The sequence below is a fragment of the Camelus dromedarius genome, chromosome 11 (assembly GCF_036321535.1).
Source record: "Camelus dromedarius isolate mCamDro1 chromosome 11, mCamDro1.pat, whole genome shotgun sequence".
Taxonomy (NCBI): Eukaryota; Metazoa; Chordata; class Mammalia; order Artiodactyla; family Camelidae; genus Camelus; species Camelus dromedarius.
In genome coordinates, this window is record NC_087446.1 from 41,398,670 (window position 1) to 41,456,719 (window position 58,050).

A 58,050-nucleotide genomic window follows, 5' to 3' on the forward strand; every position below is an offset into this window, starting at 1 on the left:
TTCAGTATTTTTTCCACTTAGGCACCAGAAAACTCAATCTCCGTATGATTTGCATTTCTAAGCTGCTGTTATTATTCTGTATGGGAGACAATGGTGCTTTTTGCCAAACCACAGCCTCATTTCTATTGGCAAAATACAAAATAAAAGAACAAAAATACTGACCTAGAGGATGACACTGGCCATGTACTTCACTCTCCTTAACTCCTACAAAGTAAGTGCTACTATCATTCCCGTTTTACAGACAAAGCAACCAAGGAACCTAACCAGGGTCACATGTTAGGAGGTGGCAGAGCTGGGATTTGAAATCCAGGAAATCTGGCTCTAGAGCCCATATTCTTATTCACTATACCAAATTGGCCATTTTATAGCCCTAACACTGATCTGTAATTAATGTGTTTCCCACTAGGATCAGTAGTTCTCAACTGGGGTGATTCTGTCCTCCCTGAATCTAACTGGAGGACACTAGGCAATGTTTAAGAGACAATTTTGATTGTCTCAACTTGGGAGTGGGGGTGGTAACACTGATGTCTGGTGGGTAGAGTCCAGGAATGCTGATAAAAATCCTACAGTGCACAGGAAAGCCCCCCACAACTCACTGTCTAGCATACAATATCTATAGGGCTGAGACTACGAAACTCTAAGGTAAAGTATAAATTCTAGGATGGCAGGGTCTGAATCTGATCTCGGTTGCTGTTCTATCCTCAGATCTAGAAAAAACACGACAAGAGATTACTTAAATTTCTCTGTTGAATATTTATGTTTTTAAGATTCCAGAAGTCAGCCTGGCACGGAGCTGGTAAGCAACAAACATTTATTAAAGGTAACTGAATTAATGGTGGTGCCCTTAAAGAGGGCCAATGAATGTACCAGGACATAATAAACTGAAGTGATTTTAGTGCTCCACAATTCCAGACAAACATTTTTTTCATTAGATACATGGAACCTTTAAATACTCAGAACTCTGTGAATTAAATATGTAAGGAATAAGACTTTTTTCTTCTTAAAATGAAGGCCTTTAAATGTCCCATTCAAATACCAAGCACTTCGGGGATTACCAGACACCTCAAAATCAGATGGTATCACTAATTAATTGCTGATATGCTCCAGTGGCTGGCAAATACTTTGAGAGTCTGAGTTAAGCTTTGTTTTACAAATTTCAAAAAAGAACTAAATTAGAGCATACATAAAACAAGGATAGACCCATTTTATAAAAAGATAGTAGTACTTGAGTCCACGTCATTTAAAGATTTTTATAACCATAATACTCTAAATACAACTGTACCCTATAATTTAAAAAAACCCTAAGTGTAACATCTGCCAAAGTATTTTCAATTCTTTCTCCTATACCTCAAGGAGCTACTGAACATTACCCAGAATGCATATGTTCATAAATAGTATTGCTAGATTTACAAAAAATTCTTTCAAAGGAAAAATTCAAAAGATGGTTATGTGGATATTCAAACAATACTAGGAAAAATATCTGACATTTTTTACTCATTATTTCTGTAATTAATCAATCAGTCTAGCTTGCCCAAATGTTAAGTTATGAAACCATGCTATGCAAAATGCACCTCTATTACATTTAAAAAGAAGTTAAACCCATATTTATTTACTAGCACTGTTAAACATTACACAGAACACATTCAAGTGGCAAGTAATTATAATGCAAGCCCTTGCATGGCAATCCAAATTTATTGAACTACTGATGCTAAGTTATACAAAATTGCACCACTTTAATTAAGGCTTTTAGTTTACATTTGGCCACCTCAAAGTAGTTGTAACATTAGGTTGGTCAATTTAAATACTGTGGCTCCCTGTTGGATAGACACACAATCTTTACACCCAAACGTTAATGCATACAAAGCAACAAGGCATTGTTAAATAAAACAGCAATAGTTACTGCAACTTAGGCCTTGTGACCAATTACACATGATTAAAATTACTTCCCACATTCACATCCACAGTACTCGTCCACCATTTAACATCTCAACCAAAACGTTACACATGTGAAACAATCACTAACAGGCAAAAATACTAAACCTGTATATTTGGTATTGCAAATACACTTATGCATGAGCAAGCAAGGGATTCACAGTGAGAATCTACAGCTGCAGAAGCCTGAAAATGATTTACAAAAATTGTTAAATCATTAAAAAATTGTTTGAAAATATACACTTCTTGTTGTAGACCCCCACTGTACACACAACTATAAACATTGTTCCCTATGTAAACAAAAAAGGAAACACATAATAAGAGATCTGAAAAGTCTGGACATTTCCTTCCCAACAGATATTAAAGGCAACGTCTTTAATCTAAGACATTATACTGAAAGGACTATCATATTTAAAGACAAAATCACTGTCTCCACAGGTTTTTTAAAAATTAAAAAAACTATATAGCTGTGTTAATCAAAGCGCTTATTTGTACAATACAATGATAATGACCTTGAATTTCTTAAAAAAAATTACAATAAGCTACAAGTATCAAAGAAGCAAAGTTATCTGGAGTAGTCTATATAGGAGCTCTTTGGACTTTCTTTTATTATGCTAAAATAGTGGTGCTTTTAGGATTTACATTATTGTACTCTCCAATACAAAGTATGGGGTGTGTTAAAGTATACAGTACACCATTTTCATACATGTACAACATTGGTGGATGAAAAATGTCTCTTAGCAGTAATACTGGATTGTAGCCTCTGGTTTTACCAGCAGCATACTCTAGGACTATTATATAAGTAAAAATCTCTTTTGTGATACTGGAAAGTGATTAGAATGTGCAAACTGATAAAGTAGCTTTCATCCGCCTCTTAAAGGGTACCACCACAGAAAGTCCATTTAAGATGTTGGTAGGTTTAACAAAGTTGGAATGCTGGCACTGTTGAATTGGGCAACAGTTCTTCAGACCTGCCAAAAGGAAAAAATTAAAGTAATTGAAAACATAGGTTGTAAACAGCACAATAAAGATTCAAAGGACATATTAAGACAAACAGTGCTAAAGTGTCAGAAATAAATATAATACACGTTCTTGTACTTGTCATTACACTAATATCAATGTACCATAATTCACAGCAAAGCATGAGTAGACATTTTCATCTTTTTTGGAATGATTTCATTTATTCTGCTGAGTTTTTGAAAGTCAGTCATGAAAGTTTTAGGTACAAAAAGGGAACGTACCTTAGTGCAAATTTCTGTGTACTGCCTTCCAAAGTTTAAAAGCGGAAAACCCCAACAAAAAAAAAGAACCCTCCAAACACCACATTATAACTTTATATCAGGTCAACTTTATTAGAATTAGGATTGTAAGACAGAAAGCAATATTAACAAAATGGGTGATCCTGTTAAGTGTTTACAATTCTAGGATTACATCACAAGTACAGAACGCACAACTAACCAGGCTTTCTAGTATCAGAAAATCAAGACTTTTCTTCCCTAGTCTTCAAATAGAGTGGCTAAAAACCTGGTTCAGTGAAGCTGGCAAAATGGAATTTATTTCACGATGACTCTTTACAGTTGACAGCTATGTAATTTCTAAATTTAAACAGATTCTATCAACTTTAAGATGGATGTCGAAAGAGACTTATTACAGTAAAATCTTACCTAATTAAACTTAAAAAAATTGAGAGTGATGTAAAAGAAAGTAAAATCAGAACTCATTGCCTGTCAACTATTTATTTACTATGGATGATTTTCTGCATACATGCCTGGGCCAAAAACAAAAACAAAATACATTTCCTTTCTAAAATTGGTTTTCTGAGAATGAGGCTTGTTGTAAGCTCCAGAAAGGTTGTTGATATAGATGTGGTTGCTGAAATAATTTCCGCAAATGTTTTGAACTTTAAGTCCTCGTTTAGAGTCTCAATGAGCGTGCTAAGTTTTCTAAATCCAAGCAGACTGAATGTAGCAACGTGGAAAGGACAAATGGGAGTGTGTGAGCTCAAGCACATGTGCATTTAAGAATGGGCACGTGGTTGGAAATGAGAGGATATAAAAAATGAGAGGTTGTATCTCTAAATAGAAAGCCTTAAATGGAAAGTAGGGACAAAAACTTTAGAAAGATACAGAATCAGAGTGCTACGGTGGTATAGGGCCATTTAACACAGGAATGAGAACCACAAACATCACAAGTTCTCAAGGGTAAGAGTATAGTAAAATATGGTTTAATGATAACCGGCAAACAGCAGCAGCTAATAAATGAGGGTTTACCATGTGCCCAAACACTGAACTAACTGCTTGACAAGTATTAACTCATTTAATATGAGTATTTTCAAAAGCTATGTTACAGTGTTGTATGTTCAGTTTTCCTTTGCTGTCTCACCTCTGGGTTGTATCTGTGGTTCTTTCTGCCAGGGAACTCCTTATCCCCTAACACAATTTCTACTTACCCACCAGACCTCAACTTAGGTGTCTCTTAATCTGATAAGACTTTCCCCAGATCCACAGTTCACATCTGACTGGTTTGGTACCCCAGTTAAGTGCTCCACTAGTACCCATAACAGCACAGTGACTAATTATGGACTTGGGAGCCAGTCCAGAGTTCAAATTCTGAGCCATGCACTCAGATCATTAGATTCAATTCTGGCTCTGCTATTTACTAACTGCAGGGCTTGAACAGGTAACAATGTTTTTGTGCCTCAATTCACTCATCTGAAATATGGGAATTATAGTCAATTCTGCCTCATAGGATTGCTGTGAGAATTCAGTTAATATATAGGCAGTAGTTCAGAGCACCTGGCACATGACAGGCCAGGAGTTCTTATTATCAGTACTATATTTAATTTATTCTATAATAGTATTTATCGTATCTTGCAATTGTTTGTTTAACTCTTCCTCTAGACCTTACTTAGCTTTAAGGCAACAAAGAAGAAAGCAGAGAAGACTGGTTCTGGTCATCACTGTACCGTCAGCACAAACCAGTGACCCACTGAGGCATGAATATATATTGGATAAACTCATCCTGAATGTTCACTTATGTGGAATACCTTACTTCTGCTGATGATGTACAAATGAAACTATTTTAATTACTAGAATATCATACTAATTCATGGATATGTGAAAAAGGAAGTATCCATTTCTTTTTTAGAACAGAAAACTCTATACTTGCTGTCTCGACAGAGTACTCTTAATGAAGTTGAGGTTGAAAGAGGAATAAAATGAACAAATAATCAAAAACAGAGGAAAAGATTAATTAACATACCTGGCTCAGAGCTACAACGCATTTAGTATATTAAAGCAGCTGACATGACGACTTTTTGCGGGCCTTCCCAGGCACTGGAGTTTTTCTGTTAATTTGCCGCACTAGGTCATAAAAGATCTGCAAACATATTAACTTTTTTTACATTACAGGAAAATACATTCCCAAAAACTAAAAATGAAAGAGTAAAATTAAAAAACTGAAATTCCCATGGATATAATGAACCTCAGAGAGCAAATATTCTGTTCAGTTAAAGAGAGAGTAAAACCAGGTAATCTTGTAATCACCAACTTCTTTTCTGTTTCTTTTTTTGGGGGAGGGGGCTAAAATTGTTCTCTTTAAAATAAATACTGAGTTGTAAGAGCTTCAGAGATCGTAGTTCAGTAAGGATATTTACCATCATCCAAAGAGAACAATCCTTTACTCTTCTTCACCTCTATGTATCTTTATTCTACAGCATGACTTTAAGCCCCTTCAAGGCAAGACCCATTCATACTTTTTTGAATTTATCTTCACCTTTTATATAACATCCTTCACATACCTGAAGACTAAATCTGTCTTCTCCATCTCTATCATTTTCTATCCAACCCTCCTTTACTTTACAGTAAATTCCACTGTACCAGCATTTAATAGAGACTCATAGCATCATCGCTTATTATTTAATGTAAGACTTTTGCCTATTTGATCAACAAAGCATCCTGAGTACAAATTAACTTGGAGTTGTGTTAACACACACATTATTTTCCATTACTTTTGAATGAATTCCAAATCAAGTGTTACATTTTACCATACCTCATTAACATTTATTTTTGATTTCGCAGAGGATTCTAAGAATGCACAGTTGTTCCACTGTCTTGCTAGATTTTGACCTTGTTCCTTTCCTACCACTCTTTCATCTTCCAAGTCACACTTATTACCAACCAGAATCATTGGAACCTAAAAGGGTAAAAGTAAGTAAGTAAATAAATATGCTATGTAAATTCAAATCAAAATTCTAAGAGTCAACTCGAAGGATTACTTTTTATATTATGCCAGAGAAAAATACTAAATTAATAATGTATGATAAAATTTACAGTTAAATATGAAAGCCTTAAAATGTTAATTTAAGAATCTTTCATGTGAAATTTTTAAAAACAAAACACAAAAAAGAAAGTATAAAAGTGTATGCCATAAAAGCCAATATATTCCAAATTTTATAAAATGTTTCTCCAAGGGATTTAAATCAATTTCAAATTTTCTGGTTTCTTAACATGTATTTACCAAGTACATATTCTCAATTTCGTAACACAAAAAGGAGAGAGAAATTTGTAAAGCCTCCAAAGTAGAATTTTTAGTTTCTCATATATTCTATGTAAAAAAGCCAGAAAGCAAAATCGTCTTAATTTACTAAAAATCTAGACCATATTAGTCATGTGTTTGGATATGTGTGATGTTTGTAGTTTTAAAAGGACAGTATAGGGAAAAATAATACTTATTCTGCAAAACTTCTATTAATCATTTAGAGACTGAATTTCTAAAAAATTTTTGGAAAAAATCTAAACTAGAAAATTACAAATTTTGGATTTTTAAGGAACAGACATATAGTATTATATTAATAAATACTTGTTTAATGCAATGGATAGAAAACTACATCATCTACCAGAGACACTGTTAAACAACTTTACTGAGGTTGCTGTAGGGTCCCCCAAAGTTCTGCCTCAGAAGTTTAGGAAATGGCGGCATTTCCCAGCATAGTATGTACCCACAAGCTCTCAAAATATTTGCTATAATTAAACTATACATAGTTTCTTAAAAGTTCTTAAAAGTGTGGTGCCCACACCAGCAGCACCAACACCATCTGGAAATTTGTTAGAAATGCAAATTCTTGAGCCCTATCCCAGATCTGCTAAATCAGAAACTCTGGGAGCGGGGCCTGGCAATCTGTTTTAACCAGCTTTGCAGGTGATTCTGATGCAAGCTCAATTTATATATAAATGTGATGAGGATTTAAAATAATCCTTTTGAAGTTTCCAATAGGGATTAAACTCCATTATGGTATACTGTGAAGGGGCATTACAGTATACTTCAATTTACTTTAGAATCTAGCCTTTTAAAATGATTATTATTGTACTCCTTCTCTGTCATAGTTGCTTGAGATGTGTTCATGTTGTTCTGATTTTTGTTAAAAAGGCTCTTAAACCTACCAGAAATATGACCAGAACATCAACTGCTCTATTAGTAATACCTGCCACCAACAACTCTCCTTCCTCTCAACCAAATGCATAATTTAAAAATAGAAAGGGTATAAAATTTATTTTACACAGGGAGAGAAGGTTATTTCTCACTTTTTACATTATATATAATGTTATGGGTATGTTTTTGCCTTTCAAGGGAAAAGCTTTTGAAAAACAAACAAAAGACCCCAAAATACATGAACTTTGAATTGGATTTAAGTTCAAACTTTTAAATTGGGTATCACTACAATAAGACGTTGAAATAAAATATATTTATTATGAAGCCAGCTTACATCATCAGTGTCTTTAACTCGAAGAATCTGTTCTCTGAGATCTTGTAAATCATTAAATGTGGACTGTGCTGTGATGGAATAAACTAATGCAAAGCCTTGTCCATTTTTCATGTACAAATCCCTCATTGCTGTAAATTGTTCCTACAATAGGAAGAAAGAATCATTTAAAAACAGTAAGATTTTTTGACAGTTTGACAATTTTCAAAGTCTATAATTAGAGCTCAAAGAAGAATGCAGTAGCATTATGTAAAATTTCTTAAAATTACAGTTCATGGCTATTTGAAAAATTGGTATTTCAATGTCTTTTATTTAAAAATAATACACCAAAGCAGATTTATGTGCAATAAATATACTCTATATAAGTAAAAATGTACTATTTTTGTGAGTACTAATGAGACAAAAATGTCCTGTCTCCAAAAGCTACTTATACACAGCGTTTTAATATATCACAATATGTAAGGTACCCAAATTGAATCACCAAGTTACTCATAGCTAGCTCACAATGCTCTAGTTCTGTGGGGTCCACCAGTATGCTTACCTATATTTTGCCATTTTCCCACACTTTCCCTCCTTCACTAGATTGTGAGCCTTTGAGTGTAAGAACACAGTCCATGGCACGTATCGGGTACTCAAACATTAGTTGAATGAATACCACATATCCAGAATAAATCTTCCCTTCACCTTTAGATACAAACAAATCTAGTTGGTCTGTAAATGCACTGAAGGACGAAAGATACCATTCCAAATACTTCACACAGCCTATGAGGAATAAATGTACACTCAAGTATTTTCCACATTATTTAATATATTTCAATATATTTTAACTTTTTAAAAAAAGTACTAGTGAGACCATGAAAATTTTCATCCAAATTTTCTACTTATTTCTTCAATAAATGACCCACTCCAACTGCAAAGCACACACACAAAGTAGAACTCAAAAAGATAAAAAAAATACAAACAGCTTTAAGACTTAATGCAAGCAGTACTTTTAAATAAGCTTACCTAATATTTGTCTACAGAATACTAGCATTTCATAAGGTCAACACTGCACAAGTTGAGCATATACTCTGGTACTTTGTTTACATACCGTTCCTGCAGTATCCAAGATTTCAAGCATACACTGTTGTGCATCTACTTCAACTTGCTGGGGGGAAAATTAAAATACAGCTTCATTTTTTAATGTATACAAGACTAATATACAAACAAAAGCTAACATGATATTTAAAACAGAGATACAGATTATAACAACTTTACAACTAATCTCAAGTAATACCTAAACAAAACAGGAGGAAAAAATAGCTAGATAACCAAAGTCCACTGACGTCCAAACTGCATGAGATGCAAAAACCATGTTTTCTCAATTCAACACAAGGATATCTACAAGATGCAAATTCAGTATGAATCACTCAGCACTTAATTCTGGACAGGAAATGATTTCAAAATAGCTTAAAGAAAAAATTTTTTTAAACCAGTAATAGTTCCAATGATATCAGAAGTTATTCTATCTCAACTCTGCCATACTTTAGGTACTCCTTCATTTCTCTAGATAACCACATCCTCTTCACCATACTGGAACAAAATTTCTGGTTTGCAAGGGAGCAGAGAACAATTATCAGATAAATTATATACCCTGTTATCTTTTTCATCTAACATTTCCTAGGAAGAAAAGTTATAGATGTGGAAAGAAGAGTAATATTGCCTCACAGCTGGGGTGCAGGAAGGGGTTTCCCTTTTTTTTTTCCTTCGGTAGACTGTGGACTCAGAGGGAGAAACGGAAACACAATGTCTGCACAGCAGCAAAGGTCAGGTTGGCTGCTATATTAATATGGGGAGATAACTCTGTCTCTACCAAATTAAAAATGTCTGCAGACATTAAATTTTATTGTCACAAGTTGTGTAAGTGAACACAGAAATAAGCCTTTCTACTATTATGAGCAGTGGAACTTTCTCAAGGAGTTGTAAGTAGGAAGGTTAGGGAGATTTCTGTACTTACATCTTAATGTTAAAAAGAAGGGAGCCTGAGAGTAGTCAGTCTTTGAGGGGGCAGGAAGGGGAGAGAAACATGAGTTACCACTTGAAATGGATGGCCTAACTTTAAAGTTTGTGTGTCAAATTACAATTTTGGGGTCAGTGTAAACTTAAAATTCTTTGAGAGAGAAATAAGAAAGAGCAAGAGTGACTGTTTAAGATCCTCATAAGATGGTAAATATGCAATATCAGGAAATAATCAAGTGTGATCTTTCCCCACTAATTTTATAAATTAACTCTACTTCTTCATCCTACTTTGTAAACAACATTCAATAATTACTAAGCTAAAAGCAAGAATTTCTATTCATAGTTAACTCAAAAGCAAAAGGCCTTCTAAAGTAACATATACCTTTCTATAAGAATCTTCTATCGTAGGATCGTATTTTTCAACAAAAATTCCTTGAACAAATTGTACAGTCTGCAAAAAATTAACATACCATTATAATTCTGAAAAAGAACAAATTCAAATCTGTACATTTTAAACTATTGATTTCATATAAGTAGTTACATCATTTATTAAAAAAAAAACCCACAACTGCATTTGAACATATACATGTTGTGGGAAAATTACCTTAGAAAGCTTTTTTAAAAAAATTAATAATCACCATGCTCCTTATTTGGTAAGTCTAGATTTAGAGAGCATATATTTAAAAAATTTTAAATAGCTCCTGTTTCAGTCTTAAGGGTTTAAATTTGAATTTTAGTTAGAAAGTGACTAATTATTTTGTGTACACCCATATGTGCACACTGAAGACACCTCCCCATCACTTTGGATATATTTACAAATGAAAAAGCAGCTCATCCCTCTTGTACACACTTCTCAGTTTGACCCAAGCATGTCAAATTCTGTGCTAGGTGTTCATTCTAAGTGGCAAAGTATGATGGTCAATCTGTCTTATTGTGGGGCTTTGCTAAACTCTGAAATATCCATCAAGTTCTTTCCCCAAGTTTTTCCCCCTTTCCCACCCACCACCCTCAAGTTGTGTCTTCTTTCTTGCCATACTGTTCCTAGATACAGAAAACAGTGGGATAGTCAAAAGTAGTATTTGAAAACACTACAAAAATAAGCTTTATTTAATTTCTGTAACATAAAACTTATAAGCCAACTCACAATGAGAAAAACCAAAATGTATTCCTATCTGGCTCTGAAATGGGGACCTTCAACACATTTACATGCTCTCACTCTAGTCCAAACTGTACTGTGACATATCTCATACTGGTCTGCAACCACTGTTCCAAAGAGAATATGATCTATTTACCCAGAAACAATTATAAGTTGACTAAAATTACAAGAAAAATATGCTGTTTTTAAAATTATGAGATTTCACCTTAACAGATAAAGACAAATATGCAAAACCAAAAAATCAACAGAAAAACAAGTCTTGGAGCGAAAACCTTAGGTACAGCGAGAATGTCTTACCAGAGCAGATTTTCCAACGCCTCCCGAGCCAAGAACGACTAGCTTATACTCACGCATGGTGTAATCTTGTAAAAGCTAGTACCTTATTAAAGGAAAAAAAAAGGAATTCTTAAGTAATATCTTTGTATTCATGTGCTTCTTATACAAATAACACATTCACGCAGATAGATTTATTTAAAATGACTACCATATCATACTACTATGGAGCATTCTGTAAACAGCCTTACTAAAGGATGCTATTGGAAGCGCTCTTTGTAACAGTCAGAGGAAGAAAGAAACTGCAGAATTATAGACACAACTTTCACCCTATCCTAAATTCAATTACAATAAAATATTCAATCTATCAACAAAAAGGAGGGGGGCTGAAAAACAGCACAAAGAGGCATTTTGTTGGCTACAAGATGGCAGTGATAGACATGTTATTCCCCTTTCATGAACCACCTACAACCTTGAGTCACAAGTAGCTGCGTTCCTACCAAGTACGAGGATATACCCAATGAACAACAAAAAAAAATCCTGCCCTCAACTGAGCTAACATTCTGGTAAAGATGAATAGGATAGAGGACGAGTCTGCAAGCAAATCCAGCTCATTACCTGTATCTGTACATAAAGTTTTATTGAAATACAGCCATACCTACTCATTTGCGTATCATCTGTGGTTGCTATCTTGTAATGGCAGAGCTAAGTAGCTACAACAGAGGCCATCTGGCCTGCAAAGCCTAGAATATTTACTATGTGGCATTTACAGAAAGAACTTGTCTGCCACTGAGATACACAAACGGTAAATGAGTTAGCAGACAGAGTAGACCCAATAGCTATTCCTGAAGTACAGGGGAGAGGAGACAAAAAGGTCAGGAATCAAAGGCAGATCTCAAGAATATGAGTGCCCAGACTAAAAAAAGTCTCCTAAGCATTCAGCATGATGCAACAGTGGAAATTAAAAAACAAAACAAAACAAAACAGCCTATATAAGGGCTCATCATTACAAAACTTCAGTATACTAAGGACAGAGAAAGAAGATTCTAAAAGTTTCCATGGGTCGGGGATAACATGAGAATACAAAATTCCCACACTCCTAGAAAAAAATTATTGGCCAGTGGCCATTATGGTACAAAAGTAGCCACCAGAACAGGTTTTGAATCTTCTTAATCAAGAAACGACAGTTCTTTAGTCATAGTAACAAGTAAATACCAGGATTGGTTTAAACACATTTAACCAACCAATAACCATTTGCTTTAGTAGATAGACTTCTGTGAACTAGTCTATTATTGACAATCTCTTACTTCTGAAAATTAGTCAATTAAGAACGGACTTACTTTGGCACAATATTTCTTTGCGTTAAATCTCTGTATGTTTTTTCCTTCCAGCCCATGCTCTTTGAAAAAACTCTCCCAAATCAAAATACCACCAAAATAGCTGCTAAATTTCCCACTTACTAGTTCCTATATTTTATTTGTCAATTCACTGAATCCATCATTTCAAGACTTTTCTCCAGTATTGGAACATTGTCTCCTTAATTTTTGTGAACTGCAAGGTCCTTACCATATTACGATTTTAGGAAAGAGGATACGAAATAAAAGTTGAATCAACTTTCAGCTTTAAGAATATTCCACATTGTAGTGTGCATTTAATTTGGGACAAATAAATTATTCTTTGTAAACATGTAACTGAAGTCAGGTTTAATTCTTTAAATGTAAAAAACCATTTAGAAGTAGGGTTATTTAGGTGATAATTCCATTATCAATGCCATGCAGACATTAGCCAACCACACAGATGTACATTAATATTTGAGAAATATTTAAAAATACTTAGGATTCTAATGAAAAACACCTTCAAATTTGTGTTTCTGAACCCAACTAGAGGGAATGTAGTAACTTTGGGGACAAGAATTTCCTCAACATCCCAAAGAGCAAACCAATTAACTTTAACACAAATAAAATTAGACTCATCTCCTTGCATTCTTTTATCCTTTATGTAGCTGGGCTGTGTCACTTTTGATGACTTCTTTGCAATTGTTTATCTATAACTAAAAGAAGACTCACTTCAGTGAACACCCATCAAAATGCCAACCAATCAGTAACTGCCTCACTTGAGTGACAGTGCTTTTACACTTGACATTAATTCACTCCTGCCTTTGAAATTCTGTCAATCTTCAGAGTTGGAAATTCCTAAAACCCTGTAAAACTAGCAGTCTGTTCTGTTCAGGGGAGGCAGTATCAGATTAGGATAGCTTTTCCTTAAGTAATCAATAATTACAGCTTTGTGTTTTTTGTTTAGATACTGAATGGTATCTCTTATTCTGATAGTCGACCTGAAACCCCCATTTGGCATCATTCCAAATGACACCCTTAGACAAACAGGTATACTGACCAGGTTGTCTTGTGTCCAACCTATTCTTTGAATTTCCTATTAGATGAGTCAGTCTCAACAATGATGGGCGCTCCAATGGGTTCCTTGAGCTCACATAGCTAAATCTGTTATCCTGGATTTGTACAAAGTAGGTTTTTATATAAGGCAATTAGGCCTTTTGGTTTTGACTTGGAGTGTACTATTTGATAAATATTTTTGCCATTAATTTATAATTCTTCAGCTACTTGCTTTGTTTTTATTCACTTACTTGTGTAAAGTTTTGTCTCATGTGTTTTGTTTTGTCCTGGACTGTCTTGTTTCCATTCACTGAATAAGGGAGTGCCCCATTTGGAATGGATGAACGCACAGGCCTGATAAGTCTCTAATGCAATTCAAACTGCCCTAGGCACGAAAGGTTGAAGATGAATAAAATCAGTTATCAATTCAGGCAAAGGTGAGTGACTAGTCAAAATTCACCTTGGGTCACTTGAACTTTCACAATGGCATTATAAGGTCAGTAACTGTGAGGCTGATTATGTGGCACCTTCCTAACTTCTGCTTGGTCAGGGAACCTGAGAATCTGTAAGGACACATCTGTTAAACAAATTTTTAAACTCTTTCTGTCATCTTTCCATGCTGCTACAAAGGTGCATGTGGAAGTCGTGCTAATGCTCTCAAGAGCACCAACAATGCTGAAAAGAGAGGCAAATGCCAGATTCTTATTAGGCCATGCCCCAAAGTCATCATCCAGTTCTGTACTAATAAAGCTTGGTTACCCTGTCAAATTTGAAATTGATGATCACAGAGCTAGAAAAACGGCTGTAAACCCCATAGGCAGGTTAAACAAGTGTGGAGTGATCAGCGCCTAAAGTTGAGGTGTGACTCAAAGATCTAGAAAAATAGCAGAATAACCTGCTTCTATCCTGTCACTTTGGTTTCACTGTACTGACAACTTCAGCTGGCATCATGGACCATGAAGAAGCAAGACAAAAACACAGGAGAGGAAATCCTGGGTTTCTTTTTCTAGGGATGTAATACATACATGAAAATAAAATGCCTCAATGGAAAAAAATCTTAAGTACTCTTAAATCATTTTTATTTAGGAATAATTTACATCCAGTAAAACAAGCAGATCTTAAGCAGTATAGTTAAATGAGTTTTGGCATATCCTAATACCCTCACAATCACAAACACAGCTCTCATTAAGATTTGAAACACTTCTGTTACCCAGGAAGTTTCCAATGTTCCTTTTAGCAGTTAATTATCCGAACACTTTTTTCTTGACTCTAGTGATCTCTTGCTTATTTGTCAAGGCTATAACCTTTTCTAGGAAGAACTCCTCCATCTTTTATAAACTCCCAATGTAATCTTAACTCTTGCACTTACATTGGTAAATGACAAAAACAGTGACTTTGACAATTGTAACGTAACAACAGGACTTACGGCCAACTTTTGATATGTCAAAATTAATACTTTAAGAAGAATTATAACTATAGAAAAACTATGAGACAAATTAACATTAAATAATCAACTTCTTTAATTGGCATTCTGGGGTCCCCAAATAAAATGACTAAAATAGTCTTACCCCTCTGTTCAAACCTTTGGAAACCTACCCTCCCTGAATCATTCTGTCTCTTTATACTACCCACAAAACCTTTTATTTTATTCCATCTGCTCCTTACCTATACCTCTGAAATGAACTACTCTTTTTGACGGTTTCTCAGCAAAAGAACAATTATACTAAACAACAGTCTCTTTAAATAGCTAAAGTAGAAGGCAGAGCTACAGAAATTGAATTTAAAGTCTGGTCTAGAATTTACTTGAAGTTATATTTAAAGTTTTTCTACATTTCAGGAAAACTGACAGAAATTTGTTGCAGAATTCCAACTTAATTACAAATTAAAATTAAAAATTAATTACTTAATTTCATCATAAAGGAAAAATGTTAAAAGCAGCAGGATAGGAAAGACCAGATTCAAATAACCCAGCATATGTTAAAAACTGGCCTTGAGAGAACAAGTTGCTAGAATGAGTCAGGTTCATCCATATTATTGCTTTTATCAGTAATTTGTTCTATTCCTTTTTCTTTAATGAGTCCAATCCCACTGTTTTTCTTCTATTTCTTATTGATTAAAACATATCTATTGTATGAATATATGTTATTTTTCTTAGCCATTCATCAGCTGATGGACATTTGGATTATTTCCAGATTGTGGGTGTTATAAATAAAACTTATCAGTTTATTTTAATTTCAGTAACTCAACCAAAAAGAATTTTTATTACAGAGTTATACTGTCCAGGAAATTGAAAACATTTCAAATTTTGAAATAGAGAAATATGAAAGACATCAACAGACTTTCAAATCTAAAAACCACAGTAACAAAACACATCTAACTTAGCAATAAGCAGCTTTCTAACAAGGAACACTGATAAGAGAACCACAACTGAGAAAAATCATTCTGTCATTAATTTTTTGCCAATATTTCCTTATATGGACAAACAATCAAAATATTTTCATTTAAATCCTGACAAAACCAATACTAAGGGTATTATTCTCCTTAAAAAAAAAAAAAAAAAAAGTCTAACAGTACAACAGCCAAGATTTGAACTAGTATCTATTTTTCAAATCTGTGTTTTCTACTATACCAGCTTTGAGAAACTGTATACAGTTTCTAAGCCTGGGATAAAAAACGGATTTCTTTATGAAGGCCAACTATGATTTACAAGCAATGGCCATTAGTTCTGTTTTTAAAATTTTCTGCACAATTTTAAGATGGGTAGACTTATATCAGAATTAAAAAGGGGCTTTGTGGTTACTACTGTTTGAGACATTGAGAATAATTGTTCTCTTCCACTGAACCCCAAAGACAGACAATTCTGACAGCATAGCACAGTGGTTCCACAGCACCTAAGTTTCAAATCCTGGTTTTGTCTAACTTTGCGCAAGTCATGAAACCTTTCAGAGCTTCACTTTTCTTACAGGGAAAATGGAGACAATAATACCTACATGATAAGGTTGTGAGGTGGATACACAAGAGAATAAACTCCACAAAACAGGGATTTTTGTCTGTTTTACTATATCCCTAGAACCTCAAATAGTGACTGGCATTAGTATGTGCTCAACTAATTAAGGAATGAAATGTACTAATTTCCCTTAAGAGTCCTTGCACATAGTAACCAATAAAAGACAGCTTTTAAAATAACAATAGCAATGGCCTGGGTTACTGCTCAAAACAGTGTAGCAGAACTAATGTTCCCTCAGTTAAGAGTTACTGCTCTACCCTTTTACCTACTCGTTCAATAAAATATATAAGAATGCAAGAGGAAGACTGCTATTCAGTTTTTGTCTGATTTAGAAAGTTTCTTCTAGGTAGTCAAAGAGATACAATGCATAGGCTAAAACTATATTCCAACCATATGTGAGTTTCTGTCCTTACTTCAGTTCTCCTGTCACTACAACCACTTTGGAATATGTTTAAAAAAAAATCAACTGAACTATAATTCTCTAGCTATACACGCTAAGGTTTACTACTTACATATTCCACCAAATCTAAGAAGTACTTTAAAAATATATTTTAACATCTTTGAGACGGCAATGTGTCTTACAGTAAACTATGTCAACACAAAAAGGAAAAAGCTAAGTATATATCACTATTTTGAATTATTTTAAAATGTATTTAGGGGGAACGACTGGGAAATAACCCTCTTGTAAGTCTTTAAAAAACATTACTATGCAAAAATCCTGTAATACTAGTGTTTTCTCTGACTCTAAATATTAATCACACACGTCAATGATGAACTTTACTGTATCTCAAGTTATGCAGATTGTAATTTTGATGATCTGGGGCAAATCTCAGTATTACCACATTATGAGTGGTGAGAAAATCTTGAGATTGCAATGTAAGGTGAATTTTAATTCTCTTAAACTGTACATATGTCTGTATATGGTAGTGGATTGTCTTTCTTCTTTTGCTTATGTTTTTCCTGACAGTTTTATTACTAATAAAACAGTAAATTTATAAAATACACAAATGAAAATTAAAAATGGAAGGTGAAAGAGAAGTTGTGGAGTTGTCTTATAATAACCCCATGTTACTGTAACTTAAGAATGTTGGTAACTATTGGCATTTTTAAAAAGCAAGAAATTGGATGAAGGCAGTCAAAAGGTATAAACTTCCAGTTATAAGATAAGTATTAGGTATCTAACATACAACACAATAAATATAATTTACAATGCTATATATTATATCCAACTGTTACAAGAGTAAACCTTACGAATTCTCACAAGGAAAAATAGTTTTCTTTTCTTTTGATTTTGTATCTATATGAGATGATGGATGTTCACTAAACTCACTGTGGTAATCGTATCATTATGTACATCAGTCACATCATCATGGTGTACACCTTAAACTTATACAGTGCTTTATGTTAATTTTATCTCAATAAAACTGGAAGGGAAAAAGTGGCGATTAGAAACTCAAAAATGCCAAGTAGACAGTCATTCAACTCACAATGAATAATAATTATAAGTTACTGATACTGGCAAAAAGGTACTGACATCTTAAACATTTTCCTCTCACGTCAAAGCAGTATCTGTCTTTTTATTATCATGCTGAAAAGTCTAGAAAGAAAAGACAAACAGAGAAGCAAAGGATGCAAGTTCTAAGTACTTTAACTGGCATGCCTTGAGTAAAGGATTGTATTCTGAGAAGCCTGCTGATGTGCTGTGTCTTCTTGTACACAAATAGGAAATAAAGATTAAGACACATACAAGTATCTTTGAAATTATTAGAAGTATATCAGAAATTATTAAAAGATGGTAGCTAGATTTATGGTGACAATCTCATAACTCTCATAATGTACATAAATGTTGAAACGCTGTTGTACACTTAAAACTAATAAAACGTTATTATACGTCAATTAAAAAATTAACAGAACTCTGACTATTAGGTATTATTGCCATGGACTGCCACTTAAAAGAGATGGGAAGAACAATTAAAACTACTTTATGATCAACGGGAAAACTGACACAAATATATTTTAACAACCTTCAAGAAGTTAAGGGCAACATCATCAGAAAATGTTAGATGAAGATGTGTCAACAATGGGAGATCTCTTGGCTAAACATTTTGCCAAAAATTATGGTGCTACTGGTCAACTGGAAAACATTCTAGTTTGAATTTCCAACACAGGTGATGGAATTTTGTTGGTTTATGTATATTCTCTTTTATGACATTCCTTGTAAGTAATGGTGCTTATCTGTAAAACTGGATGTGGTCTAGAAATTAGCTGTAAAGTTAAGAATTGTAAATGAACAATTAGGTGCTTATATGTTAATCTGAAACTCCAGAATTATTTCAACCAAGCTTTACTCTATGAACTCACCAATTACATTAACTCATTAATTAATGAGGGAATCCCAGACCCCCATTTTCTTTGGGTGGTTAACAGGCAAGAACACAGCATATACACAAAATGAATTTATGAATTGTGCCATTTCTCACTTATACTTCATCAGCAAGAAAGTGCATATCTACAAGAGAACATTTATACAATTATAAATATGAAGCATGATTCACACCACTTCTCCAACAACCTAACATTACAGATGAAGAAAACCAATTAAATTTGTAAAGAACTATCAAGTCACTAAAAATTTCACTACAGTTTAAACTAAAAGCATTTTCTACATGAATTTTTCAAATGTACAAATATTTCTGCTACCTATCTTTGAATAAAAAAATTGGGGGGGGGGTAATTTTTGGTATTATGCCATTTGCATTTAAAGACTCCCATTTTAGTTACACAGATCTCCTAAAAGCTACACGACTACAACCAACCCCTACATCAATCAAAGTAAGTGATAGCTATATTTTTTGCAAAATACTTGGGTATCCTATTTACTAATCTGAAAGGTTGTTTTAAGCATTTCTTTCTATAACTTTCTCCATTTACTTTAGAGACTTATCTTTGCTTTCATTGGTTCTTTTCATCAATTTAAGAAGTTGTTTAATTCTAGTCTCAGTGAAAATCATAGCAAAGACATGGAATGAAAAGAAAAAAAACCTCCTAGGGTTCCTTCCCAAGTTGAGTTTCATTGGCTGCTTTGTAACTGCTTGAAATGAAAGTCGAGGAAAGGAGACACAATTATATTCTACATTAAGTTGAGTAAATTTAACTAAGATAGTATTTCATCTATCAGAAGTTATTGACTGGAATACAAAACAGTAATGGATGCTATAATGATTCTGAGCAGAAAATTCTGAAGATATTTATGAGTCAAAGAAAATAAACTTTCAGTAAACTTTTAGTCTAAAGGGATTCGCTATATAAAAGGACAATATAAAAAATTGATTCAGTTATCTGCCATTCTGTATTGAATATAACATTTTGCATTAACAAGACCTAGGGCAGACCCAGGTTCAGATATTACTTTCCCTAATTATGAACTACAAGGGTAAATAGAAAAATTACTGGGGAAATTTTTAAAAAGCATTACAAAATGACAAACTGATATACTAAAAAAAAAAAACAACTCTTGGCTATTTACTTGGTGTTGAGATTTACTGAAGACCTACAATGAACCAAGAATTGTGCTAGAACCTGAGGATTAAAAAAGAAAATCTAAGAAATGACACCTTTTATCAAGATTACTGTATTACAGCATTCAATATTCGACATGAATATGTAAAGAGTGCCTTCTACAAGTCAGGCTCTGTTCTAGGCAAAGGGAATAAAGTAGTGAACGAAAGATTCTGTCCCAATAATTTATAACTTGGAATGACCAATAAAATCAATATAAAGTATGCTAATTTGGCAAGCACTACGGAGAAAAAAATATAAAACAAGCTAAGGGAGATAGTGTGGGAATGGAGAGATTATTTTAATCAGGGTGGTTATGAAGGACTCTAGTTAAGGTGAAAGTATGATATAGCTCAATCATTTTAATAGACTGATATTAAATCCTATTTTCAACAAAAAAGTCTACCAGTAGGCATTCTTCTGTTCAGTATTTTTCAAATGACATCTTTGGTGGGGTGATGTGCCAATGAATTTGTGATTTGGGAAAGTCACAGAGATTTGTCTAGGATCCAGGAGAGCTCACTGCTTCAATGCCCCTTCTTCCTCTGCTAATAGGGGCATAAATGGGATTTGTTGAGGAATCTAAACATTAGTTGGTCTTATGAGGTACCATTATTCAATATGTACAAAATGGCCCTCAGTGATTTCCTTTGCCAGCTCTGTATATAGGAGGAGATTCATGACCTCCACCCTACCCCCACCATTGTGTAGAAAGAATAACGCATATATCGGGAGAGAATGTTCCTGACTGGCAAATACTCAGAATGCAGTTTTTAGGAGGGCAATGTCAAGGAAACATCTCTGAAGCATTTTCGCACTATCTCCACCCACAATGATCGTTCCCCCTTTCTGACAAGCTGCATCAAATACTTTAGGACTTGATTATATACTATCTTGTATTGTTTTCCAAAATGAGATAAAGAGCTGTAGAAAGCAACATTATCTTGAGACTTAAGAGGCTTGGCTTTATTTTAGAAGTTAAATAACTTGAAATAAATAACTTTATTCTCAATTTCCAGGTTTCTTGTCTGTAAAACGAGGAAATAAGGGAAGGTGGAAGTATTGAGCACAGAGATGTTTTACTTAGCCAGGTTGGCATGTAAATACCACAAGCAGTAAGGTGTTAATATGGTGTGGACTGTGGGCAAACAGAATGAATGCTTATTCAGCTAAAGTCATTTGAATACTAAAAACTGAATATTGTGAAAACCAACAAATCCATTTGAGGTATAGAGAATTGGACTCTGGGCTACCAGTTTTTTACTTCTGGACTAGATGATCTCTAAGGCCCCTTTCAATTCCAAAATGTATTATTAACACCATTCTGAAGAATTATACATAGACATAACTTTTAAAGTATCTCAATGTTATATTCCCTCTTCTTAATATAAAAAACAATATACAGTTGACCCTCATACAACATGGGTTTAAACCATGGGGGAATCCACTTATAGATGAATTTTTTCCAATAAAAAATTTTATTATTGGGTCAGCCTCCACGCACCCCCCCACCCATGTCATTCAACGGTCAATTTTAAAATTCTGTGTTGGCAATAACATTTAATAATCATGTAAATATTCTTTCCCCAACTTCATAACTGAGGTTTAAAATTATAGACATTGTAGAATTATTATCTTTCAAACTTAATACAGATAAAACTAGACAAAAAGACTAGAAACAATAAGGACAATCTCCCTATTCATAGGCTGCCCTATGGGAAAATCCATTAACAACTACTGGGCACTCAACCAGGGCAAGATGCAAAGGCCGTCCACATTTTCTTCTTCCTTCTGGCATGCTAGTTCAAGATGCTTTATGCAATTAAGGCTTGTGGACTTAAAATATGGACTAGGAAACCAAATGTCAACAGGCCTGACCCATAAAACACTGAAATGAATAATAGATTCTTTGAAGACTGCTTTAATTCTATCCAGGATAAAATATAATACACCACCAAACCAAAGAAATTAAGAAAACTTTGTTTATATTAATCCAGTAACAAAATTTGTATCCAAGGTACAAAAGGATACAAAATTTGTATCCACTTTGAAAGTGCTCAGAATCAGTATCATCCTGAAAATGAAATACATCGATTTTTTAAAAATGATGGACTTATGTTAAATGATACAAAGCAATTCTACATTTAAGTAGGTGAAACCAAACAAAAAACCAACTGCTATTTTTAGAGACTATTCTTAACAAAGTATGGCCAATTCATTATCAATAAAGAAAGAAGCCATTTGGCTAAGTTTGAGGACCACACTTAGTTTTTCTTTACACGCACAGAAGGAAAGACTACATCACTTTTGCAGCCCAGAGTGGTAAAACATGGAATCAGGAAATAAGAAGACCCAGAACTGGCTACCTAAGCAATTTACCAGAGAGCTGTCACTTATTTCTAAGACTGTATCTTTATCTGTAAAATATACACAACGATAATACAGACTTCACAGAGTTGATGGGCAGATTAAACAAGAATATATCGTCTATAAAACCTTAGGTGTTAGTCATTACCATCATCAACTAGATGCAGAGTGGCCCTTGTTTATTTATTTTGGTCTCCCCTATTTGGTCTAGAAATGTTCACTGAATAAAAGTATGATTAGCTAAAGACTAACAATTAATTTCCACCAAAGGAAAGAACTACCTACATTTTTTTAAAAGACCACTGACAAGTTACCTTTTATAGGTAATTTAAATTCATCAATTATTGACAGATGTCATGAATCCCAATGGAAAAAGAACTACACAAATCTAGACATTAAAAAAAAATTAGTGTCTTATACTTGCCCTGTAGGAATTGTAATCTCAGTAGAAAAGAAAATGCTCTACAGCAGAATAGTGTTAAAACCAACAACTCTGGGTTCCAAAGACACCTGCTCTCAACCTCATAATCTTACTTATTCTTTAAATCAATCTCATTAATAAATGTAAAAAGTAGGTTATGATAAGAATCGATCCTTAAAAAGGGATAAGCGACATTTTATAACTCCTTTCTGTTAAAATACAATGTCAAACAAAGAGTCTCCAAATAGCTACAGTCAAATTAAAAATCTTCTAAAACATTATTGGTAACTCAAGCAATTTTCCTATCCTCACGTTGTTTAGCTACAACTCCTTGTCCTCTCCAGTTTGAAATTCTATGATCCTAAATTATAAATAGAGGGCTAAGTAAAAACACTTAACTACTGGTTCCTGAAGTCAAGTGACATTACTTCTCCCACTGAACACTTTCTGAAAGAGATGATACTTGATTTCTCCTTTCCGCCTCCAACTCCCAAAGTAGTATTTTAGCCGCTAAAGAGGTTTTCTGTGTTCTCTTCTCACTCCTAAATAAAATAAACTAATTCCAATGTTAAAAGAATCTGGTACTAATCTTTTGGAAACGATGATAGAATTCAAAACTTTTGAGTAGATTAAACAATTATTTTTGGAGGAAAAATTAAGAGGTCCAAACACTACCTCTCATACTCTCTTTAAAAAATTAAACTTCTAACAGGGAACTACAAAATAGAAAGTTAAAATGAGTATTGCTTATCCTATTTACTTTGAATTGTCTGCCTCTCTCAAAATGAGGACAAATGGGTAATATGTCTAATCCTACCAACATTCTGCCAAGAAAGGTCTTCTCTGTGAACTAGATTTCTCAATCTAGTCAAGCACAGAACTTGCAGACTATCAAATTATTTATAGTATTTTCTCTATTCTGACAATATTTATGATACCTCATGGAGGAAAAAAATTCTTCCTTTGCCCTTTTCATAGATTAATACTGCCAGCAAGTAAATGAAACTTATTCCAACATATACGATGACATGCAATTTAAGGTCATGTTTCCAGCTTTATTACTGGGGTTTTTACTATAGTTACCTTTCAGTTTGGTACTTGATCACATCTCTGAGAAAGTATATCAATTCGAGTATAACAATTTATCAGTAATCTGACAAGTGCAGAAGAACTTGTTTTTTAATAGGTGTCTCAGTCAAGTCAACAGATGAGCAAGGTAGTTAAGTGACAAAACATGGAGATCCTAGCATTTCAAAAGCAGGCAAGAAGAAATAATGTGAGCTCAAGATCACCTTATTAGTTTCTATCAGATCTCTCCAAAAGGGTTGGATTTGTGTAGAACTCCCCTGCTCCCGAGTTCTTTCGATATGTCTCCAAAATTAACCTGTCAGTTTTCTTCCTCTTCAGATCTAGCTATAAATTCCATAGGCATACATAGTGATTCAAACATCTGCTGTGTCTTCTGAACCTAATTTAGGTAACCCAAGTATGGACATTAACTTTATTATTTACTGTATAACTTAGAATCTGATACAGAGGCCTTAAGTTAACTATATTTTAAATTAAAAAAAAAAAGATAAAATAGGAAAATATAAAAATAGTTGAGAGCTCAGGCTTTAGATCTGATTTCCTGGGTCAGAATGCCAGTTCTAATGCATATTAGCTAAGTAAGCTTGCTTATGTTATTTAACCTTATTTCCTCATCTGAAAATGGGGGAAAAATACTACCTATTTCTTAAAGATTTTAAGATTCAAATAAAATAATTTATCCCACACAAAATGTTTAACACAATGAGTAATACACAATAAACAACCAGTAAACAATAGTTGAAAAAATTTTTATTTCATCTAATTATCTACAGTGCTTAAAACTTGAAGCACCTAAAGGGCTCCAAAAGCATACTATATAATACTATAGAATATTGCATTCCTAGGGGACTTGTTATTTGTCTCTCTTCTTCGCCCTATTACCAAATCTGATCCATTCTACCTTGATGTCTCTGGAATCAAGTTCATTCTCTCCACTCCATTACCTTATTAGGACCTCCATTATTTCTTATGTGGAAAAAGGTGGATACAGGACACAAATATGAAGGGAAAACATTAATTTATTATACACCTGAATGTCAATGACCAGATTAGAGATGTCAGATTTAATTGTGAGTACAAAAAGGTAGGGCTTTCCAGAAATCTGAGAAGGAAAAAATATGACAGCTATATTTCAGTGGCTTTTATATCCCAGAAAATGCTTTGTAAGTTTAGAACATTAAAATGTTCATAGTATTTATACTGTGTTAGCTCACAATCAAGCAGAATTTATAGAACAAAATGCTATGGGTACACAGAAGAAAACTGTCTGCCTGTAAGGATATATCAGACAAGGTTTTACTAAGTGGATATTTAAGCCAGACCAGTGGATATTTTAAGGGAAAAGGGAGATTCACTGGGAGATGAGGGCATTCTGAGGAAAAGGACTATCATGAGAGAATCCACCACATCATGAGTGCATGGGGATGTTGGGGAGTAGGTGCAAGAGGAAGGGGACCCTTTCTGCTTAAGAGTTTGACCTGCATTCTATAAGAAACTGAGAGACAAAGAGTTTGCAACTTGGGAAATGACATGAACATATCTGTGTTTTAGAAAGATCACAGAAACTGAGTATTTGTTTTCTGAACTCTGGGAATTCAGTAGGAAGGAGTTTACTGCAGGTGAGAGATGGTGACCTAAGGGCTAAGACAAAAAGAAATTTCTAACTATCCCTTTTCTTTATTCTAAGTCAGAATCAAGAGAACATGGGTATAGACTATGAGTGAGGAAAGGAAAATGAGATGCAGCATGATGACACAGTTGGATAGTGAGGCCATTAAACCAGACAGGGAGCATAAGAGGAACAGACTTGGTTTAGCAGATATTTTTTATCTTTGGAATAGGTCTCAAAGACAGTGGAGTTAAAAACTGACAATAGTATGGACATGGCAATAGTATCTATTATTCCTAAAGAGATAAGAAAGAAGATGCTCATTGCTTGTGTTCAAAAGGCTTCAGGCAAAGAACAGAACATTGATTTGTTTAGTAAGATTATAAATGTACCATGCATAATTTGTTTCACTCAATTTTTCTGGCATATTAATTTGAAATATATAATTTATTTAGATGATTACAAATCTCAATTTTAAGATTTTATAAGTTTAGTTGTAAGCCTTCATCAAACCAACTCTTGATAAGAGTCTCACTAGCTTATGAGAAAAAGAAATACGAACAGAAAAAATTAATACTGTACAAAACCAAAAATCCTTCTAGGCTAAAAGAGTTTGAGTGTAAAACACTCAGTGACTAGCTTGTATTGTACAATAAACCATAACATATAAAAATAATTTTCCAACACCATGTCTTTAGACTTGGTCCTTTTCCTCTTTATCTGAAGCCTTTTGCAAATAGGGCAGTAAGCATCTTACATCCTATTTCTGATTTCTCCAGGAATAAATAGATACTAATGCTATGGTGATACCACTGCTAGTGTTTACTCCACTCTTTCAAGATCTAGCCTAAAAATAAAATGTATCTATTAAAAATCAACAAAAACTGCTACAAGCAAATAAGTGCAGATTTCTTCTTTTGTGAAAAGGATTCCCATTCTTTTTCAGCTTTAATCTAAATGTTTCCTATTTTTATCTTTTCATCACCCAAATCTGATCTTTACATTTCTAAATAGGAATATGATATTAGACATACTTGCTTTAAAGGCACAATTAATTTCTCTACAACAATGTGGTCTAGGATATAAGCTGGCAAGTCTCACAAGCTAGCAAAAAGAACCATAAAAATACTAAAATAACATTAAAAGGACTCTATTCACATTCTTAAACAAGAATGATGAAAGGAGAACAATCACGCAAACCATCCCAGAAGAGCCTATTTTAGCCAACAGATTAATCAAATTAGGGACACCATTATTATTCCACAAAGCCCCATGAGGCACATTAAAATTTAATCACCACAAAATGGGAGGAACAAAAAAAAAAAAAAAAAGAGGGGCGGGGGGCAAAGAACCAAATGTTTTTTCCCCCTCTTTTTGGTATAAAGTGTTTTTCTTTTTTTCCCTCTTTTTGGTATAAAGTATCAATATTTTAAAATAATTTAAAAAAGTGAAGTATAGTTGATTTACAATGTTGTGTTAGTTTCTGGTGTACAACATAGTGATTTGGTTATACATATATATACAAATTCTTTTTCATTATAGGTTATTACAAGATACTGAATATAGTTCCCTGTGCTATACATATTGTAGGAGTTTGTTGTTTATTAAAGCATCAATATTTTTAATGGCTCTTTTCCAACAATACTACCAGGCATAGTGCATGTCCCACTATGGCTTAACCGCTGAAAAAATCTGCAAGGATTCTTGGTAGACACTTTAAGTTATATACCTCCTATTAGAGAGCTCTCAGCCATGGATCTGATTTATATAAAATGAACACACACAAAAGCTAATTCCAGCAAAAGAATGACTAGACATATACTACCCTAGATGTTTCTTTAGAAACACAGTCTCTATAAATCTATGATCAAAAGCTTAAATTACTTAAAGAGGAAAATTTCAAGCTGCCTCGGACTTTGCTATATCTAACAAAGCACATTTAAATAAAGCATTAATCATTTGACAGATTATGCAATTTTTAATTAAAAATTTTAGTAGAATCACCTTCTGATAAGGATACAATGTCATACGCAAATATATCTCTAGTAGACAAGTAATCAAATGCATTCTAGTATTTTCACTTGAACATTAAAAAATGTCCAAAATAAGTAATATTCAGAAATTTAATAAATAAAAGCCCAAGAGCCCCAACACCCCTCTCCCACCAAGCCAACTGCCTAGTTAGCAGGCATTTATTAAACTGTGCTAACACAGTGATAAGCCAAAAAGATGGCCATATCATAAAGTGGAATCAGGGTGACCAACAGTCCTGGTCATCTTAGGTGGAATACATCTTGATAGGAATTTGCTTCCTCTCACTTTTCATAATTTTAAAGATGTGGAACTGTAAAGGCTTAGAAAACATCTTGCAAATATGTACTACAAAGGTTATCTTTTTTCACAACACAATCATACATTTTTCTGAAATAGTGTGGAAATTAAAAACCAAACTTGGTATAGCACTTAGCATAAGAGCTAAGTTTGAGTGTTTACAAATAGTATTTGTACAGCTTTTACAATTTACAACATATTTTGACACAAGCCTTCTCATTCGGATAAAATGCAAGCAATTTGTCATGAAGGAACACTGTCCTTGGTTAATTAGAAAAGTATACCTTTCACTGAATTAGTATCTGAATATGCCTTAAGTACAAGTCATCATGAAGGTTACAAATATGAACAAATATGAACAAAACATACTTGCTCTCAAGAAGCTTACAATTTTGTAGGAAAGATGAGACAAAAATATGGAAAATATCATGAGAAACACAAAAATACTATGGAAATTCAGAAAAAGAAAGGTAAGGAACAGATTTATGAAGATAGCAAATAACTAAAAGTTACAGCATTTGAATAGGAAAATATACCAGGGAAAACAAAAGTGAGAGCAAAGGCAAAGAAGGCAGCAAAATGAAGGAATATCATTAGACTACAATACAAAACATGGTCTGCACGGATCTCAGGGTACAAATGAACAGGAAAAAAACGGCAAGAGAGTAACAGTTAAGATAACAACGATCTGAGTACTGATTAAGAGACTGAACTTATCTTGTAATCAACAATAATGAACATTTTAAAGAAAAACATACCAACCAATATTGAGAAAACTAAAGGTACTTGAAAATAAATAAAAGGAGTTCTAACAGAAATCTGGAGCACTCAACTAAAAATGGTAAGCATTTTATTAAATACGATTAATATGTGGCCTACTACTAAAATGCATGCACTGGTTTGCAAGAAAACCTATAATAAAGATGATGAAAACCAAAATTAAAAGGTCAGAAACAATATGCTGTACAGAGGAAAGAAACTGCAAGAGACTGACAATAGATAGTTAAGACAACTGGTAATTTCAGTTTTATCCCACAGCACTGTACAAATACTAAGTACTCACTATGTGCAGGCAGCGCAGATACTAGATGCACACGTCAGGCCCCCTATTTTTCATAGCAGGATTTACTTTTGATGACACCGCATCTGATATCTAAGCATACTGAAATTAGTTTTAGTTAATACCACTACCATAGAACATGGTGCTTGGGGCATTTGCCTAGGATCTCACTTGTATTGACAAATGAGGCAGATGAATGTGGAAGGTCATATTTTTCCTCAAAAAGCTGCTTTGGATATGCCTAATGCATAAAAAATACTCAGTTAAGACTTAAATACCTATGGCCAGAGATCTATATATAATGTTAACTGCTGCATAACCAACACTTAAAACAATGCCAAACATACAGAAGGCAATTACTTGCTGAATGAATCAAAACCAGTTTCTTGTCCTAGAGCAGGGGTTAGCTAACTCCAGCCCACAGGCCAAATTCCACCCCTGCCTGTTTTTTGTAAATAATGCTTTGTTGGAACATAGCCATGCAATTGCATATTGTCTATGGTTACTCATACTAAAACAGCAGAGCTGAATGGTTGTGACAGAGAATGTATGGTCCACAAAGCCTAAAATATTCATTATCTGGCCCTTTGCAGAAAGTCTGCTGATACCTCAATGTAAGAGATAAGGATAGATGTTATCCATTAATTCACTGGTGGCAAATGAGTTTTAGCTGAAACAGCAACTCAAAATATTAATGGCTACCTGGAGTGTAGTGTTAAGAATGATTCTGGACTGAAAGAGAAAGAGCAGTCTTTGATTATCAATATCTACTATGGTTTAGGGGAAGGAGAAACAAGGTTATAACTCTAAAACGTTTGAAAACTTCTGATGTAGAAAATTTTATATAGCTAGTATTGTTGTCTGATATTTTTATAGCGATGAATTAATTAACTGCAAAATAATATGCACCCACTCCCTCAAAACCTGAAAGGAATCACTGAGAATGGTCTACCTGAATGCTGAAGACTGTCTATCAAAAACAATGATTCTTGCAGGGAGGGTATAGCACAGTGGTAGTGTGTGCTTAGCATGCAAGAGGTCCTGGATTCAAACCCCAGTACCTCCAGTGAAAAACAAACAAAGAAACCTAATTACCTCCCTGACAGAAAAAAAAAAAAGTAGAACTAAAAAACAAAAACAGTAACATTGATTTTGGTTTTGGCATTGTTGCTGATGCTCAATTTTACAACATTCAACAGACATCTTATTCACTTAGTCAACAGATTCAGTTGTTCAAGGCCATTCGTGAAGATGTTATCAGGGGAACCTAAAGTAAGCCCACAATATATCCCAAAATTCCATCAAGCTTTACAGATAAGACTGAAAAGGGCATCTTGGGTAAAGTGCATTTTTACATTTGGAGCTAAATCTGACCTATTAAATCTGTTCACTTTGGTTACAGAAGTAGTTAATACAATACACGGTCTAACATTATTAAAACATTCATGCCACTAAGGCTCTGCAAAGTTTCTTTCCATATTATTTTAGAAAAATCCTTTGTTTCTTGGGCCCATATTAAGTCCTTTCGTCAAGGGAGGCTGAAAAAGCTAGTACCTGGCATTTTCATTCTCTATAAAGCAAGGTTATCCACCAAGACTAAGTCTGTGTCTTCTCAGACACTGATGAGTCTCTCTAAAAATAAATGTGCTCATACACAACTGTATGTCCATGTAATAAGACATTTTAAATCACATATTGTATTCATATTGTGTTTCTATTAGATACAGCCAGGCCCATATGGGCCATACCCTGGCATAATAGGAAGTAAGGAGCCACACATAGGGTATTTGAAAAGATGGCAAAACAGTCACTGCTGGGAATGGTGGGAGGGAGGGGTCTCAAGGTCAAATAAAATTTAAATCTGAAAACCCAGAAGTCCAGGAGAGATAAGTGCTATCAGAGGAGTGATTATCAGACAGCTGCCATTACAGTAGGGAAGGAGGGAGGGAGGGAGAGAGAGAGAGTGAGCGAGTGTGTGTGTGTGCGCGCGTGCGTGTGTAGTTTTAAAAAGCAACTTTGGAGGACTCTGATAATATCTCCCTCTCTCCTTAAGACCCTAGGACCTATCCCTAGCAAAGAAAAGGTCAGGGTCCACCAGAGATGCTATTGATCTTTTTTGTCCTCAAATAAGTGAACCCCAATTTAGCACAGAAAAGGAAGGTCTTTGTTGTTCCTCAGGTCTCCAGAAATCAGATTCTTCATTTAAATAATCCATTCTTAATGTCTCAGCTTCTGCATGTCACAGAAAAAAAGACACCCCCACTCCAAAGGGATGACTGTTACTGGGGATAAGGTTAACCAGATGTTTTACTATGTTCAAAGCTGAAGCCACATTTTCTCTAAGTCTTCAGATTTTAGCACCAATATCAAAGGTGCTCAATAATGTTTGCTGAACTGGTTGCAGAATGAGATAACTACATCAACCACAAAGATATCTCCATTAGTTAGGGAAAATATCTGCTTTCACGCATTTCAAGAAATCAGAAGTGAGGCCCTTTACTACCAGCAAATAGATTAGAATTCAAGTGAAGGGTGAAGATTGCAGAACAAACTACACCCATTTTTATGAGTGGAGAATGCCACAACTATTTCTTTTAATATAGATACTCAGATTTTATAATACATTACCCTCCACAAGGATGGGGTAATATTTTTTAAAACATAATTTTACAGTCTGTTTTAACATAAGGCTGAGTTCAGAAATAAACAGAATTAGTGTCTCCCATGAGAGAAGGAACAAACGACTACAAAAAATATTTTACTTAATTTTACTGTTGCCCTCCTAAGATTAATGACAAAGCTTAAAATGACTGCCCCTCAATATATCTGAAACCATAATAAGAATGCCGTGATTTTAGATTGTGGGTTCATAATTTGCATTACATTCTAAATGAAATTTTAAGACCAGGACATTCCTTATGGAAAATTCCCTAGCAAACCTGTCAAACGTTCAAAGGAGAAAAATGGACAATTAATAAAAAATAACAAAATTAACAAAAAATAGTGGAGGCACAGGGACTTCCCATAGTTTTCTCTAATAATTTTAATATCTTAATCTAAGCAGCAGCTTATGCTAGCTGCTTAACACCCACAATGGCTTGTGCAGCTGTCTTTTAAAGTTGTTTTAGACTAATTTAACAGTTCTTCCTTTTATACTCTACCCTCTCCAGTTTATTCAAAGATGCACTTAGTATTCAGTAAAATAAAGACCACTTAGAAAAATAAAAGACACATCACATTTTGGAAGCCATAGACAATGCTTACATTTGGCTTTCCCATACATTATTCCACTTACTTGCATAATTGTTAGGTCAATAAGCACTTTTATTTATTTTTTAAGTAGCTCTAAAACATGCCTATCTCAGCAATTCTATAAGGTACAAGTCAATATCCAAAAAAAACAGTACAAACACGTCTGCATTCGTGGACATTAATATACACCAAATAAAGGCAACGAGAACTGAGGTTTGGTTTTAATTAGGCTGCTAGAATAAGCACAGAATGTGTGGAAAACACAAGTGGGCAGACACTTATCATAATCAATCTTGAGTTTCAAATTAGCACCTTCAGATATTTACTTCTTTTCTTATCAATACCAAGTGATTCCATCAAGGATTTTAAAACAGGGATTATGTTAGTCCTATAATATTCCCATTCTCATCTTCTAATTCTTAAGAAAGCCATCAATCGGGAGATAAACTGCAGGGTATCTTGTAAGACTTTAAAAAACGATGAAGAAGAAATCTTGGCTAAAATACATGCTCTCAAGCATAAAACTTAAAAAAAAAAATACAATTTCCCAAGCATCAATGTTCAACAGATGAATCTCCACAGCTTTTAAGCATTTAACTGGACTCTAAGGAATTAGGTGGTTCTCCCACACCTTTCAAGACTCATCACCCTCAGCAGTGCCTTCCATTTGTGTCAAACAAAATTCCTCAGCAGAGACTGTTTCTAAGCTAACTGCTTCAAAGTAATATTTTCAGACCCTGATGTCCTCCCAAAGACACAAAGTAATAAAGAGTAAATGATTTCAGACTCATTTCTCATAGAAATTCTGAAATGAGAAAATCTTTGAAACCTGGAAGTTTCATTTAGTGGCAAAACCTGACCTAATACAAATTTTTTACAGAATAAAACTTCACCTAAGCACTGATATGAGGCTATTTATAGTTTTTACTTATCCCATTTAGTATGACTCTTCATGTTTCACTTCAGAAATAAGAAGTATTTGACCACTCTTACTAAAATTCAAAACAAATCTCTCCCCCAAATTCTGAATTCCGAAACACCTGGCACCAACAGTTATAGGTATCACTGACCTACAATCCATTCCACAAATGTCTACTAGAGCAAAATACTCCCTTGAACATACCTTGTACTTTCCAATTTCTGTATTGTTGTCTACCCTGATTCACTGTTAACCTAAAACTTAACATACCCCTTTAATATCATGTACAGCTCTCACCTCATTTTTAATGTCTTCTTGGAACACGAAACCCTAGGAGTTTTTACATCTTCCTTTGATTGTATAAGCACTCATCTATATCAGTCATTTGGGTATTATTATTTTGAACTGCTATTTACATTTAATGATTAAATTTTCATGTCTTTGCTAAGAACCTTTTGTGCATAATTACTCAATGTAATCCTAACATACAGTAACTGAGAACAACTAGCTCTCAATTATAGGCAATCAGATGAACAAGTCCTCAAGAGACAGGTGCCCTAAATAATGAGGAATTATAGTTGGAAATAAATATAACACTTAAAAAAAAAATGACACAATGTTCCTCTCCTCTTGAAAGAAAGAGTTTAGAGAGGGAGAGAGGATAAATGAATAAATAAATGTAATTATTGTGATAAGAACTATGAAGGTAATTAACAGAGGATGTTCCTTTATGTAAGGTGATCAGGAAAAACTCCTCTGTAAACATTAACATCCGAGCTGAGATCTAATGTTGAGACTGAAGCAGAATTGCAGACAGCAGAAGAAAGATCATGACGGACAGAAAGCAGCCGGTAAGCACCAAAACTCAAAAGATGGTAAAGGGCTTGTTGGGTCAAATCAGAAAGAAGTCCAGTATGGTCAGAGCTTAGAGAACAATGGCAAGGAGGTAAGGTTGTGAAGTAAGCAAGAATTAGACCTGGTTTTTATTTTAAGCCATGGGAGGGGGGGAGGGCAAGAACTGGGACTAGAGGGTATTACATGATCTGATTTACATTTTTAAAAGATAACTTTGTCTTCTGAGTGAAGACTAAGGTAGAGGAGGACAAGAATGGAAACAAGTTGGGAAGCTCACGTAGGAGTCCAGGTATGAGGTGACTGCAGCTTACACAAGGGTGATATCACAGCAACACAGGCTTCTAGAGCTCAAAAATACCTTAACAGCCGTTTAATCACACTCTGTCTACATAAAGATAAGTTCTAAGAGAGGAGTTAACTTGTTCTAGGTTGAATGGCCAGTGCCAGGGAGAACCGAAGCCTAAGTTACCCAGGTCAAAGTTATCACACTAAACCTTGACACTTAAGACAACTGGGTAGAAATAAATTATCCAAAACTAGCATATCATTTCTCAGATTTATCCCTCATGCACAATGGAATCAACTAAAACTTATGAGAACAAAATGAAATAAGAGTCCAATCTGAGTACCTAAAGGTTTGAAGAAAAATGTTTAAGGGCCTGTTGGAAGTAAAAACAGCAAAACTACTCTCAACTCATACTGCTAGTGATGAAACTTTAACACCATAATCTCTAACTGAAAGATAATACCAATTTATCCTCTGCATAGGATCCTCTCATGGACAAGATATATCAATTGCTAAAGCACCACACGTGCTTTTCAAAGTGAAGTTTATCATTTTTGCTCAATTAGAACCCTAATGTTATCAAGAAAGGTGACAGGGCTCTTGGAAGAAAAAAAGTTTATTAAAAAATGACTAAAATACAGGAAATTTCAAAAATCTTTTAGCTAGCAACTAAACCTGCACAAGTAATAGTGAGTGGCAACTTTTGTGACTAATCTGGATGTCTGGACATAAAACATGATCTCAGAATGTTCCCTAACTCAGAACAGCCAGAACAGCTGACCAGTTAATTATTTAATATAGGGAGAACTAAAGCTTCCTATTAAATTCTATTCCTTACTGTGGGATTAGCTCATGGAGGCAGGAGTTCTATAATGCTTAATCCCTGAAGCTATCCTGAAGTTAGCTTTTTACACTTAACTCCTTCTCTAAACCACTTCACATCTCTTTCGCTCATGCCAGCCCTATTCTTTCAGTGATGTTCAGACTCAGTACTCTCTTTCTTCACGAACACACTCATTTTATTGTTTCTAGGGAAGTAACTGGCACTAAAGTTCCAAGAAACTGAGTACAGCACAAACTGTAATTTACCTATCATTCTTAATTATTTCACAATCTGAAATGTATTACTTGAACTGAATGCAGGTTAGCCTAAAAAGCCTTTAAAATTTGGAACAGTCCTAAGACATGAGTTTTATAAGAACGGTTGTTTAACGAGGATTGTTAACAATTGTTCCTAAATAAACATGAAAAAGAAATAACTTTCTCCCAGAAGGTAAAAACATTATCATTTGTTATGGAACGTATCTAGACAACATGTCAAATTCTCAGGTCAAGGAGACATTATAAAACTTGAAATGGGAAAAAGTACATAGCTTTACTATACAAAAGCTACTACATATCCTAAAATTGTGAAAATCAACTATTAAAAATCAGTTTATTTAAGGTTATGTCAAAACTTGAACACATATGCAATCTATCTATGGTTGAGTAATCAGACGTACAAAACAAGGAATACAACCAAAAATTGGCTTAAGAAACAACAATTACCTAATCCATTACTGCGATCAAAAGTTGAATGAAATGCTCAAAGGGAAAGAAATTAAACTCAAAATAATTATATATTAATAAGAGATTCCAACATAAAGCACATTTATCTATGGTTCCTATTTTTCTCCCCCCAACAAAAATAAGTTCAACACATTTGCAAAGCATGAAAAAATGAGTAATACACACACAAAAAGTGAGTAATAACCAGACAGACAGTTAGACTAATTTTAATAGCCTTTCAGATAAATGTGGATATTTTCCTTTGATATTACACCAAAACTCAACTGGCTGCAATATATCAGAATGGGTAATCTTATAAATAAACTTTATGTTCTTTATAACATTAAGACCCACTGATCTAGCTAGAACTGGATGGATTTCTTATCCATGTGTGATGTTGCAATATTATGCATTAGTGACTTTTGAAAATACTAGTTTAGAGTCATGTGGATCTTCAAATATCGACACACTTCATTATATATTATTTTAAAAATCATGTTCATTAACATCACCAATATCATCAGAAAAATCTTTTAAAATATTGGGAAGCTGTCAAGAACACAGTAGCTGACACAAGTTTTCCAAAGTTCTAATTTTTACTTGAAAACTAGAACTTTATCATTGTCCGTAAATACTGTCAACCTTTTCCTTTTAAAGCAACAGGTTCACTTTTTGAGAAAATGTCAGTCTTAATATCCAAGTCTGAAAACCTTTTTCAGTTTTCAAGCATTCTTTCAAGTGAAAAAGCTGTTCATGAAAAAGTGGCTGGTTCAGCTTGCAACTCAACTTGGAATAATCACACAAATGCATTCCCTAAAGACAACCACTACACTCCAGTATGGCAGCAAGAAAGTGTTTTAAGTATACTTCCCATTTTGTCATGTGTAAGATGATGTGTACAAAGTTGAGATTTGATAAAAAATTTTTCCACTTCTTCAAGTGTATTTAGGTTTTGTTGTTTTTTAAATCATGAGCACACAGCAGTAAAGAACACATACGATGACAGATAATACAGTGTGGTGCTCTGACCGGACTGTTTAAAGATGCCAAAAGTTTTACCCACCACTGCTTTTGTACCATTGGTAAAGATGTCAACACAGTGAAAAGGCAAAGGACATCTCAATATTATTGCAAAAATATTTTGTACTTGTAGATGCCCCAAAAATGTCTAGGCGATCCCCAGGATTAGGGTTAGGGTATGGGCCATACTTTGAAAACCACTGAGCTAGATAATTTATTTGTTAAGTTATTCACAATCACAATTATTCTCCCTTAGTTCAAGAGCAGTAGAATAATAGGTGCACACATTTATATACCTCATCACTATCCTTCATTATTATCTGTATAGTACAGAATTCAAGATTCCTGAGGGATTCCCAAGTTTTGCTATAGTTACCAAGGAGCTCAATGATAACTTATAAATCTTAGAAGCGGCAGCTTATAACTATGTTAGCATTATGTAGTCTCTCTGAAAACTTAAAGTAACAGTTGGATGAAACATGCATACCACTTTAACACCTAAAAACTATTAAACAAAAAGAGCTTAAATTTATAGTCTTTATTCTCATTAACTAAGAACTTTTAGAAAGTCCCCCAATAGTTTTAGAATACAGTGACTTGAAAAATATATTCTAATAAGAATAAACTTTCAAAAACACAGATAATTAGAATTCTTTGTAGTATTTTCCATTTCCTCTCCAAAAGCTTTTGCCAAAAGCTGCTATTAAATGGACAAAACAGATTTTCTTTCATCTTTTTCCCCTTCCCACAGAGCAAAGAGGTAATCCACCAATGCAATTAGATCACTGTATATTTTCCAAATATAGTTATTTAACAAAATGCTAAGTTCTAAACATAGGAGAGAAAATTATTTTGTTAAAAGTACATATTTACTGAAATAAATATTCAAAGCAACTACTGAAAAACTGAGCAACAAGCTCTGTGATGTAGTCAGTGATGATTCCAAGAAGTCAATAATTTAAGGTGATCAAAATTACTTATACCTGCTTTTAATGGATGCTCTCTTCCTTTCACATCTTTATTGTGTCTACTTGTACAACAGTTAAAATATTCAATCCTCACCAATGGAAGACTATCTAGTAAGTTATCTCATGAGATCAGAATCCAGTTTAAAAGGTCTCACCAAAATGAATAAACAAATAAAGTAGCACAACTACAAAACTATAAAATACTGTAACTACAAGAGTTAATAAACTTTAGGAACCAGACCAATGTAAAATTCAAAATCAGAACATTAGAAAATTATTCTCTACAGTTAGACCAACATTCTTAATTTAAAAGTGGACAGAATTCTAGTACTTGAGCACCTCATATACAATTTTAAGTGCAGTAATGCTCCAGAACACTGTTATAGCAAAAACCAAATGGAAATTCTGCAATTCATGTTACAAATATTTTTTCTTTTGGTAAGTAATTTAAATATTAGTTTAAAATCTGGTACATTTCCCTAAATTTCATTTCTTCCTTTTAAAGTTTTAAAGCTCTCTGGAAACAGTTTTTAAAAAAATCTGATACATTACTAATGTAAAGCCAAAAATTCTTAATAAATCACTACTGAAATAATAATCAGTTGCTGGGTAGCCTTAATTTGACTAACATTGGGAATAAACATACCATTGTTAGGAAGTATGAAGAAGTGGTATTTCTTTTTGTTCGTGATGCATTTTAAAAAGCAAATTTTTTTTTAAAAGGTGGCACACAAGTTCCCGATAACCTTTCTTCTTTAAAATACAAATTCTATGACTAAATGGATTGGTCTTAGAATCCAGTGATCAAAAAGGTTCAAACAAAATATAACAGATTATATACCAAGCCAGTCTTTACTGCAAATGGATAAATTCATTCTGTTCTTTGTACTGCTTCCACTGCATTCACGACATTTCCAAAGGACTAATAAATTAAAAGACTTAAGTTCTCAAACAGTAATTAGTACCTTTCAGTACTACTGAAAATATCTTAGAACACTGAAAACCATTAGGCTTTCAGCACAAGGGTAAGCCATGGTATAGACCTTCTGTTCGTTGAAAATTTGTCCAATGTTATAATGAATCATTACATAAGTCAAAATACCTGAAAGAAATCCAATTTGAAAAGGCTAACTGCAAAAACTTCAGTCAAACCTCTAAGACCATGGAGCCCTCAAAAATGATGGGGGGAGAGGTGGAAATCAAGGTATAGTCACACCCGTATATGGTCTTACAAAGTTTAAGAAAGATCAATCTTTATCAAGACTTTCTGTAAGACTGAACATATGACATCACTGCCATAAAAGAAAAGACAGCTTTTGAATACTTAGTTCATAAATACTAAACTATTCCTTTGCCAGTCAAATCTAGACACTAGATAAATACCTACTCCCTCTTTATCAATACGTAACAGAAACACATTATTTTAAGTCTTTGGGAAAATGACACATGCATACCAGTAAGATCTTGATATTCAACAATAAAACTGCCTGTTTAAACTATGTTTTGGGGGAAAAAAATGACACCTTTACAAAATCACCCAAATTCTCTTTGTGTCAGATCCAGTTTCCTTATTAATTCCATTGCCTTCAGAAATATTGTTCAAATATCTACAACAAAGTCAAAGAAAACTGAACATGGCCAGTTTCTCATCCAAGTCCTAGACTATATATTTAAAACATGTATAATAGTTACCATGTTATCAATCACTGCATAGGCCTTCTATCAATCTTGAATTATACTGTAAGATACACTTGATAAAATCCTATTGTACACAGATCAAAGTGTTTTATGATGAATTCTTTATTACCATTCACTAGACCCTCCTTCTATGGTGGCTCCTTACTATGGGGGCTCACTCTCCCTTTGTAGAGCTAAGAGAAAATACTGAAATCCAATAGCACTGTTTTGAAGATAGAATAAAAACCAATTCGTAAAGTTAAAAAGATTCCAAAGCCAATGTGGAAATGTTTCTTTTTGAAGAAATATAAAGTTCTCTGCAAATTTCATCTCTTTGTTCATTAGTTAATTCCTAAATGCTAAACACTTGCTACGTTCATAGGCAAGATTCTAAGAACTAAGATACAGTAGAGAATGAAATGGATGAAGTCCCTACCCTGATGGTACTTACATTTAACAAACTGGTATTGTCTCTATGAAAGGTACCATGCCAGTGAGTGCTGCACGGAATACAAAGAACACATCCTGTCCTTGGAGTTTACAATTTAGTGGGATTACAAAAAAACACACATAATGACAACAGAAAGGTAGGAAGTGATACTTGTCATAGATAGGAAGAGATGTCGTTCATGGGGTGGAAGATAGTATTAGGGGGCAGAAAGAGAAATCATTTTCAAGACCCTATACCACATTCTAAAATTAAGCCAGTTTGTTACTGAGTTTGTATTCCCACATCTGGCATATTAAAACCAAACTGGATACATGTGTTTCAAAGATTTACTTTCCAGCTTCTTCAGATACAGCAATCTTATAATTTATTATGAATGCCAAAAAGAAAATCCAAGTGAAAACACCTTCTTCACAGTGTAGAGATCAAAAGTGTGGATGGGCTCAAATAAGACTGTCATTCAGGTCTCTGTGTCCGTAAAGTTATTTTACCATTCTGATTATTAATTTCCTCTCTTAAAACCTGGGAATGAAACTACCCAAGTGGTTCTTTCACAGTGTTTGACTAAGATAACCACCTTTTTTGGGTATGATGGGACTACTATCCTCTGTAAAATGTAGTTCACTACAAAAATGTAGTATTTCTTCCACCAGGTTCTTTATTATGGTTAGACTACTGTCCTAAAAGTCAGCAGGATCACTACTTATCTTTTCTAGGCCTCAGTTTCCTCCTCCATAAAGTGAGAGGGTGGGACTGGATGATCTAAATAGTCCTTTCCGGCCCTTAAAAGTCCCATGACTCTACTATGACTCAAAAACTATTCAAGGACCAACTTTTAAGGGCGATATGAGCTTAAGTAAAATGAGCATCTCCTTTTCTTTTACGTTATTTCTTGCTAAAATTAGGTTTTGATGAGCAAGTCCAAAGGTATTCTTAATTAGAAAAAGGGTTAAAATAAATGTACGAGTAGGAAGCTTTAAGTTATAAGCACTCATTACGTATTAAACTGGCAAAACAAAAATCTGATCAGGCTGAATAAACTTTAAAATAAAATATTAAAATTACAATCTTCATTTAGAGTCGACTGTCTACTGTAACACAGAACTGCTTATGTTCATACCGAACAAGAGCTGCAGGGCAAAAATGTTCTTCTAAACTAATAAGGAGAGGGTGGGGGAGCAGGCGAAGGGGAAGCAAATCGTCTGCTTAAATTCGCAAGGCTGATCTTTTCTCCAAAACTCATCAGTTTTTTCAGAAGAAAAATTCGGATAGCTCGATTCACTGGAGGTAAGTTTTAAATAAGATTCGTGGCGCTGACAGTTTTAGGATTAGACACACCGAGACGGCGAAAAAGAGAAGAGGACAAACTTCCTGGATTTTCTTTTCCTCTGTAAGAGAAAGAGATTGCCTCTTGCTGACGAAGGGAAAGGCCCCTTTAACAGTTTTTCTCTACGCGGTGGCTGCTGCCAGACTAGGTGGGGCTCCCTCCGCTGCCTTCCTCCTGCCACTTCCCGCAACAAATGGAACAAACCAGCCCCGTTTCAGGCAAACTTTTTCCCTGTCAGGCTCGAGCCTAGAGGGTGCCGGGGAGTGGTTCCCCCGAACGCTCCTCGCCCCAGCTCGAGACTGGGGGAAGCTGGGGCTTCGCAAAGGACAACTTTCTGGTTTCCGTTCTAACTTCCACCCACACCAGGGAGGGAACCGAGGCGGCCAGGGAGGGGGCTCCGGGGCGGGGACACGAGTCTTCTAGGGCCGGCGGGCAGCAGGAGAGGCTGCGGCGGCCGCGGGCAGGAGGGAGCAGGCGGATGGGGGGGTCCTCGGGCTCTCACTTCCTCCGCCATATTTCAGACATTTGACCCCTTCCGCAAAGCGCGCTGTTCCCCCGCGGTGGCGGCTCTTCCCCGGCGGCCTGGGAGGAAGCGCGCTCGCCGGCCAGGCGCCGGGCCCTCGCACCACCTGCCGCGCGCCGAGGCAGCCGCCGCGGGGGCCCCACAACCGCGCGCGCGCCCCGCCCGGCCCGCGCCGCACCCCACCCGTTCCCTTCAGCCGGCGCCCGGCCCCCGCCCCGCGCGGCCGCCGCCGCCGCTCCCCCTCAGAGGCCACGCACGCACTCTGCGAACCTCTCGCGCTGTCACCGAGTCCCCGCAGCCAGCGTCGCGTCGCTCTCCTTCCAGGTCGCTGCTCCCGGCGCCACGGCGGTCCTGCCGCTGCCGCTGCCCCTGCCGCCGCCGCTCCGGCTGGTTTACACGCCTGACTCTGGGCGAGGTTTGGCGGTGTCGCCTTGACGTCAGGCGTTCAGCCTCACTCTCGCTTCCGTCCGCGGGCGGGGCGCGCGGGTGCGCGGCCCGGGAAGGGGCGGGATCGAGGGGCGGGGCGAGGGGAGCCGAGGGGCGGGGCCTTCCGTGCTGCCGCAGCGGAAACTCTTCGCGCACAGCACCCTTCGCGGCGTTCCTTCCGCGGTTTTTCTCTACCTTACCCTTCACCGCCCCTTCAGCCTCGCGTCGGCTTCCCAGGCCCTAGAGGATTACTCTGGTGCGAAGGGCTCAGAAACCCTCAGAAACTAAAAAGGTGCCTTTATGCAAACTGTAATTCAATCACCAACGCCACCGAACGGTGCTCGGTATTCCTTTGTGCTGGGGAAAGTGGCTGGAGAAGTAACAGAGCGCGCAGTTTTCATACCTAAAGCTCTAGTGAAGGCGCCTAGGCCATAGCAGTCTTTCATTCTTGAAATAGTTTCTCTTGAATTGTCAAGTAATTCATCCATGTACAACTTAACCATGAACAACTCTTTTCCAATTACCCTGCCAAATTCAGTTAACTAATCCATGATCCCAAATAACTTTGTAACTAAATCAGCTATTTATATGAATAAAATAAATCGGGTATTTTAATGCATGACTCGGGCACTTAATAGGGTTACCCATAGGTAGGTTTATGAGGTGACTACTGGGGAACAGAAAGCCCTTTCTGTTCCAAAAATGCATTGTTCCAAAAAGGGCGAGAACTTAACAAGGGAATTTACCATCATTAGAGAAAAGACTAAAATATAGCTTCCCTTTATACAAGACATTAGCTGTTTAAATAAAACTAGGTTTTGATGAGCAAAAAGATTCAAAGAGCAAAGTGCAGGGAAAAGTAGGGGTTTGGGGGGGTCACTGAAGACTAACTTTTGCTTAGTTCATAGTTTAACTGGGCCATGTTATTAAGTATTCTTGAAATAAATTTTTATAAACTTGGATAAATTGGAAGATTAGCGGAAAATATGATTAATTTCACTCCTTTGAAGAATACTAGTGATTGAAAACTAAGTTAAAGGTATAGTTAAGAATAAATTATAACTATCCTGTTTCCGGTATATAAATGCTTTCTAGGTGTTTCATGATTTAGATTAATTGAATATGTTACATATTTCGATAACTTCTACTTCCTTAGAAAATCCTTTTTTAATGGAAATTTCAAAGGTGAGTGTCAGAGCAGTCTGTAGGAATTATTATAAATTCTGAATGAATGAATTTCGAATAAATTTGACTTTCCTGACTTCAATTATTGCATGAAACTTTGGGAAGCCTGAAAGCCTGAAACTGAGTTCATGGGATCAGATGTTATCTGGGTACACTTTCTGGGTTTTTTGTTCTTTTTTTTTTCAATTCTTTGACCTTTAGGCAATTGATTTTTTTTCTCCCCTGGAAAGAATCTGTTTTAGAAGAGTGGAGCCAGGATTATTTCGAGTTTGAGAGAATATATAAAATAGTTTAATTAAACATACATTTGTTTTCTTCTATTAGACTGGAAATCATTCTCCTCATATTAAGCTTTTATCTCTACACAGAGAATCCTAGACTCTACACCTCCTGAATTCACTTTCGGATTTGAGCCCCTTGTTCGGTTCCTATCTCCTTGAAATCTTCACCAGGATATTGACTGACAACCCAAACAGGTCATGTGTGCAAACTGAAGTCATCATCTTTGTTACCAAACCAGTTTCTTCTTTTCTTTTGTTAATTATTTCACCATCTTTTAAATTATCCAGTGTTCAATCCTGATACTCCTTTCTTTGTGTTTTCTGAAACTAGCAGTCAATTGGTACATCTATTAGTAATTCATTTCTACTGAGATCACACTTGTTTGAGTTGGCATGACTTCTCAACTCCTGGACCTTAGCTGCATCTTCCTACCTTGCCTGTGGCCTGTAGCCTCCTGCTGTGATCCATTCTACACATTGTTGCCAGATGAATTATCTTAAAGCATATTGAGCAAGTCACTCTCTTCCTCAAAGAGCATTCAGTTTACTCCCCTGCCCTAGTAAAGTTAAAATCCTTGTATCTTACTTCTCCCTTTCACTCAAAAATGCCTTACAGTCAGAGTGGACTTCTCATTTTGCCCAGATACAAGTGCTCTCCTACTTCTCTGATGTGCAGGGGTGATTTCCTCTCCTGGAATGCCTCTTCCCACTCTGCCCATTATTCAAGGTCCATTTACTTTCTCCAAGGAAGAGCATCTTTTCTGATATTTCCAATTTAATGTAGTCTCTTCTCTCTTGAATACCCATAACACGATTGCTCCTTTGTCACTCGTTTTCTACCTTTCTCCTACAGCAGGAGCTTGCAAAGTTTTTCTATAAAGCCAAATAATAAATATTTAAGGCTTTTAATGGTCTTTGTTACAACTACTCAATTCTGCCTTTATTGTGTGAAAACAGCCATAGGATACATAAAGAATGAGTGTGGCTGTAGTCTAATAAAACTTTATTTATGGACACTAATTTGACTTTCATATAATTTTCACATGTCACAAATATTCTGCATTTTCTTCTTCTTTTTAACCATTTAAACATGTGAAAACCATTCTTAGCTCATGGCTGTCACAAAAACAAGCAGTGGCCTGCCATTGTTTGCCCTGCTGTAGTCAGGGCCAGCTTCATGGGCATGTGACAAGGCCCTGTGCTTCGAAAGGCCCCAGGATCAAATTAATGGTTTTGTTTTTTTTTTCAAATTAATGTTCTGATGTTACCATCTTGGAATTTTTAATGATTTTTTGAACAAGAGGCCTGCATTTTTAGTTTGCACTGGGACTCTCAAATTATGTAGTGGGCTCTGCTGGTACCAGGAGATAAAATCCATAAGTATGTATTTTTTTCATGTTTGGCATGGTGGTTTTCATATAAAAGGCATTCAAAATGTGTTTGTTGAATTTTCTGTCCCCAAGGTACTGTGGAATAGTGGAGAGCCTGAGCATCAGAGTTCAGCTCCACCTTTTATTAGCTTCATAGTCTTGGGTAAATTCCTTAATCGTGTCGAGGCATAGTTTTCTCATCTGCAACATAGGGATATATAACCTCTGCTTTACAGAACTTTTGTAAGATAAAGTAGAGAAAATAGCCATGTCTTAGCCCCTGGGACTAGAAGAAGCTCAAAATTAGTTTTTCCCTTTTTAGGGGAAGTACATTAATGGTGTGCTCACCCGTAACTCTTGCTGTATTTTACCTGATACAGTATTTCTGATTTTCCACGTATTTACCACCTTAAAAGTTTTACTTCAAATAACATTTATACCTCATTAGTTTCATTTCAAAAGTCCACAAAAGTAAAGATCTTATTGCAAATGCAAAATTAGATTTTAAAACCTCCAAATTTACAGTTTTCCTAATTAACAGTTAATAATTATTCACATTCACAAGACTTGTGAATTACAATTAAGCATGGTTATAAGTAGCATTGAGAGTCATTAACCTCAAATATTATTACATTATTTCATTCACAAATGAACAAATATTGAAATTTGATCCTTTCAAGGAGATTTGTTACTGGTTTTTTCCCTTTGTTGTGTATGTGGGTGCATATGTGTATATGCAGGTTTGTGTGTGTGTGTGTGTGTGTGTGTGTGTGTGTGTATAGTAAATGGTATAGAAATGTAGTTCTATTTCTTTGCAACACCTTATGTAGCTGGGGTTTGAGGTTGAGACGGATAAGAAGGATGCTTGTTGATGAAAGAGGAAAAACAATGATTTAGTCCCAAGTTAGTTTTATTCTGTTTTCTTGGCCAAAGGTTCTATTTCAAACTCTATGCAGTTATTTTAGAAATTTTAGCACTTACTCACACGAGAGACCAGGTAAGAGCATAGGCTGTTGCTATTATAGGAAAACAACTCAGAATTCATACTCTCCTGCGGTAGCTTGAATTCATCTAAGATTTCTGTTTTGGGGAAACCATGTACTTATATATAAGAAAAATGAGACAGCTTGGCATGTTTTCTACGCTGTGTAATAACTGTAATAACTGCTTATTTGTCTCAAGATATATTTCAAATTCTGTCTGTACTCTATTCCAACAGTTGTAGGCTTGACCACCAAACCTGCCTACACCACATTAAATAAGTCTAAGAGTTCTATAATTTTGTCATTGCTAATGTCTATGATGTAAGGAACAGATTACATGTAAAATTTTCCCCTTTCTTAAGCTGTAGCTGAGAAAAAGCATAGAAATAAAAATGCCCTTCCCAGAGCCATTGTGTAAATGAGCGTTGAAGCAGAAAACCACTGGAAGAACCACCTTCATGAAATTCCCCATCATGAAAATTTCAAAAGGAATTTAAATTAAGAAACTCTTCAAAGACCACATATAAGTACTTTCAGAATCTGGGCTGTCTCCAAATCAAACAGCTAATAAAATCATGCTAAAGATGCTTGAGAGTTAGGCATCCCCGCAGAATTTATCACTATGATAGTTCGTGCTTCTAGTCCTAGTCACCCTGTATATAAATCACATACATCAATAAGAATGACCAAACTCCAAGAGGTTGTTTTGAATGATCCATTATACAGATGAGAAGACTAAAGCTTAGAAAAGCTGAGTGACCATAAATATGTGGGCAGAGAAATGTATATCTTAGTCTGCTGCCTTCTTTTGGCACCACACTGTCCTATTATTCCTTTATTAATGCTGTTCTTTCAGCTGGAAAATCTCTCCTGTCTCTTGTATTTATCTTAGTCATCGTTCAAGACCTAGTGGTTTCTTGCTTCTCTGAATTTTCCTAATAATTATTGTCTGTACCACTCATTTGGTGCTTATTAGATACTGCTGTACTTAAATTGCTTTTGTCTTCTCTCCATCCTGATATCCTTGAGAACCAAAAGCGTATCTTAAACTTCTTTGCACCTACCATACTGCCTAGCATCTCATAGTATAATAATATGTAGTTTAGGGGAGGTCTTGCTGATCTTAGTTAGATTCTCCAAGCTGATCATAGTGCATTTGTGACCTCTGGCAGTTATTTAACCTTTCCAAGTTTCTTTGTAGTAATCTTTAAAATGTACATAACGGTATCACATGTAGGGTTTTAGTTTTTTTTTTTTTAAATAAGGGACCAGATATAAAAATGGAAGTAATAAGAGTAGCAATTAAATGGATTGGCTCTAGAATCAGACAGTAAGTTCCAACGGAGGCTCCATTCATCTTAGGCCATTTACTTCTGGCGCCTTGGTTTTCTCATTTGTAAAATAAGTACAATAATAGAACCTACATTATGGGATTATTGTGAGGATTGAAAGAGTTAACAACGCAAATAGAAGAGTGCCCACCACGAAGTAAGCAACCCATAAATGTTAGCTACGTCATCATGAAAAGATTCTCAGTAAATGTTGGTTCCTACTATATCGTCTGGCACAATAAAACTTTTTGCAAATATAGTAAGAGTGCAATAAATGCTTGTTAAACTTCCCTTTGCTTATGACAGTCCTCAGTGAAGGGTTGGTGATGTTCTAAAGTTTCTTTGTGTCAGTAGTTTGTAATGGGAAAATAATTATGCAATGGAAACAATGCTATGAAGTCTATAATGTGAGTACCTTAAAATAAAACTTGATTATTAGGAAGGCTGAAAAAAAAAAGCCTGTTTTAATCCATAGATACTAAAAACACAGTTCTGAAAGTACTATTTCAGCTGCTACTAGTCAGCACTTGTAACAATGTTCCCTTAGTTTTCATGGCACATTATTCTATTGGTTTTGTTTTTTTCTCTCTAGCAGTTTCATGTCACTCTCTTTACACTACCCCTTCTTCCTCCTGATCTTTAAGGGTTGGAGTCCCTCAGAGCTTGATCCTGGGCTCTTTTCTCCTTGGATATTTTCTTCTAGGCAATTCTTATCTTTCCCATGGCTTTATAGGCCACCTAAATGCCAGCGGCTCTTATATCTACAGCTGCAGTTAGACTTCTTTGCCAAGCTCCAGATGCATAGAGCCAGTTGCCTCCTGAAAAGTTTTCCTTGGTTGACCCACAAACCTGCTCGTCCTCCAGGAATCCTCCTCTCAATAAATGGTACCAGCTCCCTAAAACAGAGAAATAACACTTCCCTCTGCCTTACTTCATGTATTAAATTCTTCACTCTGTCCTGTTGATTCTACATTTGACCCTTGAACAATGTGTGGGTTAGGGCCACAGACCCTCCACCCAGTGGAAAATCCAAGTACAGTTTACAGTTGGCCCTCCTTATGCCAGGGTCCTCCAGAGCCTCCGTTCCACCAAGGGGAAGATTCAAACAACTTTGGATAGTGTAGAACTGCAGTATTTACTATTGAAAAAAAATGCTCATGTAAGTGGCTCCGTGAAGTTCAAACCCATGTTGTTCAAGGGTCAGTTGTGCTTCCAAAATCACTAACATATGACCACTTTTCTCCATTTGCATTGTCTGGTTAGTTCATGTACTTTTGTCCTTCCTCCTATTGAGTCCTTAAAAGTGGTCTTAATTTTTTAAAAATATTTTTATTATGGAAAATTTCAATTACACATAGAAGAATTTAGTGAGCCCCCATGTATACATCCCTCACTTTCAACATTTTTCCTAATTTTTGCTACTCTTGTTTCATCTGTCCCCTTCTTTTTAAAAATTTTTCCTGAATTTGATATTTGGAGTAGTTTAAGGAAATAATACAATATGCATTTGCCACAGACAAGAACATTTTAAAAATATAACCACAATGCCATTATCACACCTAACAAAATTTTTAAAAATTCCTTAACAAATATAATATCCTGTCTATATTTACAATTTCCTGATTGTATCAGAATCTCTTTACTATTGTTTTGTTCAGTTTGTTATCCAAACAAGTCCAAACATGACATTTAATTGTCATGCCTCTTAAATCTCTTTCAATCTCTAATATAGTCGCTCCTCCTTTTATTGAGTGGATGAACACTTGTATTTTTCTTTTGTGATATGCCTTTCCTTATCTTTCAGCTTCTGTATCAGTGATGTCACTTTTGCTCGATACTTGTGGCAAAAATCCTATAGCTTTGACATTACACATCTATATCTATAAATGCAAGACTGAGAAACTAAGGACCTCCCTTTCACGTATTTACATTATGTGAAGAAAATATGGAAAGTTGGATTGAAAACTATTCATCTCAAAATCCAGACAGGAAGCACAGATATTAAGCATATACCATGTACTAGGAACTTATTTGATCCTTTAAAAAAATCCTTTGAGTTGGGTATTTTTATCTATGCCTTTCAGGTTAAGAAATAGACTGAGGGAGGCTAAGTAAAAAGTATGGGCTACAGTGTTGGTCTGAGGCAGGGCTGGAATTGAAGCCCAGGACTCTTTCCAAGGGACTCTCAGTTTCTCCTTCCGGCTGTGCTGCTGTAGTAACAAAAAAAGTAATGGAAGTAATGAAGCATGGTTTAAATAGGAGAAAAACTCCCTGAAGACAATTCTGGTAGATGCTTTACCCAGATAAAAAGGGCAAAAAAAAAAAAAAAAGAGTCCTACCTGGGTATATGTCAGAGGGAATAGATTATTCTGGTGTAAGGTGAATATATTTGAGAAAATAATTACTCAGTGGCATTCTGATAAACATTGGTAAAAATCTGATAAAAGTTTAGAAGTGGCAGGAGCAGCCTTCTAAGGGCATTTATCTCTCAGTGACCTGCTCTAGCTGATTCTTTTTTTCTTTTTCAATTACATCTTTTTGCCTTTTTAAGACGGACTTTAATATCACTAATGTGCTTATACATTTCCTTCCTGCTTCTCTGTGGACCTCAGAACCACAACTTCATTTTACTAGGATCCCTCGCCCCTCCTGTCTCTATCTAAATTCTTCAGTGGCTTGTCATGTCCTTAATGCTTAAAAAATCATGTCAAAAGGCCATGCTAACCAAGGCAGAGAAATTACATTTAAAATATATTTGGCCTGAAAAATTCTGTCTACCTGCATGTGTTGCTTTTACCCCAGTGGTGAACTAGTCCAGATCCTCCTACTGTTCTCTATGCTACTAGCTTAAGATGACACAAGAATCTCCCTAGATAACATGTTGATAATTGCTTCATAAAGAGAGACATCCACAAACAAAAACCAAACAAACAAACAAACAAAAAACAAAAAGCAAAGGATAACTGACTGATACAAAGAGAAGAAAAGTATTTAAAATATCTTGATTAATGGGTATATTCCCCAAAGAATTGAAAGCAGGGACTAGAACAGATCATTGTTCACAGCAGCATTACTCAGAATAGCCAAAGGGCAGAAGCAACCCAACTGTCCATTGATGGATAAATGGATAAACAAAATGTGGTACATACATACAGTATGTATTCAGCCTTAAAAAGGAAAGAAATTCCGACACATGTTACTACATGGATGAACCCTGAAGATATTATGCTAAGTGAAATAAACCAGCCACCGAAGGAAAAACATTGCATGATTCCACTTACATGAGGGACCTAGAGTAGTCAAATCATAGAGACAGAAAGTAGAATGGTGGTTGCCAGGGGCTGGGGAGTAATGGGGAGTTAGTATGTAATGGGTACAGGGTTTGAGTCTGGGAAGATAAAAGTATTCTGGAGATGGTGGTGATGGTTGCAGAACAATGTAAATGTACCTAATACCATAAAACCGTACATGGAAAGATGGTTAAGTTGGTAGATTTTAGGTTACATATATTTCACCACAATTAAAAATTTTGGTTAAGAACTTGGGCTCTGGGTCAGAAAGCCTGGGTGCAAACTATGGCTCCATCACTTATTAGCTATGAGAATCCACGATATTTCCACATCCTGAGTTTGAGTTTCTTCACTTACAAAATTGGAATAAGAATAATAGGTACCTAAATACACAACAGGGAGAGCAACAGTTGCTAATCAAACCTGTTCCCACCCTAAACAAACAAACAAAAGGACAGTATGGACCTTATAGGCTTGTGAGGATTAAATAAAACAACCCATCTAAAATCCTTTGCATGTTGCCTTGCACATGGTCAGCACTCAATAAATATTAGCCATGATAATTTAATGATCATTTATTTACATTCAACTCACTTTTAAAGATGAGATTGGTAGATTTTCCTACGGGTTTTGGAAATTTACTCCAGATTTAGATCTCTTAATTACGTGGTTTCAGGAGGGGGATTTCAGTATCTAGATCAGCTACAAAGGTAGCTGATTCAGGGATACTGATGAATGGCACAAAGTTCTGATGAGTTTGCAAAGTTTGGTGGAAAAAACAAAGGTATTAGTGTAACTCTAAGAGTATCCCTTTATGTTTGGGAAATGAAATATTTTCAGCTACTTTCAACCCTCCGAAAATGAGTAGCAAGGAAAATAATACTGATTTTTGAATATTCTGAAACTTGAGATAGTTTCTCAAGTGTTTGGTAACATTTGCTCCATAATCCAAGAGACACTCTCCAAGTTGCAAGCACACGAAAATTTCCTCCTGCCTAGATCACGGCTTTCTAGAAAGCTGGCGCTGAGTATGTATCTGCTGACTTGAATAATTATAGAACCATAATTATGAAATGTCTCAATTTCACACTCAGAGTTATGATCCTCTTGTGAATCATTTTGCATCTGTGTGTGTGTGCGTGTGAAGGAGAAACAATGGAAAGACCTGTGGAGTTGCTGCTTTGTGAAAAGGGTAAATCTGAATGTGCTTTTGTGTGCCAGGCTTTTTGCAAACAAATCATCAACCCTTCAATGTTGCACTCTCCTCACTGCATTTTAAAGATGAGGAAATAGGCCTGGAACCTGCCTGTGTGAGCAGGGAACTGGAATTTGAATGTAGGTTGATTTGGCTCCAATACCTGTGCTCTTTCTCTCAAACACACTCCCCAAAGCAGAACTTCTTGCCACTTGTTACTGTTGCTGGAACTAGTGTCCCTTTTGGAGCTGCTCAGGGTCTGAACTCACTTTCTGGAGACTACTCACTCTCCCTGAAGCATTGTGAGAGTGGCTCTTTGCTTGCCAATCCACCCTCTGCTAAGGGGGAGAAGCTGCCGCCCAGAGGAGGTGAATCAGAGGGGCACAATAAAACCCCTATTGCCCAGAAATATTTCTTCTCCTCTTTTCTGATCTGAAATTGGCACTATTAAAGCCACTCAGTTTGGAAAACAAAAGTGCCGTCGTCTTCAGAAAGCCCATGTTATGGTATACCCATGCTACCTGGAATTGAGAAGCGGGGGCACTACATTTCTTCCAGCTCTCTCTCTCTCATTAGCACAGTTTAGTTTATCAGATAAACTAGTTGTCTCCTGTTAAGCCTAGAAAGACTATCTCAGGGAAGACACACTTGACAAGCAAGTGTCACCAGTGCTCCATGAGGGCTCTGTGAGGCCAGCAGGGGCCTGAAACCCACATAGTGATGAGGCAGCCTGTGGACTCTGGGACAGAGTGGGCCTCAATCACGGCTGCCTGTGGTAGTGACGGTCTGTTGGTTCTAAATAGCAGATACCTACTTGAGCTACCTTAAGCAGAAAGAGGATATATTAGAATACAGAGGTATCTCAGGAACCTGTGGAATTATGGGACAGCCAGGTCTCAGGAAGGAAGGAGCCAGGGAAAGTCTTGGGACTGCGGTAGCAGTTGGGAGAGGTCCCAGCCTATAGCAATTCAGTGACTTGACTTGGCTCCCGATTCCAGTATTTCTTAAGCCTCAAGAGAGAGTGAGAACATGATCTGTTCAGCTTAGATGATTATTCACAGTTGGCTTAATCAGCTATGGCTGTGCGTGTGCGTGTGTGCGTGGTGGGCAGGGTGGGAGGAGTGTGGTGGAGCACAGGGGATTGGTGCAGTGAGAAGTTCATACAACAGAAACAGGAACCCTCCCTGAGGGCAGATGAGGCCATTTCGAGAGAAGACAGGCTGGCTGACACTGTGTTAGACACCCAGCACATACTCCTACAGAAACAGATTTTATTTTGGGAATCATCCTGGAGGGGATATTGCTTAGAGGCAGTAAAGAGTGGTGGTCAAGAGTGCTGGCTTTGAGGCTAGATTGCCTGAGCTTGAACACCAGCTCTGCCACTTACTAGGCAGCTTACTTAATTATTCTGTGTGTCTGTTTGCTCAGCTCTAGAGGGGTGGTAATAGTAGTACTTACTACATGAGAGCATTAGAACTAAATGAGTTAATACCAGCAAAGAGCTTAAGACAGTGCCTGGCACACAGTAAGCCCTGGATAAATCACTGTTATTATCTGGCTTTTGAGACATCATAATAATACTTATTGAAATTGTCAAACAGGTTCACCTCACTTTAAAAATACCCAGTGGAGCTCTTTTAACATATAATTTTATGAAAGAAAGAGGAACGCAATCAGATAAATACTTTGTTCTGAAGTAACTAGTTGACCTTGGGCACAAATAGAGATGCAACAAATATAAAATATTAAGAAGAGAAGTAAAACAAAGAAAATAAAAACAATAAAAGAAAAAATATGGATGCAGCATCAAAAGCACAGTCCATAAAAGAAAAAAAAATGGATAAATTGGACTTCATCAAAATTAAAAACTTTTGCTCTTTAAAAGGTGCCATTAAAAGAATGAATAGACAAATAAAATATTTCTAGGAAAAAGTATTTCTAAATCATATATCTGATGAAGGACTTGTGTCCAGAAGAAAGGGCACTTACAATTCAATAATAATAAGATAAGCCACCTCATTAAAAAATGAGCAGAAGATGTGAAAGATATTTCACCAAGAAGCTAGCTGAATGGCTTACAATAAATGCATGAAAAGATGCTTGACATCCTTGGTTTGGGAAATGCAGATTAAAAATCACAATGAGATACCACCATAAATTCCTTGGAATGATTGATTCAAAAGACTGATTTCATCGTACAGGAGGTGTGGGGAAACGAATGCACACGCACTATTGATGAGAATGTAAAATGATGCATCTACTTTGGCAAATAGTTTGGCAATGTTTTAAACAGTAAAACATATATTTAGCATATGACCCAGCAATTCCTTCTCTGGGTATATACCCAGGAGAAATAAATAACATATGTTCACAAAAAGACCTGTATAAAAATGTTCATAGAATTATTATTCATTATAACTAAAAAATGTACACAATCCAAATGTCCATTGACTGGTTAAACTGAATATGGTATTATACAATACTATTCAGCAATGAACAGAAACAAATCATTGATCTATGAATAACATATGTGAATCTCAAAAACATCATGCAAAATGAAGGAAGAAAGACACAAAAGATTGTATCTTACAGGATCCTATTCATATGAGATAGCTGGAAATTGTAAATCTACAGAGACACAAACAGAACAGTAATGGCCTGGGCTAGGCATGGGAGTGAGGATTAACTACAAACAGGAATGACAGACATTTTGAAGGTGATAGAAATCTTTTAAAACTAGATTGCAGTGATGGTTGTATAACTGAATGAATTTACTAAAATCATTGAAATATATACTTGTTAACAGGTGAATTTTACAGTATGTAAGTTATATCTCAATAAAGCTAACTTTGTTCTATATACAGTCATTTTGACTAGAGTTACCAGTAAAAACTATAGCCAAAAATAATCAAGAGAGAAGAAATCTATATCTTAGTACAACACTGTTTGCTGAACTCCTTTTTGGTTTCATAATGTTTTGTGCCCAGTCCTGCCCCAGCTTCCCATTGATCCACCTTAGAGTAATGACTTTCTGTTATCAGAGCTGATAAATCGTGTATAGACAATGGAATCTAAGCTTACTCTGCATCAAAACTTTAAGAAGGGAGTCTTTTAAGAACTGTATTTCTATAGCTCTAGCTATGCCCATTCCTCTTCCCTACTGTACAGATTGAAGCATTCTAAGAGTATAAGAAACCATTCTCCAAGGAAAATTCTTCAGTACCGTTTTCTACAGCTGCCTGTGAAAACCCAGGAATTTCTTTTCTCTCTCTTCAATGTGTCATACTGCCCTAACAGTGACAGGAAGAAAACAACTTTTAGGTTGAGTGCAACATCAAAAGAGGCTTCTCCTGTTACTAAAAAAAAAAAAAAAAAAAAAAAAATTCATTTGCTTGATAGTTATTTCCTGTGTCAAACTATCAAAGGTTTCCCCTGACTGCAGCCATCTGGGGAGTTTGTTGTTTGTTACATGCCAATATGTTAACATAAAGAATCTGAAGGGAAAAACATTCATTCATGTATCCATTCATCCATTCATCCGTCCGTCCATCAATCCATCCATCCATCCATCCATCACTAACACATTCAACAATGATTTCTTAAGTACTAGCTATATTCCATACACTGTGCTATTAAGGATGCAAAAATGAGTAAGAAAGGCATGGTGACCATATGGTACCTCTGATAGTGGCAGCAAGGAGCTCCCTGCTACTGGTAATGTTTTGATCCATTGGCAATGGTCACTTTGGGAAGACAGACTTTGAAGTAGCCTCCTCTTTAATGGAGAGTGTAAAAGTCTTAGGGGGCCACAAGAGGTTTTGGGTGGTGGCTGTGGCTCTTCGATTGTCAGAGGTGCCTCCAGCACCTCTGCAAATTACATAGAAGTTGAACGCAAGTTATGAATTTTTGAAAATGAAAATGTGCTTCTGTGCTTGCTTGGCAGCATATCAGATCTGAAAGTAGAGATGAGAATTCATTTGTTTCTCAAATATTTCATATTTCTGTGAATATGTAGTCAATCAAGGTTGTGCTACAACTCTTGCAGTATTTTCAGTTCAGTGGTATGTAGTAGCTACACAATGACATTATATAACATTGTTTTCAGAAAGGGGAATTAAAAATGATGTGATTCAACATAGTCTTGGAAGTCCACAGCAATCAGGCAAGAGAGAGAAATAAAAGGGATCCAAATTGGAAAAGAAGAGGTAGAAGTGTCACTATATGCAGATGACATAATACTATATATAGAAAACCCTAAAAATGATGTGGTCGGTTGAGACTCCACAGAGAAAAAAAGCCAATTTATAACTTGGACCAAAAGATAGAGTTCCAACCTTTACTTTTGAACAAAACAATAAGAAAAAATATAAAAATGGAACACTGCTTTAGATAGTACGTTAATTAAAAGAACATCGTGTTTGCTGGATACCATTTCTGGCCTAAACTGACACTGCATATGGTGGAGTCTGAAGCCTCTTGGGTTAAATAATTTGCAGAATGTCATAGAGTCTGAACTACATAAATATATCAGTCACCTGGAACTGCTATGGTGGTTCCTCTTCTCCTGCCTCTTGGAGATGCCTACCATTTAAAGTACTTTCTGTGACATCAGGGATGACAAACACAAGGCAGACACGCCCATGCTGAGAGCACTAACTCTATCACAGGTCTCTTCACTGCTGAGCCCAGGTATGGTCTTAGCATCCCTATGAGCTCAGCATCCCAGGCCCCACTACCAACCAGGTGGAATGAACTCATGAAATGAAACGTACTTATCATCCTTGGATTAGAGAATGAAAACAGTGGCATTAATTTTAAAAGGCTACAGTGGAATGAAAACATGTTTCCTGGCAAGGAAGAGATTGCCTTGACCAAGGATAAGAGCTTCTTTTCCATGAAAGCAATACCTCTGAAGAATCAGGAGGGAAGGTTTGAGTAAGAGGAAGATAAGAATGATAGTGACCATATCTGGCTGCCTGAGGGGTAAGCACGGACAGGGAGGCAGCACAGGGAAGAAGAGTGGGAGATGAGAGAAAAGCCAAAAAGGGCTTATTTCACAATTCCCTGGGGTCAGGATGCTCCAGCTCTGTCTTTTCTTAGCACTGTCCTGAGGAGTTCAGTGGAGAAGACTCAAAATGAGGGCTACTAATAGTGAGTAACCTGCCACTTCCTGCATTACCTGAACTTTTTGGGAAACCTTTCACCAAATACGGTTAGAAAGCCCAGCCTCATCCACCTTGGGACAACTGACAACACTGTGCTTTGAGGCAAGTCTGAGTAAACAGTCGAACATCCCTGTGTTGACTATTCCAATGAAAACAGAAGAAAAAAGCTTTTTTAAAAAACTGAAATATAGTCTGTTTACAATGTGTCAATTTCTGTTGTACAGCATAATGTTTCAGTTATGCATATACATACATATATTCTTTTTCATTATAGGTTACTGTAAGATATTGAATATAGTTCCCTGTGCTATACAGAAGAAACTTGTTATCTATTTTATATATAGTAGTTAATATTTACAAATCTCGAAATCCCAATTTATCCCTGCCCACCCCCTTACCCCCTGGCAACCATAAGTTTGTTTACTATGTCTGAGTCTGTTTCTGTTGAAAAAAAAAAAAAGAAAGCTTTTAGTGACCTCAGAAGCTGTGAGGTTTGTGGCTTTACAATGAATGGCCTGAAGTCTTGTGAGCCTAGCCGGCCAAATCTGGGAACTTCCATTTAAAGTTCTCTGATAAAGTAACTTAATGATGGGGATAATTTTATTGGCCCATTTAGTAGAATGATAAAGACCATAAAGCAGTTTTGGAAATTGCTACTTTCTTTTTTACTAAACGTGTGGCCCTGGACAAGTAGTTTTATGTCTTCATTTCCTTATCTATAATGATGATTCCTTTCATAAAAAGAAAAGTGATAGGAAAATGTATTGAATATATACTTTCTGTAGGACACTTAGATTGGTCCTGGGGAGTAATCAAAGATGGGATAAGCATAGATGTGCTCTCAAGGAATTTAAGACTTAACAACGAAAAATAAAGACAAGTAAAACAGTAACAACATAAGACAGACAAGGAGATGGGTCTCAAGAGAAATGCAAGAATTGAAGTGTTGGAGGACAAATCACTGACCACTTCCCCATCATCTGACTTATTCTGGTTGGAAAGGTGTTCAGCAAGAGCTGGTACAGGTGGTTTTTCATGTTTTTGTTTTT

At 35.7% G+C, this 58,050-nt stretch overlaps 1 protein-coding gene across 3 annotated transcripts; it reads right to left on the bottom strand.

Moving 5' to 3' along the window:
* Positions 1–1,658: 1,658 nt before the first annotated feature.
* Positions 1,659–42,225, bottom strand: RAP1B (RAP1B, member of RAS oncogene family). 3 transcript variants are annotated; one of them, XM_031462808.2, is made up of 8 exons: positions 42,037–42,225; positions 11,145–11,226; positions 10,074–10,142; positions 8,784–8,840; positions 7,697–7,837; positions 5,983–6,126; positions 5,194–5,310; positions 1,659–2,903 (listed from the first exon to the last, which is right to left on the bottom strand). In XM_031462808.2, exons 2-7 carry the CDS (start codon positions 11,199–11,201, stop codon positions 5,224–5,226), a joined length of 555 nt encoding a protein of 184 aa, XP_031318668.1. In that variant the 5' UTR covers positions 11,202–11,226; positions 42,037–42,225; the 3' UTR covers positions 1,659–2,903; positions 5,194–5,223. The 3 variants fall into 3 exon arrangements, with proteins under 3 accessions (XP_031318668.1, XP_031318667.1, XP_064347779.1); XM_031462807.2 differs by having other exon boundaries at positions 42,046–42,224; XM_064491709.1 differs by lacking the exons at positions 8,784–8,840; positions 10,074–10,142; positions 11,145–11,226; positions 42,037–42,225 and adding an exon at positions 8,235–8,456.
* Between the last annotated feature and the right edge of the window lie 15,825 nt (positions 42,226–58,050).

What these genes read in the sequence shown, in the direction of transcription:
- RAP1B (XM_031462808.2), bottom strand. Translation starts at nt 11,201, where the DNA reads ATGCGTGAGTATAAGCTAGTCGTTCTTGGCTCGGGAGGCGTTGGAAAA. An exon ending in GCGTTGGAAAATCTGCTCTG is followed by an intron (nt 10,143 to 11,144) that starts GTAAGACATTCT and finishes AATTTTTTGCAG; the next exon opens with ACTGTACAATTTGTTCAAGG. An exon ending in GAGTTAAAGACACTGATGAT is followed by an intron (nt 6,127 to 7,696) that starts GTAAGCTGGCTT and finishes TTACCCTTTTAG; the next exon opens with GTTCCAATGATTCTGGTTGG.